General features: G+C 37.8%; 1 protein-coding gene, 1 long non-coding RNA gene and 1 pseudogene across 2 annotated transcripts; all 3 read left to right on the top strand.

Moving 5' to 3' along the window:
• The window catches only part of LOC118492121, a 2,437-nt pseudogene extending 926 nt beyond the window's left edge, over positions 1–1,511 (top strand).
• Positions 1,512–21,829: 20,318 nt separating this feature from the next.
• Positions 21,830–27,443, top strand: LOC110940402 (E3 ubiquitin ligase BIG BROTHER-related). The gene is made up of 7 exons (XM_022181951.2): positions 21,830–22,111; positions 22,477–22,789; positions 22,927–22,979; positions 24,071–24,112; positions 24,207–24,328; positions 24,421–24,529; positions 27,159–27,443. The coding sequence occupies exons 1-7, from the start codon at positions 21,932–21,934 to the stop codon at positions 27,207–27,209; spliced, it is 870 nt and encodes a 289-aa protein (XP_022037643.1). The 5' UTR covers positions 21,830–21,931; the 3' UTR covers positions 27,210–27,443.
• A 1,771-nt stretch (positions 27,444–29,214) lies between these two features.
• On the top strand, positions 29,215–30,647 carry LOC110938764. The gene is made up of 2 exons (XR_002591664.2): positions 29,215–30,028; positions 30,200–30,647. It is a non-coding gene; the product is annotated as an uncharacterized LOC110938764 (long non-coding RNA).
• The last annotated feature ends 23,406 nt before the right edge of the window (positions 30,648–54,053 follow it).

Genomic DNA, 54,053 nt, shown 5'->3' with positions numbered 1-54,053 from the left:
TAATGAGTTCTAATATGCAACGCCAAGTAGTCCCTCTTTCTCAGTCCGAGAAGTGCATTGTTGGAACTGGATTGGAAGGCCAAGCGGCTCTGGATTCAGGGGCTCTTGCTGTAGCCGAACACGAAGGAAAGATTTTTTATACCGATACTGACAAGATCCTTTTATCAGGTAATGGGGATACTCTAAGGATTCCATTAGTTATGTATCAACGTTCCAACAAAAATACTTGTATGCATCAAAAACCCTAGGTTCGACGGGGTAAATGCATTAAAAAGGGACAAATTTTAGCGTATGGTGCTGCTACAGTTGGTGGCGAACTCGCTTTGGGGAAAAACGTAATAGTAGCTTATATGCCATGGGAAGGTTACAATTTTGAAGATGCAGTACTCATTAGCGAGCGCTTAGTATATGAAGATATTTATACTTCTTTTCACATACGTAAATATGAAATTCAGATTAACCAAGGCCCCGAAAGGGTCACTAATGAAATACCGCATTTAGAAGTCCATTTACTCCGAAATTTAGACAAAAATGGAATTGTAATGCTGGGATCTTGGGTGGAAACAGGTGATATTTTAGTAGGTAAATTAACGCCCCAAATGGTGAAAGAATCATCGTATGCCCCGGAAGATAGACTGTTACGAACCATACTTGGCATGTGGGTATATACTTCAAAAGAAACTTGTCTAAAACTACCTATAGGCGGTAGGGGTCGGGTTATTGATGTGAGATGGGTCCAGAGTTCCCGTTTTCACATCATATACCTGTTATGTTCGTTAGTACATTATAGTACATGATTTCATTACATTTCATGCTATGTATGCCCATTGTGTGCGTACTTAGTACATTGCTTTACATTACATTTCATGCTATGTGTGCCCATTGTGTGCGTACTTAGTACATTGTTACATTGTTTTACATTACATTTCATACTATGTATGCCCATTGTGTGCGTACTTAGTACATTGTTTTACATTACATTTCATGCTATGTATGCCCATTGTGTGCGTACTTAGTACATTGCTTTACATTACATTTCATGCTATGTATGCCCATTGTGTGCATACTTAGTACATTGTTTCACATTGCATTTTATGCTATTTATGTCCATTGTGTGCATACTTAGTACAATTGTTTACATCACATGCCTTCATTTTGTTATGACATTTGGTTTGTTTAACATGGAACAATACATTCATTAACATTAGCTACGCCGTTCGTTAGTAGGTAGTGGTACCATAGGAATTGACAACTCCCGTTCCTGAAATCCTGGGTTTGTTTGGATTGGAAGGAATGACCGAATTCGATATACATAACTTAGATAAACCTTTAATTTGTTTAAGGGTTTATCGCCACAGTCTCAAGGCTTGGATGTATACATATTTCACAATACCGCATAAATGTTTATATCAATAGAGCATGCATTGTTCCACAAAACATAACGTTGATTTAAACCATGTTTTACTTCAACACCTTGTTTGTGTGCATTTTTTTACATATGGTTTAGTTGATACATTTCACTTACCATACAAGATATATTTTGGGTACACATTACATGATCTACATTAAACATAAACATTTTGACATTGATATACATACTTGATGGTTTACATTGAACATAGACATTTCGATATGGTTTACACAATAACACTTGACAATTGATTTATACATGAACAATTTACATGGTGGTTGGTTTGGGTAAATGGTTGGTGTAACGTGGCGTATGTAATATGATACAAACATGGTGGATACGCCGCTGGTACTTCCTATATATAAATGCTTGTATAATATTACATATCGTAGCATTATCCAAGTCACTTCAGTTTAGACACATTACATTTTACACAAATAACATACTCTTCACAAGACATTATTTTTGCAAACAACTTATCTTATTCAACTCATTTTACTTGGTTACTCGTTTAACCTTACACTTATCTATACATATCATCTGATATTATCGTTTTTCAAATGGTTTACAAAGCAAGACAAATTACAAGGTTCATGACTGACTGTTATTAAACATTTCTATAAACTCAAGTCATGAATCCCATTTTCACAAAACCTATGTATCTCACAGGCATTTTTATGCTGACGTACCTACTTTCACATGTGTTTTCAGGAGCTATTCCATAAGATGATGATCATGATACTAGGGCGGACCTGTGCCTTAGAGCCTAAAAATGAAGATATTATAGTTTAATTATGTTATGAACTTTGTATTTCCTGTTTTGACACAATGTATTACTTTTGTTTATAAATAAAATACAACTTTGTATGCCATGGTTATGAAACAATTAATTCTGTCCACAACACTCCCCGGCGTTTCCGCCGCGGTTGCACGTTACACGCGGCCGGGGTGTGACAGTGATGGCTGCCGCAGGAGAGTGGAGAGGTTCTAGGTTTTTCAATTCTGCTAAAGTGTCACGAGTGGAATCGTTCCGTGTAAGTTATACGCACATAAGTGTACTGGGCCCTTGCTGGGCCTCGGCGAATCTATGAGCCGGCGAAACGACTTGTTTCGTCGTGGAGAGGATGACGAAACACATCACCGTTTCGTCGAGATGTCTGTGACGAAACAACTCTCCGTTTCGTCGGAGTGTTGATGACGAAACACTTCTGTTTCGTCAAGGTCACACAAGGTATAAATGGTTTAAGTTTTTCAAACAGGTTTCATGTTAAACACCTTAATCACATTACATAGATAACACATCAAACAAACTTCTCAATATATAGTCCAACGTGTACAATTACAAGGCAAACAAGCAAACAACTAAACAGTTAACGTGCAATTAATGTGAAGATAGAATCTTGGAAACTCGAGTTGTCACATTATCCCCAACTTGAAAGAAATTTCGTCCCGAAATTTAGCATGCGATTACTGAGGAAGCTAGTTGTGTTGTTTAGTTTACTAGTTTTCCTGGGGTGTCACAACATATCCTGTAGTGCTTTTAAATGTCTCTTTACAGCCACCCAAGTCAGCATCTGTATATCCTTTGAGAACCACATCCTTTCCTTTAAAACACAGCCCCATCTTTGACGTACCTTTCAAATAACGAAGCACCCATTTAACTGCTTCCCAGTGTTCTCTTCCCGGATTTGACATAAAGCGACTGACAACTCCAACTGCGTGTGCTATGTCAGGTCTCGTGCATACCATAGCATACATTAGACTTCCTACAGCAGATGCATATGGAACTCTAGTCATATCAGCTTTTTCTTCTTCTGTTCTAGGACACTGTTCTTTAGTAAGCTTGAGGTGACTTCCTAAAGGCGTGTTTCTAGGCTTGGTCTTCTCACTGTTCATACCAAATCTCTCTAACACTTTCCCAATGTACTTCTCCTAGGATAGTGTCACTGAGCCATCTTTCTTGCTTCTGGTTATACTCATCCCGAGTATCTGTTTGGCTGGACCCAAATCCTTCTTCTCGAATTCTTTGGACATTGCTTCTTTAACCTGCTTATTTCTTTCATATCAGAACCTGCAATTAACATATCGTCAACGTAAAGTAATAATATAATATAAGAGTTGCTGAACTTCTTCAAATAGCAGCAATGGTCCATCTGGCATCTCTTGTACCCTGACCTCTCCATAAGTTATCAAACTTCATGTACCACTGTCTGGGTGCCTGTTTAAGACCATACAAACTCTTCTTCAATTTGCAGACCCAGTTCTCTTTCCCAACAACCTTAAATCCCTCAGGTTATGCCATATAAATGTCTTCATTTAGGTCACCATGTAGAAAAGTTGTTTTCACATCTAACTGCTCTAGATGCAACTTTTCTGCGGCTACAATACTAAGAACCAACCTGATGGTAGCCATCTTCACCACCGGAGAGAAAATCTCATCATAATCAACTCCCTTCTTCTGCTAAAACCCCTTGACTACTAAACGGGCTTTGTACCATTTAGAACCATCGTGTTCTTCTTTGACCCTGAAGACCCATTTATTTTGTAAAACTCTTTTATCTGGCGGAAGCTTTACTAAGACCCAAGTCTTGTTTTTCTCTAAAGAGCTCATCTCATCCTTCATTGCATGCTCCCACTGGAGAAAATCTTTCATCTTGACTGCCTCAGAGTAGCTTTCTGGTTCACTGTTTTCTGTCAAGAGAATATAATTAACTGAAGGACTATATTTATTAGGCGGTTTACTAACTCTGGTGGATCTCCTGACCCAATTTTCTGACGGGTCAGGCTGCTGTGGAGGCTGTTCTTCATGCTTTGAGCTCCCACTGTCAAAGACTTCTCCTGTCTCATTATATCCACCTTCAAACTCTGGTCATGTGTCATCTTCAGAGTCTGATTTGGGTTCTATAACTGGTTCATTCTTTTGACCATTAGTGTCAAACTCAACCACTTTTTTCTGAACCTCTGACTTCTCCAAATTCCTGTCTTTGTACAGCTCTGCTTCGTTGAATTCAGCATGTTTGCTTCTGACTAGCTTTCTGCTTTCATGATCCCAAAGCATGTAGCCCATTTTATCAGACCCATATCCAATGAGCGTGTACTTCTTTGCTTTGGCATCTAACTTGTCACCTTCAAGATCAATATCATAAGCACTACACCCGAAGATTCTCAGGTGATCATACTCAACTACTTTTCCCTTCCATTCTGCCTGAGGAATCTTGAATCCCAACGGTGCTGAAGGCCCACGATTGATAAGATAAGCCGCGGTGTTAACCGCATCAGCCCAGAACATTTTTGGGAGCCCTGCATTCAATCTCATACTCCTGGCTCTCTCACATAGTGTTCTGTTCATCCTCTCTGCAACCCCATTCTGTTGCGGAGTTCCTGAAACTGTATTTATCATCCTGATCCCTCTCTCAGCACAATAATCTGTAAATTCTTTGCTGATATATTCACCTCCGTTGTCAGACTTCAAGCATTTCACCTTCAAATCAGTTTCAAGTTCAACAGCAGATTTCCATTTCTTAAATTTATCAAAAACTTCATATTTATGTTTAAGAAAGTAAACCCATACCTTGCGTGTTGAATCGTCTATGAAGGTCACATAATAGCGAGATCCTCCAGGTGAAGCAACTGATGTCGGCCCGTACACGTCTGAGTGAATCAACTCCAATTTCTGAGCTTTTGGTGCTCTCCCTGTCTTCACAAAAGTCACCTTCTTTTTCTTGCCAAGGATGCACGGTTCACAAAACTCAGACTCGACCTGTTTCAGTTCTGGAAGCTTTCCCTTGGTAACGAGCATCTTCATCCCCTTTTCACTCATGTGGCCGAGTCGTTGATGCCATAACTTTGATAGACTCGGCCCATCAGATACTGCATTAACCGCGTCAGTTGGTACCTCAACAATGTATAGTGTACTCCTCTTCTTTCCTCTTGCAATAACCATACTGCCCTTGACAACTTTCCATTGTCCTCTACCAAAGTGGACATCATATCCCTGATCATCAAGCTGACCAATGGATATCAACATCCTCTTCAAACCAGGAATGACCCGAACATTTGATGTGTATAAAATACAACATATAAATTACATCAAATGAGGCATAAAACTAACACTTTTTAAGTACTAATGTTAGAAAAAGTGTGCTTTTGTCTTCCTTTTGTATTTTCAGGGTTAAAAGAGCTTAAATGAACACAAGAAGCAAAAATGCAGCCAAATCCAACATAAACACAAAGAAAAGGAAGAAACGTGGCATGCCCGACTCCTCGACAGCATCTCCCAAAGCAAAAACAAGAAGAAAGCTGAGCATGGGGCTGTGCCCAGCTGAGCATGGGGCTGTGCCCAGCAGAACACGGGGCAGTGCCCAGCTCAACACTGGGCGTGTCCAGCTCAACACGGGGCCGTGCTCAGCGAGCACGGGGCCGTGTCCAGGATGGTCAGCCCTGGCAGAAAAGACAAAAGTGATAGAAGCTTCTGTTGCCCACCACGGGGCCGTGCCCAGCGGACACGGGGGCGTGGTCAGAGTACTGCAGGCGCATTTATTGTAATTGCGAATTACAATTAATGAAGAGAGAGAGTGTCAGACGGACACGGGGCCGTGCCCAGCGGACACGGGGCTGTGCCCAGGCTTCTGTTCAGCCTATAAATAGGAGTGCTTGGTTTCATTGCAACTCATCCCTTGGCACACCACCTCTCTCACACTTCATCCACCACCCACCACCACCATAATACCATCATCCACCACCATCATCCATTGTCCATCATAGAGTGTGTGAGTCGTCTCGGGATCCAAGATTGATCGTAAGAGTTATTGACAATCAAGGCCATGTTTGCCTAAGTCTCTTACATCACTTGGTGAAGACAAGTGTTTAGTATAATACTTTTTAATTTTCAATCTTTTGCACTTTTTATTTGGTTTTGTATTAATGACTTTAATAACTAATTGCTTATGTTGAAGGTGATCTTTCCTTATCGTTTGTCCGTGGTGTCTTGTCATTATTTTACTGTCTATATAAAATAAAAGATTTTCACCATTCATATCTCCACGGTCTATATGGAGGTATGTTGGCTAGCTGGTCGGGGGTTAAGGGAACGGTTTGGTAAGGGTCTTGCCCTTGTTCAGCGTTTAGAGGTCCTGCAAGGGACCTGGGTCAATTTTAGTAGGATCTCCTTCAATGCCCATAGGTATTGGATGGCGGAGATCCAAACTCTTTGACCCCCTCATAAGTTAACTACTATTAATACTATAACCCGGCTATTTAGGACTGTATCCCTGCTGACTCAGACTACTTAGTCGAGGGTAACGTCACCGCCAAAAGCGGGGCCTACCATAATTTGCATTAATAACTTAATTCATTATCTTCTAATAATCCAACCCTTTAGGATTGTATCCTTGCTGACTCAAACTACTGGGTTGAGGGTAACGTCGCCTTCAAAAGAGGGGCCTACTACAATAACTAAGATAATCTCTTAAACAAGTGCAAAAGTGCGAAAATAATCAAAGGTTATACTAATACACGAGTCGGATCCAAGTGATTCATCTTGTCTATCTGTCTTTATTTTTATTTTATTTTTCAGCATTTAGTTAGTTTTTATTTCTCTTAGTTTAAAAATCTTTTCTAACATTTTGATTTGATTAGACGTTGAGGATAAACCGGTACTAAAAGCTCTTGTGTCCTTGGACGACCTCGGTATCTTACCAACACTATACTACGTCTACGATGGGTGCACTTGCCCATATGTGTGTTTAGTGTTAGTAAATATCGTGTTTTATAAATTTAAAACTTGGCTAAAAGTGTAAAAAGGGCTTAAAATATACATCAAAAATATATTACACTACACACGCATCAAGTTTTTGGCGTCGTTGCCGGGGACACAAGGATTTTAAGAAAGCTTAAAATCGATGGCCTAATCAGTTTTTCAAAACCTTTTTAAAATGCGCGCATATTTTTCTGCATTTTAGTTTAGTTTGCATTTACAGTAGCCTGAACACGGGGCCGTGCTCACTGAACACGCCCCCGTGCTGCACATTTTTAGTTAGATACCCAGATACAGAGTCTGAACACGGGGCCGTGTTCTCTGAACACGCCCCCGTGTCCAACGAGACCAGTAACTTTAATTAAAACGCCCAGATACAGATCTTGAACACGGGGCCGTGTTCACCCAACACGGGGTCGTGTCCAGCCTTCTGTTTCCACCTTTATTTTTGTTTTCTGGTCCCGAGACTCAGTTGTGGTCTGTTGAGTGATCCCTATGGATCAATACTCAGGAGGTTACAACTACACCTATGAGGAGGATGATTATATGAGAAACTATTGCACTAATTGTGGTAACCCGCACTCGGTACAATATGGTAACTTGTTTCAACCATCAACTTCATACAACCATTATGAGGAGCCCAGGTACGAGCCATCAACTTCATACACATCCTATGAAGACCAAAGGTATGAACCTCCTCCCTCATACTCATATTTTGATGAACCATGGTATGAGCCTTCATACTCATACTTCTAGGAGTCAAGATATGAGCCACCACCTTCATATACTTATTATGAGGAACCATGCTGTGAACAACCCACCTCATATGAGTACTATGAAGAACAAAATTACGACCCTTATCCATCATATGCTTACAATGAAGGACAATGGTGTGAACCATCTACTTCATATGGGTACTATGAGGAACCAAGGATCGAACAACCGGATTCAAGCTTCGAGGATCCCAATCCTTTCTCTATCACCGAAGTGACCGATAGGATATTAGAACACATTAAAACTATCGAACGTTGCCTAAAAGAATCTCGCGCAAGGGAAGAGGAGTCTCGCGCAAGAGAAGAATTAAATTGTAATAATAACGTGGAGATAGTTGAAAATGTAAAAATGGAAGAACAAATAAGTGAAAAACCGACACATGAGTTAAACAACGAAAGAGGTGAGGCTGATAACGTTAAATTTCAAGAAGAGTCTAATTTTGAAGAAATTAATCTCTTGTCACCTTCTTTTGAAAATCATTGTTTAATAACCACTCATGCTAAGTTTTTAAAAGAGTTAAACACTAACATTAAAATTGAAGAAATGGTAAGTGTTAAGTTAACTAATGATCAAACTTCGCTAATAAAAGAAGACCCTTTTGAAATTAACATTACATCGGTTCCATGTTTCTTTCAAAATTCCTTTATTAGTAATATCACCATTGATAAAGATCTTTGTGTTAACATAATGCCTAACTACATTTTTGAAAAATTAAGTATTAGTGATTTTGCTCCACTTCAAATACCCATTTTTCTATCCGATCGGAAAGTAATAAAATCAATCGATATAGTTGAGGATGTCTTGGTCCAAACAAATCAAACGGTAATCCCAACAGACTTTGTCATCCTTGATGACGCTCCTCTTGTGTTGGGACGACCTTTTGTAAAAACTCATGAAGCTTTGAAAAACCGGAAGTTTAATAATCTACCTCTTCAATTAGGGGCATTCAAAAGGAGCATAGATCTTGAGCGCTCAATGAAATATCCTTTTGGCAATAATGACCCCCTAATTGAAGATGAGCCAGAACCACCCGATAAGTAGGGTCTAGCCAAGGACCCTTATAAACGTGGCGCACCACGGAGGCATTCCGCGGAACTATCCTTAGTTTTAGATTAGTTTAACTTTTATGCTTTCTAGTTTAGCTTTAATTTGCAGGAATAAAACACACTCGGGATGGTGAAGGATACTAAGGGAAGCTTGAACCAACACCCCATGCACGAAAACAGAGCCTCTCGACAATTTTTCTTCATTACAGCAAGTTCAGCACGGGGTCGTGCTCAACCCAACACGCCCCCGTGCCCAAAAATTTGCAGAAATGCCCAGTTCAGGTACCTGGACACGGGGCCGTGCTCATTGAACACGCCCCCGTGCCCAGCCTTCTTTTTACTTTTGGTACTGGCAGTCTGGACACAGGGCCGTGCTCAGCCAACACCACCCCGTGTTCAGCTACCCAGTAACATAAAATCTTGTGTTTAACCCACTTTTACACATTTTAATCAACCGAAAAACTTATTTTTGGGACACATTGAAGACAATGTGTAATTTAAGTGTGGGGGGATGCTAAAACCTTGAATTTTGCAAGTCCTAATTACAAGCCTTACACAAAACTCTATTGGAACCGCTAAACACCCCAAATTTTTTCAAAAACTTTTCATTTTTTTTTACTTGTATTGGTTTAATTTGGGAATAACAAGTTCTAAAAAGGTTATATTTTTACAAATTTACAACCGATAGCGTCGTGATAAAAAGAACCAACATAATAAAATTATGAAACGGCATGACAAATCTAGTTAAAATTTGATTATATATACTTGATCACATAAAAACCCATTCCCACAAAAAGTGAGTTTTAAGCCTTTATTGAGCATACAAATACATATCTTTAAACTAAATGCTCATTTTTCGTTTCTTGTGTGAATAGCCGCTTGGTTTCTTACGACTCTAGAACTTGCCACGACGATACATTCCCCGTCCTTACCAACTTAAACCCAAGTAAGTAAATGATGGAGGCATTAGGACTAACCCCTTTTTATTTCTACACCATTATTTTTCTTTTTTTTTTACCACCCACCCAAAATCCCCCTAGTTAACCCCTTTGAGCCTAAACCTTTTCATTTATTAACCCAAAACAAACACCCTTTTTCCCACCAAAACCCATTTTTCATTTTAATCCCTTTATTTTAGTAACAAAGCGCGGTTTTTCTTATGACTTCCTTATCAAAAAAAAGAGAAAAATGATGATAATAATGAAGCCAAAAGAAATAAACAAACAAGGTTATCAAAAAGAACTTTGTTTGAAAAAATTGCTTCATTAAAATAAAAAGTCAAAAAAAAGGTCTTACGAAAACCGACGCTTTTCGCCCTTTTACTAACCACTAACCCAACCACCCACCTTTAGCCCAAGCCTAACCCTTCACCCAAAAAGTCCTCTTAATATTTACAAAGGTATAAAGTTAAAAAGGAGGAGGATTGATTGCTTGGCAAGCTTATGGTAGGAATAAGTTCCATGCCGCTCTCGAGTGATTCACTAAAAATACACCTTCGGCCGAGTGTTGAGTGATCCCCCGTGAGGTATGTGAACTTGTATATAAATGAAATTTTAAAAAGGCATGCTATGCCCTAATAAGTAATTTATCTTATGAAACGTTCTAAATAAATCATAACGAATAGGATTGTAAATAGTATAAAAATAAAACCCAATAAAGATCTTGGATTCCCGACACTCAAAACAAGCCCAAAACCTTCTCTTCTACCCATTCCATTTGGGAGTGTAAGCCACATATTAAAGAGTTTTGCTTGAGGACAAGCAAAGATTCAAGTGTGGGGTATTTGATGTGTGTAAAATACAACATATAAATTACATCAAATGAGGCATAAAACTAACACTTTTTAAGTACTAATGTTGGAAAAAGTGTGCTTTTGTCTTCCTTTTGTATTTTCAGGGTTAAAAGAGCATAAATGAACAAAAGAAGCAAAAATGCAGCCAAATCCAACATAAATACAAAGAAAAGGAAGAAACGTGGCATGCCCGACTCCTCGACAGCATCTCCCAAAGCAAAAACAAGAAGAAAGCTGAGCATGGGGCTGTGCCCAGCTGAGCATGGGGCTGTGCCCAGCTGAGCAAGGGGCTGTGCCCAGCTGAACACGGGGCAGTGCCCAGCTCAACACGGGGCGTGTCCAGCTCAACACGGGGTCGTGCTCAGCGAGCACGGGGCCGTGTCCAGGATGGTCAGCCCTGGCAGAAAAGACAAAAGTGATAGAAGCTTCTGTTGCCCACCACGGGGCCGTGCCCAGCGGACACGGGGGCGTGGTCAGAGTACTGCAGGCGCATTTATTGTAATTGTGAATTACAATTAATGAAGAGAGAGAGTGTCAGACGGACACGGGGTCGTGCCCAGCGGACACGGGGCCATGCACAGGCTTCTGTTCAGCCTATAAATAGGAGTGCTTGGTTTCATTGCAACTCATCCCTTGGCACACCACCTCTCTCACACTTCATCCACCACCCACCACCACCATAGCACCATCATCCACCACCATCATCCATTGTCCATCATAGAGTGTGTGAGTCGTCTCGGAATCCAAGATTGATCGTAAGAGTTCATGACAATCAAGGCCATGTTTGCCTAAGTCTCTTACATCACTTGGTGAAGACAAGTGTTTAGTATAATACTTTTTATTTTCAATCTTTTGCACTTTTTATTTGGTTTTGTATTAATGACTTTAATAACTAGTTGCTTATGTTGAAGGTGATCTTTCCTTATCGTTTGTCCGTGGTGTCTTGGCATTATTTTACTGTCTATATAAAATAAAAGATTTTCACCATTCATATCTCCACGATCTATATGGAGGTATGTTGGCTACCTGGTCGGGGGTTAAGGGAACGGTTTGGTAAGGGTCTTGCCCTTGTTCAGCGTTTAGAGGTCCTGCAAGGAACCTGGGTCAATTTTAGTAGGATCTCTTTCAATGCCCATAGGTATTGGATGGCGGGGATCCAAACTTTTTGACCCCCTCATAAGTTAACTACTATTAATACTATAACCCGGCTATTTAGGACTGTATCCCTGCTGACTCAGACTACTTAGTCGAGGGTAACGTCACCGCTAAAAGCGGGGCCTACCATAATTTGCATTAATAACTTAATTCATTATCTTCCAATAATCCAACCCTTTAGGATTGTATCCTTGCTAACTCAAACTACTGGGTTGAGGGTAACGTCGCCTTCAAAAGAGGGGCCTACTACAATAACTAAGATAATCTCTTAAACAAGTGCAAAAGTGCGAAAATAATCAAAGGTTATACTAATACACGAGTCGGATCCAAGTGATTCATCTTGTCTATCTGTTTTTATTTTTATTTTATTTTTCAGCATTTAGTTAGTTTTTATTTCTCTTAGTTTAAAAATCTTTTCTAACATTTTGATTTGATTAGACGTTGAGGATAAACCGGTACTAAAAGCTCTTGTGTCCTTGGACGACCTCGGTATCTTACCAACACTATACTACGTCTACGATGGGTGCACTTGCCCATATGTGTGTGTAGTATTAGTAAATATCGTGTTTTATAAATTTAAAACTTGGCTAAAAGTGTAAAAAGGGCTTAAAATATACATCAAAAATATATTACACTACACACGCATCAACATTCTTCAAGGTCTAAATGGTTCCCAATGGTGTTTTTAAGTCTATGTCTCCAACTCCTTTAATATCAAGACTGTGATTATTAGCCAAACGAACTTTACCAAAGTTACTTGTTCGTAGATTCTTCATCTTCTTTGTGCTAGAAGTAGCCTGAAACGATGCTCCTAAATCCATAATCCAGTTTTCAACAGTATTTTCGACACAGCAAATAAGGGCATCCTCTGAATCTGAGGCTGTGGTAGCATTCACCTCCTTTTTGTCTCTATGAGGTTTAGTACACTGACTTCTAAAGTGCCCATGTTCATCACAGTTCCAGCACTGTATGTCTTTTCTCAGTTTTGCTGGTCTTGACTTGCTTCGTCGTTTTGACTTTGACCTTACTCTATTTCCACCTCTATTATTACTTCTCCCTCTCCCCTCGGTACTGAGCAACGAACTTGTCTCTCCAGAATTCCTCCTTCTTGAGTCCTCATTCAATATCAAGTCACGTACTTTAGCAAAAGTGAGGGTCTCAACTGCCCCAGTGACTGCAGTAATAGTTCCTGACCAACTGTCAGGTAATGAGGACAAGAGCAGGCATGCTTGTAGTTCATCATCTATCTTGAATTTTACTGAATTCAAACGAGACAAGTGAGAATTAAACAAATTAATATGCTCAATAACAAAACTTCCCTCTTTCATGCGGGTGTTGACTAACTCCCGTATCAAAAACACCTTATTGGCAGGAGACGGCTTCTCGTACATATTTGACAAACCCTCTATGATTCCTCGTGCTGAGGTTTGTTCCGAAATATTATAGCCAACATTCATAGAAAGAGTGAGCCTGATAATTGACATAGCTTTCTTGTCAATGGCTGTCCACTTATCCGTTACAGGTGTAGGAGGAGGCTCTAAGGCTGCATCCAGATCCTTCTGTATCAGCAAATCCTTGATTTGCATCTTCCACCATCCGAAATTCTTCCCATCAAACTTCTCAATTCTGACTTTTCCATCATCAGACATCTTTGCTGAATAACAAAAACTAACCAGAGAATCGTGAGAGAATAAACTGAAAAAAACAACCCTGAAATTTGACCTCAAAAAACGTGCAGGAAATCCGAAAAACGCAGCAGCGAAAATCGGTAAAGAAACCCTTCTGTTTGAACGGCAGCGGCTGGAAACCCTAATCTGGTTAGGGGCAGCGGCGGTTCTGCGGTTCCGGCAAGATGGTAGGCGGTGGCTGGCAAAACCCTAATCTGGGTTAGGTGGCGGCGGCGGTACCTGGTTGCCCTGGAGCAAAGCTGCGAAACTGCAGCGGGTCGGTGGGTGTCGGCGTGGAAACCCTAGCGGCGGCTAGGTGGCGGCGGCGAAACCCTAATTAGGGTTTGCGGCGGCGGCTGGAGGCAGGAGGTGGAAGGCGGTTGGTGTGTGTTCTTGATCAAGAGCCCGAGCTCTGATACCAGTTCTTAGGAATTTAGATCACATACACACGATCAATAAACGAAAGCAATAAGAAAAGTAGACACGAGATTTACGTGGTTCGGTCACAGTGTGTAACCTACGTCCACGGGGGCAACTAGGGTTTGTATTTTATTGAGTGATAATGATTACAAGTACAAGAGATATATTTATAGGCTAGAATTAGGGTTAGTCCCTTGCTAAACAAGTAACTAAACAACTGGACCTAAAACACTTAAAGCCCATTAGCGTTAGGGTCGGCCGAACCCTTTCCCTTCTTCTCTCTAATTCTTGGCTAGCCTTAATGGCTGGGCTGAAGACAACATCTCCAACATTTGTTATGTCTATCGTCTGGTTTGTTGGTTAACCCAGACGTATAAGTTCTATGTAAAAAAAACTGGGACCTAATTTTCTGAGTTTATTAAGATATTAATCAAAACAGATTAGAGTGTTACAGATTGTGATGTCGGGAGTTGAGACTTGGCCAGGACAAATGATGCTTAGCTGCTTAAAGCGAGCAGTAAGACCAGAATTGTCGCCACCTTCTTGCCTGATGTTCCAAAACTCGTTTTCCAGCTTCTGGAATCATGCGGGGGACATAATTCTTTCATCATGATTTCCTTCAATTCCTCCCAAGAAAGCCCATAGGTTGCGTCGTTTCCTCGCCTATTTCGTTCAGCAATCCCCCAGTCTAGTGCCCTACCCTGGAAGACCCCAGTTACATTAACAGTGCGAAGGTGGTCTGGTCATCCGCTTTGACGAAGAGTGACTTCAATCGAGTCAAACCACTGAAACATGGCGTTGGGCCCGTTTTCACCAGTGAAGTCTTTGGGGCCACAGGCCTTGAACTGCTTGAAGCTAAAAGTAGCTTTCGGGGAATCGCTCTTAGATTCCTTAGAGGTCTTGCTACCGACTTCATTGATTTCGCTGACGATTTGCGGAATGACCTTGGCCTTTTCCCTGGCGACTAGCGATGCGATGCGTTTGTCAACGTGGTTGCGGCGGGTAGCGCGAGAAGTATGGGATCCAAATGACGACATTATCTACAACAGACATGGTCATAGGATTCAGACGCGATTTCGATTAAATCGAGTATAATCTATCATATTACCATGAGCTACTTTATGTAAAGCACGGGAACACGTCTAACACATAGGCACATAATCATGTAGGCACATAATCATGTAGGCACATAATCCACATAGGCACATAAACACATAAGCACAGAAACACGTAGAGCATAGAAGCACGTATTCAACTATACTTTGCACGTATTCATCTACATATATTGTACGTATTCACCTATCATTCCAAGTAGCAATTGCGAGTGAGAGTTGTGAGTGCGAGTTCGAGAGTAGCGAGGGCGAGTATCATAGCATGCGATTTGTTAGCGTGTTGAGATAGATGTGCAGTGCGAGTTGTGTGCGTTTATCAAAGCGAAGGGTGGAAAAGCCTATAGTCTCCAAAATCGAAACACATAAATAATTAAACATATAAAACCACATAAAACACATAAAATCGACAATTCACGGTGTCAGCGGGATCGTCCCGCAGGCGCTGAAAATAGATTGTCCTGGGTGTTAGACCTCGACTACCCAAAGTGATTCGACTATCCTCAACAACTTCGAGTACACGCTTTGGCCTAATAGACTGTGCTCTCTCACCGACAGATGGTGAACGACACGCATCCTTTCGGTTACTACGTAACTTGAGTCGTTGGGATCCATCGAGACTTTGGTGAGAGTTTTGTAAAACCAAAATAGAGAGCGGAACTAGTCATTAAGATGTGGGTGTCACTCCTAACTTAAACAACTTTATTCCTGATAGTATGGTAAAACCACGAGATATAGAGGGAGAATTTCATCGAGATGTGGATTTCACTCCTGGCTCAACGCAAATTCTAGTGTTTATAGTAAAAATGCGCGTCGAGCGACTGATCTAATCGAGAGTTTGCGGTTTCACACCTAATCTCGACCAATCACTCGATTGCGATATGTGAGTGTTTTCGAAAACGTGTGTGTTTCTAGCCTTAGGAAAGGCCATGTAGTGTTCCAGCCTTAGGAAAAGCTGGCTTCGCGTGAAGCTGTAGTACGCGGTGTTCGCGCAAGAGTGAGTTCGAGAGGGTAACAGAAATAGGCTCGTGTAAAACCCCTACTGGGCTTGCACAAGGCGGTCTGTTGGTACTTAGACTATAGACTAGGTCAATTCTAAGACATCGGACCCGGACTAGGTCGAGTCTTTCCTAATTACCTATAGTTATGGCTCTGATACCAATCTGTCACACCCCAACCGATGGCGGAAACATCAAGGTGAGGCACTGAGCGAAACAGATTGTCCAAGAGAATCCACAACAACTATTAATGACATTATATTTAAGTGTTAACGTCCCATACCATCAACATATAATGTAAAAGCAGTTATTAAAGATATTGTTCTCAAAGACAAAAAACAGTTCCGACAACTCATAATTTATTCGGGGGTTTCTAGACCACCTAACTTGATTCCACAAAAGTTCAGCAATCCTAGCATCCTAGACACCCGTCACATACGTTAAAATAAAGTCAATACACATAGTGTAAAGGTGAGTACACAAGTTTAATAACATATAGTATAGTGAAAGCGGTTTACGCATAACCAGCATGTGACACGTAGAAATGTGAAGCAAGTAAGCTATCGACAATGACATATGCACAGACATGACTATGAGTTGTAGAATGCGCAACACATATCACCACTGTGACACGTGAAGTAAAAACCCTTAACAACCCCTGTCCACGACAGGTGCTGAGTCCAAACTATACAGTAGAAACTCAATAAATTAATACTCGATTATTTAATAAACTCTCTAAGATAATATTTTTTGCCGGTCCCGACTCGGGGATAGGGTGCTAAATTAATAATTCGCTAAAATTATAAGATAATACATTTTTGATAATTTCTTTAGGCCCCATATAAAATATAAATTAATAATTCCTTATATATAGCATATTACATGAATGATATATGAAGGTTTCTTGAAAAATGACTCAATTGTCTTTTGTTTTTTGTTGAAATCAATTGGGCCGTTCATGGTAAGAACTTCAAATTGGGCCGTTCATTTGATATACATGCATTGTATACAATAATTAAGTGGAAGCTTGAAAGGTGTTTGTAAACTAAGTATTCTACTATAAATTAACAAAATATTAATTAATATATAAATTAATAATTATTAATTTATTGATTAATTAATAACTCTTTTAATTAATAAATTTTGGTGGTCCCAAGTGTATATTTTATAGAGTTTCTACTGTAGTACTATCGTTGCTAAGGTGTCAGGCAACAATCACTGTGTAAACATAACATACAAGCATTCATCGAATAACACGTATAACATGCGAAAGCGGTTAGCGTATAAAAGTGTTTGCGTTGTGTGTCGATGTGATTTTATATAGGTAACGTATGTAACACCCAAAAGTGCATTAAGCAAAAAGGGTTCGAGTATACTCACATATCGTGTTTAGTAAATAAACACAGTCTTGGATCGAAGGGATCGCTTGAGAGATTAGCCTGATCACAGAATGATAACGTAAGCGTTGAACAGCGTATAACGGTGCGTCGAGTGAGATGTTTGATCGGATGGTGGTTTGATCGGATGACCGTCCGGATAACTGTTCGGTCGGATGGTCATTCGACTGAGCATGTGTATTGTAAAACGTTGAACTTTTGAAGTTTTCGTTGTAGTATGAATAAAGTCATTCGATCGGATGGCCTTTCGATCGGATGGTTGTTCGATTGAAAGCTGATATTCTTTGAAGTTTTGCGAAATTGATTAAGTGTTGAGATTACAAGTCACCTAGTCGAATAGTCATTCAATCGGATGGTCGTCCTTGCTGTTGGTCCCGGCGGACGCAGAGTTAAGTCCAAATTGAGTTGGGCATTTGAGGAACCCTCTACTGGAGGATGAGCGCAAATCCTCGATTCGTCGTCCTCCCCGGAGTCACAAAAAGCCATAATCGGTATTCCTAGCTTCATGAAGGTCAACGAAAGAGAAATCAAAACGATCGGATGGCTATTCGATCGAGCAACTGTTTGTTTGAAAACTTTGTAAAATCAGTTAAGTTAAAAAGTTTGCGATTTGACGGAGACGGCATAACGGTGTGTTAAACAACGGAAATCACATCAAGTCCAGCTCGTTCGATCGGACGAGAATCACCCCTTTCGATTAGAATCAATTGTTCTTGTCGGAGTTTCATATTCAACCCGTGAATCGGTCGTCTCTTCGATAAAAATCCATTCTCAGACCGATTCTCCACTAGAGAATGAGTAGAGAGCCTGAACGAGTCCAGATTCTAACGGTTTTGAAATATGAAACATGCATGAATTCATATCTAAAGCAAGCAAACACATAATGTTGACGTTTAAGCACATAATTGCAGACAATAATTAATTAATAAAGTAGTACGGAAATTACCGGTTTTGTGCCAGTTGTCACATATGGCGACATTCTTTCTGATCATCGCTCAGGATCTGGAAGAAAACCAAACGTCGCTGGTCAGCCTTTACGCACTGGTCTCCTATTTTGCTGCTGCTAATAACACTGGTTCAATAAAAAAAATCCACAATCATGTTGTTTGCTGCTATGATAACACTGGTTCCGGCCTTTCCACCCCTGCCTTGCAATTTTGCTGCTGAAATCAAAAGGAAATCATTGACTTGGTAAGTGGTAACTTGTTATACAGTTTAATTTTATGCAAATTTTATACTTTTACTATTCTAGTTTATGCAGAATTTTTAGTTTATGCAATTTAAGAAAAAAACTTTAAGAACATAAGAAAAAATAGAGTTTATACTCAAATAAATAAACACACTAATGTCAATTGAATTAGTGTTTACAAAGAATCCAATAAACACTACAAAAAACACAGCTTTAGCGGTGACGTAAGTCGCCTTGAAAACCGTTGCTATAGGCATTAGCGGCGACATGTTTGCTGGTAATGAGGTCGTCGCTATTAAACAAAATGTCGTCGTTAATACGCATGTCGCCGCTATTGGTTATGCCGATGACTTTGCCTGAACGTTCACTGGAGATGGATTTCCAGATTATACTTTGTTTAATGCCACCGCTATCATTTTTTTAATGTTGTACATTGTACTTGTATTAAGCCTCTGCGTTGTAGCGGTCGTAATAAAACTGTGTTAAGTAGTAGCAATACTATACCATTGTCAGCGACCACCAACACCGGAAAAGTTCGTAAAAACAAAATAAATAAAAATGGGAAAAAAATAACGGCGAACGACAAGCAGACGTAAAATCTTTGAATCACGCACGCTCCTTGCTGAGAAATTAAACCGAAACGTAAATCATAGAAAAAAATAACTAAGTTTATCCAGGACCGCGTGTTGGACGAACTTGTCAAATGCAGAAAAATAGATGTGACGCGACGGGCCAGTCAAATGGGAAAAAAAATATATGAAAAAATTGTTGAACCTTACACGCACATTGCGATGCGTTAACTCACAAAATTTAGAACGAAACGAAAAAACTTGGGAAAGATGAAAAGTATGGTGGACACAAATTGAAAATAAAAAATAGTTGGGATTAAATTGTAAATGATGAAAAACTTTGGGTTAAAAGTAAAAAACCAAAGAGTCTAAATTGCAAAATTGAAGTTATTTATTAATTTTAGATAAAGATAAGGATAAAAATAAGTGATATCTATATATTGGTTATTAATTAATATTAATATTAAAAGATATTTATTAAATAAATATAAATAAAATTTATGAGGGAGACAATGCCATGTGGCATTATTTGGAGTCTTTTTTTTTAGCATCTGCCATCAGATGTATCTTCTGCGTTGGATCTGCATACTGATAATCCTAAGCCTATCAAGATTCAGAATCTCAAATGTGAAGTCAAGGAACTGTTTACAACATCTCAAAAAACCAATACTGGATTCAACTATGCTGTTGTTGGATGGTCTTCTTATCTGAGATATTGCAATATTGCTTTGGGTGATGAACTTTCGTTAGAGTTTCACAAGTCTACTCAATTGCTGAAGTTAAAAAAAGTTGTGCATACCTTGACAAAGATTAAGTCCTCTTAGTTTCATGGTATGATTGTTTGTGATTGTACATTTGGTTCGTCGGTTGTACTAATTTTGCTTCTTAGACATGTTCTATATGTAGTTATGTCTATAAACAGCTTTCATTGTCAATGGGTGGGTGCTACTTTTTTTTTGTGGATAGGACAATGGAAATACTCATATGTATTTTTTATATTAACTGATGATGCATATTTATAGTTGTCTTTTAGTTATAATAGATAACACGTTTTGGTACAATATCTATACACATATCTATATGTTCTATCAATCTGTGTTATGCATGGTTTTCTAACATCTGATACTTACTATCTATCCATCTGGTAAGTTCTGTTGGAGATAATGGATGACAGTTTTTAGGAAAGTCTGTTGGAAAGCAACAAAAGTTTTTAACAGTTAATAGACAACAGTGGTTTGCTATCAACATAATGGAATTGCTGTTGAATAAACCTATTGACCATTAGTGTATATCAAATTTATAAGTCTGCACTAATTATTTTTTTACTCTCTGTCAATATGTGCTATGCATGGTTTCTAAGAAACGACCCGTGTTTGCACACGGGTCTTACCGCTAGTACTATATAATAAAAGAAACCAATGGAGGGACACATGTCATTCATTGGAGCCATCTATTTTTTATTTTTCTCATCTCTATCTCCTACTTAATTATAATTAATATTAATTAAAAGATAATAATAAAATAAAATTTAATATAAATTTAAACAATTCCTATAAGAGATAATATAGTCTTTTGAAATATTTAATTAGATTTCAAAATTATTTATCTTGAAATTAACAAAAGACTACACTAAATATAATCTAATATAATGTAAAGAGTTAAATGTCATTTTAGTCCCTGTGGTTTGGGTTATTTTGTTAGTTTAGTCTAAAAGTTTAATAATACACATGATTTATAAAGATATAACAAAATATAACTTTTTATTGGTTGATATATAAAATTACATGTGTTCAACCCATGCAATACATAAGGTTCTTAAAAATGTAACTTTTTTCATTATTTAATATATAAAATTAAATTTACTTAACACATACAATACACGGGGTTCTTAAAGATATAACTTTTTATTATTTAATATATAAAATTACATTTATTCAACCTAAGTAATAAAAAAGATTTTTAAAGATATATTGTTTTATTATTTGTTATATAAAATTACATTTATTCAACCCGTGTAAATAAACAAAGTTTTTAAAGATATATTTTTTTATTATTTGGTATATAAAATTACATTTATTCAACCCATGTATTACACGGGGTTCTAACCTAGTATAATATATATTTTTTCAAGCAAAGGCCGGAGGGTGTGGAGGCCCCACCCATACCACCTCACATTCTATAGCGCCACCATCCCACACCCTCTGATTTACAGTGGGGTGCCATTGATGAGGCTCCAACATGGTAACGAACGTTTTTGGTTTGATTGAGGTAAGTTGGTTAAGATAAGGGGGCGCTATAGGCATTAAGGGAGCTTTATCTCATACCCTACAAGTTAAGGGAGGGTGTGATAAAGGCCCTGGCTAATGTGGATCATACGTGATGCTGACGTATCCGGATATCCCACACCCCATAGCCTAATTACATTTGTTTTTATTTTAATATTTTATATATTTTTAATTTAATAGATAGATTGTATATCTATCTAACGTTCAATTTTCAAAATACCCAGCATATCCCAAAAATAAGGGTAGGTAGCCCAGTTACAAAAGAAAGCGGCGGTGTGAGAATTGCGTTTGCGTACAGTATTCCTCTTTTCTCATTATCTCATTTTTCTCTCTCTCTCTCTCTCTCTTCACAAACCCTAATTCCATGGAGAACTCCAAAGATCAAACCACCACCAACCCTGAAACCCCTACCAATACCACTACTACTGATTCTTCCATTCCTCCCGACAATCCAAACCCCCCGTCTTCTCTTCCCAGAACTCCCTTCACTAATCTCAGTCAGGTCGATGCCGATCTCGCTCTCGCTCGCACACTGCAAGATCAGGTCTGCTTTCATGTTTGCTTTTTATTTTAATTCCGTTTTGGATTGTGAAACTTTGCTACTTGAGGCTTGCTAGCGGATGTTCGTTATCTAATTTTTAGTTTTTTTACTCATTATTTATCTTTAATTTGAGTATTAGGATATATAGATATTGACGATTTATCATTATGTTGCACCTAAAATAGGTGAATCGTGCTTGATAAATATGTGAAAAAACCTGTCCAGATATATATATATATTTTATTGAGGAAATGAGAAAGTTATGTTATTGACCGGTGACAGTTTGTGGTTTTTTCTTGTTAGGATGTTTTTGTTTCTTAAAGATAATAATAATAGTAATAAATTAATAATTGAGGCTGTGTTGTTAGGAAAGGGCATATATGATGCTGAGAATGAATGGAGGTGGGAGTGATCATGAAAGTTGGGAAACTGGAAGTTATGTGGATGATGATGAATTAGATCAAGAAAATAGCGAATATGATGCGGAAGAAGAAGAAGAGGATGCGTTTGATGTTCATGCTCATTTGGATAATGGATCTGGAGAGGAAGATCGGGGCAACCGAGGTGTTGAACTAGATCCGGCTTCTTTCCCTGATGATGAAGCTTATGCCAGAGCGCTACAAGATGCTGAAGATCAAGAAATGGCTGCTAGATTGCTGGCTCTCACCGGCATTAATGGGAGTGAGTTTTTGTCATGAGTTTTGTTTTTTTTTATTTTGTTATTTTATTTTTTGTATGGGTATCTGGGTTGTGTCGGATGCTGTTTCTGCTCCCAGTTCAAAACATATATGGCTAACAAAGTCTTTGTTGATTGCCAGTGGTTACTGAGGAGGAAGAGGACAGTATGGATGATCATGGTGGCAATTCTCAGGTGTTTTATTGATTTTCTCTTTGGTTCATTGGTATCGTTAGATGTGTTTCCACACACTTGCTATCCAAAAATATAGCCATGAGTATGTCAATTGTCAAGTATCGAACTTAAAATCATCTGCTTAGATTCTTTAATCTGAATGTACGTTAAATAGAAAGTCAAGGCTAATAATGGGAAACAAACACTAAGAGTCTGAGATGATCTTTTTATGCATTTTGTTAAGGAATGAAGTTATTACTTCATGCGTCTAGGTGCATTATCTAAGTGAGGCTCATTAACTGTGCTTCTAGTTTCTAGGCGCTCGCTTCGGCTCTCCAGGCGCACTAAGTACCAAAATTTATTTTGTTTTTTATTTAGTTCAAAATTATTGATCTTCTTCATGGTATAAGCTTCCACAATACCGATTGAAGCAGCTTTCATCCGGATTTCTGATCCAATTTAGAACTTCTATAACTTTTGAACTTTCAAGTTTTGGAATTACATTTTATCCTCACTACTTCAGAACTTTTGATACTAATTAGATTATTTTAAATGTTATATAGTAGCTTTCTTTATTTTATTTGAAGAATTTTATTATTCTAATACATTATATATTTTTTCTTTTAAGTACGCCTTTTTTCCTCGTGCCCTCGCTTTTTTGCGCCAGCGGCTAGCGCCTTTGATAAATATGCTGCAAATGAATCATTATGTTAAAAATTACTATTAAGTATTGAATTATTAATCTTGCATACAGATATTTTGAAGACCTGAACGATATTTAACATTTTACAATATCATCTTACTAATAATTTTTGCTATTGCAAAGTTTCAGCTTCACCTAATTACTATGTTCTGCTTTATTGGTTGTTGGCAACCTCGATCTCTTGTGTTCTCTCTCTTTTTTCTGAAGAAGAAAATGCGGGAAATAAAAGCGACTCTTTAAGTTGTTGTTAGAAGTATATGTTGTCAGTGGGTCCATTGGGCCTCCTATGATTGCAATTTTGGAGGAATTGTACCTCATTAGTCATTACATATTTGTTCATCACACATCTTGCTTCACCCTATATCATCGACTTGACAATTATATTTTTGTTAATGCTTGTGTCTTTCAGGATTCATGGGATGATGTTGACCCAGATGAACTATCATATGAGGTAATATCTCTAAAAAATCATTCAATTATCTCAACTTGTATTTGTATTGGTTTTTGGTGTTGTATGAGTTGCTGCTCACATTCAAGAATTATAGGAATTGATTGCACTGGGTGAAGTAGTTGGGACCGAAAGTAGAGGGCTTTCTGCCGATTCAATTGCTTCTTTACGCTCAGTCGTTTACAAGGCCCAGAATAGTCAAAATGGAAGCAGTGAAACGTAAGAACGAGTCTCATTTGTGTTTTTTGGTTTGACCCAGAATAGTCAATATACTACTTCATTCTAATAATTATTCTCTTTGCGTATCTCAGTTGTGTTATATGTCGCTTAGACTATGAGGATGGTGATAACTTGATCTTGCTTTCGTGCAAACACTCTTACCATTCTGAGTGCATAACTAACTGGCTGCAAATAAACAAGGTACATATGTTTTTACTATCATTAATGTGATTGCTTCTTGGAGGTAGCAAAATGAGTTGGCAAGCACAAGGTCACATTTGGGTCAAAATGGATAGATTTGTATCAGGGTTGGCACGGACGGGTCTGTGTGGTTGGATTGACCTGCCAACACTTGTTTTTGTCATTTTGAAATATTTAAATAGGTAATGTTATTAAACATAGAGTAACTTACACAAATTGTCCTTTGTTCATGTACTAAATTGCACTCTTTGGTCTTTGTCTTTACAAAGCACGCAGCATATCCTTTATTTCTACGTTTTGCGTGCTCTTTGTTCTTTAAGCTAAACAATGTTAACTTTTCAGTTAACTTTAAGATGACCATTTTACCCAAAGGACATAATAAGTTTATTTATATAAAGTACATAACATGTAAATATGTAATTTATTCTTTTCTTTATTTTCTTTTCTTTTTTTCCTTTCTTTTCTTTTTTTATTTTATTAAATTTATCACTATTATTGTATCGATTACTTTAAAATTTTCTTAATTTATTAATTAACACTTTTTTTTTAAAAAATATATGTTTTTGTAATTTATTTATTTTAGTTTTTTGATTAAATTATTTACTTTTTTTTATTTTTCAAATAATGTTGTTTTTATACTATGTTTTTATATAAACCGTTGTGATCGAGTTATTTTTATCACTTTTACAATTATTGTATGTTATTCAAACAAGATTTACACCAAAATGTGGAGGAAAAAGTAAGCAAGCCAGTTGCGCGTTACGACGGGTCGGTTTAAACATAGATAAACAACATGCCGCAATGTTGTATTTTGAGATGAGTGTCCGTCAAACATTTTATAACAGTCTAAAATGTCGTTACAAAATTTCAAAATTTTATAGAACATCATAGTTTAAACCGACCCATCAGCATGCTTATTTTTTTCCATATTTTTGGTAAATTTCGTTCGAATAACATGTAATAATGAGAAAAGGTTATAGAATAGTAACCAAATTTCAAAAGTGTTATAATTAGGTTACTCGTATCGTTTTTGTCTCAATTAGATAATTTAACATTCAACTCGAGCCATGTTCTTTTTTCATGTGTCAAGATGTTGGGGTCGGATTATTTTAATATATGAATATATAATTTTTAAAAATAAACACACTTTATTTACATTAAAAGTTAAAAAAACAAGTTAAAATCCACGTCATCACTTGACGTTAGCATCAAATAAGAAGGAAAAAAGAAACAAAAATTCATATCACCACGATTATCTATGAAATGGATGAAAACCCCTTTATTTTAATGAAAAAATGAATGTTGAGTGACTTGATTGGAACACTTTTGAAACGTAAGTGACCTAATTGGAACACTGTAAAACTTGGTTACTATTCTAGAAAGTTACCCCAATAATGGGAAAAGTGATAAAAAATAACTCGATCACACTAACGGTTTATGTAGAAACATAGTATAAAAATACATTATTAGTAAAATAAAAAAGTAAATAATTTAATTAAACAAACGATATTAAATAAATTATAAAAACTTATATTTTTATTAAAAAAATTGTTAATTAATGAATAAATTATAAGTAATCAATAAAACAATAGTGATAAATTTAATAAAATAGAAAGAAAATAGTGATAAATTTAATAAGATAAAATAACTTGAGTAAATTACAGGTTATGTCCTTTATAAATAAACTCCAGATTATGTCATTTGGGCAAAATGGTCATTTTACCATAAAGTTAACTGAAAAGTGAACATCAATTAGTTTAAAGGACAAAGAGCGTGCAAAACATAGAAATAAACACATGTTGCATGCTTTTTAAAGACAAAAGGACAGAGTGAAATTTAGTACATAAATAAAGGACAATTTGTGTAATTTACTCCATAGTTGTCAATAGCGGCTATTGTGTGCTATGTAGCGAATCGATGAAGTGTCACTAGTTGGGTTATAGCGTAAATAGCGACAAATTTTTTTTTGGTTTTTGATGTAAATAGCAATTAGATATAGCTATAAAATAGCTGGATTATAGGTTTTTGTTATATACATTTAAAATAGCATATATACCAAGGTATTTTGATATAATATACATATAAAAATTTTCAAAATTATTTTTCTAGCGTATCGCTATTTATAAAATAGCGGTTACTATTTGTCGCTATTCGCTACGTGGCATATAGGTCCCTCGTCGCTATTCGCTATTAACAACTAGGATTTACTCTTAAACATTTGCCAACTTACACTTAAATTTATAAGTTTCTTGAATATTACAGTTTGTGTTGTTATTGCTTATTAGAGGTAGCAACATGGGGTTGATGGGTCGTGTTGAGCCGATACTTAAAATAAGTAATTGTTCGTATTACTAGAAACTATAATATTAATTAGTTATCTTTCTTTTTTTGGGTAAAGGGTTGCCCCGGTGAATTTTACATCAACCAAATAAAACAAGTGAGGAATTTTAGTTATCTTTCTTTTTTTTTTGGGTAAAGGGTTATTCAACATTAAGCAACGAGATTTCTTTCTTTTCATTTATGAATTCTACATATTCAATCTTTTTGAATCATTTGTCTGAACCGTTTGTTTTTTGCGTGTCTTTGTGATGGCGAAACCTTAATATTTATTTGTGAATGGTCTGTGCAGGTGTGCCCTGTATGCAGCACAGAGGTGGCGACATCTAGCAACGCTTGTTGACATTGATGATGGTTTGTTTTATGTTGCTGCACATGCGCGCGTAGGTCTCATCTACTGTGTGAATGACACTATTGGCAACATTTGTTAGTTATGTTATTGGAAGCTTTCTTTGTTCTTGTTTGTCTGTTGGTCAATTATATCAAGTAAAATTTGTACAAAATGTCATAATTTAGGTTATGTTTATCATATTTGAACGTTGGAACACATTTATATGGTTAATTTTTTTTTAGAACACTATGAAGTTTGATTACAATTAGGGACAATTATCAAGAAAAAAAATCAAATACAAATACTGTTATTATAAAAAACGTACGAATAGGGTGAAAAAGGTAAAAAAAACGTGGTGACATTTTCGTAGTTATTTACTCGTTGAGTAATTATCAAAATTACTCTACAAATGATCTTGTAGAGTAATTTTGTTCTTGTAGGGTAATTTTGTAAAATGTTCTTCTAGTGTAATTTTGATCTTATAGAGTAATTTTGTAGAGTATCATAATTACTTTACAAATGATCTTGTATGGTAATTTTGACCGTGTAAAATAATTTTGATCTTGTAGAGTAATTTTGTAGAGTATCAAAATTATTTTGCAAGTTTCAAGTTTACCTACATGAACATTTTACAAAATTACCTTACAAGAACAAAATTACTGTACAAAACATTTTACAAAATTACCCAAAAGATCATTTGTAGGGTGATTTTGATAATTACCATACGAGCAAGTAATTACGAAAATGCTACCGTGTTTTTTTGTTTTTTCATGCCTTTTGTACGTTTTGTACGATAACACTGTTTGTACGTCAATTATCAAATATCAAGAATATTATTTACCATTGCATATTTTCAAACAACAATGGACTTACTTTTTTTTTGGTATAATATAAAGAATTTTATCATATAATTTAATGTTGAATCAAATTTATAGTTTGATAAACAAGGTAGTCTATGGGGATGTTTAGGTTAGCTTATTTTGGAGTAACTTATTGACTTATAAAAGTTAATAAGTTGTTTGTGTGTTGAGAATTTTTAAAAAAGTTGAAAAGTCCTTATTGAGAAGGAATTCCAAACACCCCCTGTCTATAACTTGCTTTAAATTTGTGTAGTGGGCTGTGGGTTGGTGTCCCACCATACGTCACGTGCACATCACCCTCAAACCGTTCCACCTTGTTTTGTTTTTTTAGTTTTCTTTTAATCCACTATATCACAGATAATGGTATGTGGTATTGACGTGACAATATTTTTTGGATACTACTCTATAATTATCTAAGAAACAGGTGTTTCTACCAAGCGGACTAGCATCATTGGCTTTTCTAGTAAACATGTTCTAACCAAGCCTTAACAAATAATTGTTGTCCAAACGTGATTTACAAATCAATTATCTAGGGGGTTTAACTTGTAAGTTGTTTCAAAACTCATTGAATACGTAAGGCAACTGGAAATGAAGTTCAAACGCAAGCATATCACCTTAAGGCTTCACTTTTCAAGCTTGATATCGGAAACAAAATCATAGATATTTGAAAAATATTATAAGTTACAAAAAAATAGAGTAAAATGTCAAAATTGTTCTTGAGATATAGGCATATCGCCTGTTTCATCCATCTTTTTCAATTGGATCCTTGAGGTTTGCAATTTGTTGTCATTTTCATCCAATTAACTAACCATGCTTAAATGTAACATTAACCTCAGTTACAATTTGGACATTTTACCTAGTTTTTGTTTCTTTTACTATTTATTATTATCTTTTTATTTTAAAATAAGAGTAAATTACAAGTTTTGTCCTTTATGTTTACACCAAATTGCAGGTGTTGTCCTTTTTTCTAAAAGCTTACAGGCGCTGTCCTTAACCTTCCAAAATCTTGCACATTATGTCCTTTAGGCCAAACTCAGTTAGATTTTTTGGTTAAATCTAGTCATGTGCATTGCACATGAGGGCATATTTGTCCATTCACATTTCAGGGGCTATTTCAGGGGCTATTTTGTAAAGAGGAACAAAACTTGTGAATTATAGAGTAAATTACACAACCAGACTTTCACATTCTCTCTCATTATCTCTCTAACTTTAACTCCACCACCACCACATCTGAATCACCACCCACCCTCAATATCCCCAAAGAATGATTACTCTTTTATATCAAATTACCACATAGAAAATCTAAACCCATCTTGAATGATAATGATAAAATTGAGGTCAAACCACCATCCAATTGGGTCAAAGTTCCAGAAGGATTTCGTGAAATGAGACCTTTAGAAGATATGGAATGTGAGAAAGCTGGTAGTTCTCTTCCAAAGAAGATAAATAGTGACGATTCCACCTTGAACGCACCGGATCTTGGCTTTGCCGGCCGCAATCTCCATCTTCATCGCACCTCTCTTTCCCTCTCTAAGAATCTTTTTTTTTCTTTCTCCCTCCCTGCTTAGATCTAAAATCAATTTGGGGGTTAGTGTCCAGATGCATGGTACACTTGGCGCCACCAGATGCTCCACCTCTCCGCCGCCCAACATCAACAGTTCAGCACCACAACCTACCCATGTTACCATCAGCCAGCACCACCGTCAATACCTACCAAAGGGTTTCGATTCATATTCCGGAAAAAAAAATCATTTTTACACCCCCTTTTCATGTGTCATTTGATGCTTGTTTCATTCAATGTGCAGGGTTTCGATTCATATGTTTGTAACTAAGCTGTTTTTATGTATGCCCACCAAGTGTTTGATGAAATTTTTTTGAAGCCAAATTAGAGCTAGGGTATGGTTTTGTTGCAGATAAGAAGCAACGGCATCCCGCTTGCAACTTCCGGGGGCTGATGCGGTTCTGTTACGTGTAACTCATTCTAATCTCAAGACATTCTCTTCTGATGTTATATACAATTAAGTTGTAGTTTTATCCACTTGCGCGTTTAATTCAGCTCTGTTTATCGATTTGATTTATTAGGTATCATTTTATGAATTTTATGTTCTGATGGTTGAATTTGATGATTGTTGTTGTGTTTAGGTGGAACTGGAGTGGTGTTTAGGGAGGTGTGTAGTGTGAAGAATGGCGGGGAGTTCGAGTGAGGAATCCGGGCAGCAGCGTTCCGGGGAGGCAAGTGATGACTCAGACTGTGTATTGGTCGTTCCAATTTTCTGGCAAGGTTCCGACATCTCAGGCGAGCGGTGATGGTGGCGGGTGGAGTTCTTGAGTTCCAGATATATACAGAGAGAGACATTTTATATATATTTTATTTTTAAGTTTTGTACAAAACAGTCCCTGTCCCTCTTTACAAAATAGCCCCTGGGAACGTGAATAGACAAATATGCCCTCATATGCAATATACATGACCAGATTTAACCAAAAAATCTAACTGGGTTTGGCCTAAAGGACATAACATGCAAGATTTTAGAAGGTTAAGGACAGCGCCTGTAAACTTTTGGAAAAAAAGGTGTGACAACCCTCACAATTACAGGTATCCGTACAATTAATTAATATTAAATTTGTGCTTAATGACTGTGCATGGTTACAACTGTTGATTAAACTGCTTACTGATTTCTGTTACATACATACATACATACATACATACATACATACATACATACATACATACATACATACATACATACATACATACATATGCATCACATTCATGAGGTCACTCCATTTATTACATAGAAACCTTAGTGACAAACTTGATGCACAAAGCACAGTTAGCACAGTGAGCGGATAGCCTAGAAAACCTGTTGACAATGCCAGCACATAGACAGACAATGTTTTTAAGGCCAGTATGAGCCAGAGACAGGATACTACCCTAGTAGGGAGTGTAGGGAAGTGAGGACCATAAAACTGCGTCACTAGGTGATAGTTAGAGTGCCGGGAAGTGCCTAAAACACACTTTAACTGCAAAATTATGCACTTATTATCAAAATTCAGCATTTAGACATGCTAGTCACTTGCAAAAAATATGGCAAAATGGTCCTGTATGCTTTCCTAAGTGTCGGGAATTAAAAGTGTTACTAAAAGTTATATAAAAGACACTTTACGGATTAACTAAGCACTTTAACGAAACGATACCCAACCGAACAACCGGACATTACCCGGAACACAAAAATATTGGTAGAACATTGTTTCACTTTTACTAAGCTAGTTAGGATCCCCGAACACCATAACACATCATACAAAATATCTTGTAACTTATAACACTAACTAGATGCTTAAAACCTAACTAATTAACATAAATACCCATTACATCCCAACCAAACCACCCCTTCTTACGGTTTCAAGGGTGGTGCCCCACCCTTGATTTTCTTCATTTGTTTAATGAATTTGTAGTGTACTTAAGGAACACTAAACCTAAAGGATAAAAGGGTGTTGGGAGATTATCTATTTAACCACTAGATCACCATTCATTTCATCATTCACACATCAACAACACACAAAACTCTCTCCCTCTTCCTCTTGCTCGGCCGTGAGCCACCACCACCCTCACCATCACCTTCAAGTCTTCATCATTCAATCTCTAGTGATCCTAAGGTTCTACAAGGCGCACAACGAAGCTTGGTGTCCTCGGAAGTGGAAGGACCTCTCTTATCTTCTTTTATCCACTCAATTTCTTCACTTGAACTTCCCTAGCCTTGAGCTAGTGGTAAGAACTTAGATCCTTTCATTTTTCATCTTGTTTAAGTGGTTAATGATGTATCATGAACAAAAACATTAAGAACATTTATGAATCATATGAAGAAGACATGAATATAAACTAATTTGATGATGAAATAAGAAGGAAACTTGATAAAATGAAGTTGTTGTAGTTATGTTGTTGATATTTCGATGATTACTAGCAATATGATGTTTGATCATCACATGAAGCTTGTTAAGTTATGACTAAAAACATGACTTAATAAGTTAGAGATGATTATGTGTACATAAAATGATCATCTTCTTGTTAAAGCATGAACTTAGGAATAAAAGTGATTTTCTTAGAAAATAATAAACCTAGTGGACTAGTAAACTTGTAAACTCAAGACTTGTGTATGAGTTATTTTAGAAAACCAAGTTTAAAAGGCGGTTTTTGAGAGAGTATGATTCTTATATATACTTACACCATCTTTGAAATAAACTAAGTATATGGATGCTAGTGAAGCATGAAAATATTGAAAATGGATATTTTTGTAAAATAAGTTCACTAGTTGTGAACATCTAAAAATCCCGAGAACGAGAGTCTTACAAAAATAAACACATTTTGGAGGCTAACTAAACCCACTAAACACCCCACTAAGTTACTACGCATTTTTATGAAAAACCAAGTTCATGTTGTCATGTAAATTGCATAGTTTATGCACTTGACTAGTGTAATGTTGTTTAGTAACTTGTTATTGATTGATTGGATGAATTTTTAAAACAAAATGATATGCTATAAGCATGGACACCTCCATTTACAAAGGAAACTCTGGCGAAATTTTTCTAAAAATCCAACACTTAGAAATATTTTTCTAACAAATGTTTACAAATATATATTTTTAACTTTGTTTTCAAAATAAACTTCGCCATAATTTTTATTACAAAAATACCAAGTATCGGAGGTTGATTTTCGTAAATAAAATTTGATAAATATATATTTTATACTAAAACTCTTGTGTGATTATTTGTTTATTTTGTGAACTAGTTATATTACTTTTAGGGTAAAATAATATAACTTATGAATACCATGGAAATTACAACTCCAGAATAATACCAAAAATATCAGGGAATAAAATATTTAAGTTACACACTCGGTATTGAAAAATCGAACGCTCAAACATAACTTATGAAATAATCCGGAAAATGCTTCTACACATACATTTTTTGGTAAGATATTATTCTGGAAATTAATGGAGTAAAATATATTATTTTTGGGAAAAACACATATATTTTGGGAATATGTTATTTTGGACAAATAATTTAAATATATTTTTCTAAGTGCGACTTAAAATATATTTTTCGGAATCACAATAATACATGTATAAATACCCCCATCCTTGGGAAGGAAATACGAAGTTAAAATACTTGTGAAGTATAAATACGAAATATTATTTAACGATTATTCCATAATAAAATATAATTTAAAGTTAAGATAATTATTTTAACTAATAATTGTAACTTGGAATAATATTCGGAAACTTAAGAGTCGCAACTCAAAAACATTAAACCCTAAGCCAAGGCACGACCCGTTCGTCTAATAGACATTAGTACGTGTAGGTCGTCGCATAGCGGACATAGTTTGGGTTGACGATTCGATTCCGAGGACGCAGTACTGTGAGTTCATGTCCCCCCTTTTCTTTTAACTGTTTTCAGTTTTATACTTCGGGGGTGAAATACATGTTACAATTATTACAAACGTTTATTACATGGTATGGTTAGCTTAAGGAGGGTTTACTACTAGATCATGTGAAGGGTGGGTACAACACTTAAGGCCATCGATCCTCGTTGTTAGTACCAAGGGACATAAGTGATAGATCTATTTGGGTGTAGCGAGCCCACACCCATGAGGCCGGGGCGGCCCATAAAGGTGACTGTGTCTTACAGCCGAAGCCCGGTAACAAATTTGCTAGGTTTGAGTCTTCCTACACCTTTTCACACATACCAGTGGCTTTGCAACCCATTGGTGATCTCTTTTTCCTTATTGCTACATACCAGGGACTTTTATTCATACTTTGAAGGTTTATACATACTCACTTTTACATGAACTCGCTCAACTTTTGTTGATTTTTCAAACTACGTGTATTTCAGGAAATTAATGGATCTGGTGAAGTGTGCAATTGTGTCAAGCTGCGTAGTGAATAATGATGTCATCCAGGTTTAGGAGGTGTAACCCTTACCTGGACGGGTTACATGTCTTTAAACCACGTTTTATTTGAGTCTTATGATGAGTCTTTGTGAACTCTGTTAATCTTGTCATGTTTGTAACTTACTTTATGTGTCGACATTTTCAAACAATGATGTTGTGGTATCTTTAAACTTAATGAATGGATGATCATCTTGTGTTTTATTTTCATATAGCATTGTTATGATTGTTGCTATGGTATTAAGAAGTCACACCAAATAAACCCACGCTTCCGCAAAAGCCAGGGTGTGACAGCTTGGTATCAGAGCCTCGATCATAGCGAACTAGGATTCCTTCTCGAGTCTAGACTATGATCACTAGGGCTCTCACGAAAACATTTTTACATTGCATACACTAAACGTCCAGATCCAGGGCACAAACATTTTACAAACAAAAAGGCACAAATACACTTTTCAAAATTCATGGTTCAATCTTAGAGACTGAGGGAGTTCAACCTTAGAGGCTGGGGGGAGCTCAGTCTTAGAGACTGAGGGAGGTTCAGTCTTAGAGACTGAGGGGTTCAATCTTAGAGATTGAGGAAGAGTTTAGTGTTAGAGACTGGGAGGTTGGTCTTAGAGACCAGGGATTTAGTCTTAGAGACTGGGAGAGTTGGTCTTAGAGACCAGGGAGTTAGTCTAAGAGACTGGGTGGGATAGTCTGGGGAAGACTAGGATGATTACTTGCATTATTGTGACTTACATGCTTATTTGATTATATGTTGATATATGTGCAATTGTCGTGATTGTTTGTTACAGACACTATATCTTCGTCGAGTGGAGTTTCTGACCCCCTGGCAGTAGATTCAGAGGACCCGATGCACACCGATCCGGAGGTCTTTACATCTGATACGGACAGTACTGACGACGACGATTTCCAGCCCTTCGCGTTGCCGGATTTCGGTGATGATGCCTAGCACGCTGATGGTATTCCTGATGGGAATCTACCCCTTGCCTTGATCCCTGCTCCCATTCCACTTGCTGCATTTCCCGTAGAGGATTTGCCACTCGATGTTGTGTCCGATGACGGCATCCATCTTACCGAGGGTCCCCCTGAGGACGACCATGAGGGTGGGGCCCTGATTGCTGATGATGTCGTCATTCCTATTGCTGAGGCTCCTGTGGAGGAGGCTCCTACTGATTCACCTGGTCCAAACTCGTTTGAGTCTGTGGCATCTGCTTCTTTGCACGACCAGGGCATACAACACTACTCTCCTAACGCTGACTCAGACGTAGCGATATCAGCTGTACCTGGTTCACCTCACGAGTTTGAGTTTGATCATGAGTTCGAGGACGAGTTTGATCCAGTTTTTCCTCCTGATTTTGATCCCGATCACGAGATCGGGTTTATTCCTGTTGACCAGCCCTTGGAGGCACCAGTGGCTCCTATGGATCAGTTATTTGATATACCTGCCGACTTTGATATAGATTTTGCTGACCCTGAGCCTGTCATGGCACCAGAGCCTATTGTTGCTCCTGACCCTGTACCAGCGCACGACCCTGTTCCTGATGATGCTCCAGTTGTTGCACCACTTGTTCTTATGGATGCACCAGCAATTGCACCACCTATTGTTGATGTTCCCATTGTTGCACCACTAGTGGTGGATGTCCCTATTGCTGATGCACCCCTGCCTGATCCCGTGCCGGCATTTGTTGACCGTGAACCGTTCGCTGCTCACATCGATCCTCGATACGCTGACACCCACAATGGGTGGATCGAGGATGATGATGACTACCCTCCATTCGTACTACCAGTCACTCCTCCTGTAGCACCTGTTTCCGCACCTATTGATGTTCCATTTTACCACCCACACACCCCTGACGTCCATCGCACTGATCTTCATATCACATTCCTCCAGGATATTCCTCCACCTTGTCCTGGGGAGGGTTCATCGAGGCAGCCGCCTGCTTTTGTTCCACCTGTATCATCATCTGTTCCGTTCATGTCCCAGTTCCCTCACACTACACCATCTTTTGTACCTTCGGGCGAGCCGTTTCTGTGGTCTTCGCCCAATGTTATGCCGTTATCAGACCCGTATCACCCTTTTCATGTGGGGTACAAGACGGACGATATACTCATCTCCCTACAGCTACAGCAGGACGCACTGAGTCGTCGCGTTCAGGAGTTAGAGAGGACTCCATGTCCTCCATGTCACTGTCAGACTCCTTTCGCCGTACCACACGCTCCCCTCCCGCCACCCCCTGATTCGGATATTCGTTTCCTCACCCCCGAGCAGCAGTTGCGCGACATTCATGCACTAGAGGAGGGCTGGGTGCGCTTGCGCCATTTGATTTTCTTCCCTCCTCCTCCTCCTCCTCCTCCTCCTCCGCCATCAGTGTAGCTATGTTTTTGGTTTGGTGCAGGTAGATTGTTTTGGTGAGAAAGTCGCAATTGGGCCAGCATACAAAGACTTTTGGAAGACCACACTTTTGTATATGATTAGTGTAGACTGACTTGTATTTTGGGGGTGATGTCACCCTATGATCTTATTTTGATGTATGATGTACTGTAAAACATGTAAAACTATATTGTGGTCATGATTAATGAAAGCCCAATGGCAACGTTCTCACTACATGCTTCGTTGAATTATTTGTTTTATATTATAACATGGGATGTTATGTATTATGAGGTTGATGGATGTTATTATATATGCATATTTACTATACTTACTATGACCTGACCAATATGATCATCATTTAGAAGATGCCTCCACGACGCAACACCTACCTGCCTACTACTACTGAGGCGGAACTCTAGGGGCTAATTGCCGTAGCTATAGCACAATATGCGGCCTCCCAAGCAGAAACAAGCAGGAATACTTCAAATAACAACAACAACCCACCCAATTGTAATGTTAAGTCGCTTGAGACACATTACGTTACATTTGGATACTTCTTACACATCCAATGATACTGATTGCTAATAATATTGCATGTACAGGCTGCACCTACAAACAGTTTCTTGACTGTAAGCCCATAAATTTCGACGGCACTAGAGGTGCTGTTGCATTTGTCAGATGGGCAGAAAAGACGGATTCGATTCTAAGGATGAGCAAGTGTGCCCCTGAGCAACAAGTTACATACATCTCAGGGCTTTTTCTGGATGGTGCCCTATCATGGTGGAATCTGCAAGTGCAAACATTGGGAGAGGCGGCGGCATATGCGCTTACATGGAATGAGCTAAAGGAGCTCATGAGGAAGAAGTATTGTTCGCGGGCTGAGATACAAAATCTAGAAACGAAATTCTGGAACCTAAAGATGGAAGGCCCAAAAATCGCCGAATATGTTCAGAGGTTCCACGATCTGTCCCATGTGGTGCCGTACATGGTCACGCCCGAATTCAAACGCGTGGAGCGATTCATCTGGGGATTAGCACCTCAGATTATGAGCATGGTTACAACGTCAAAACCAACAACGATTACTGAAGCCATTGACCTTAGCGTGGCACTTACAGAAGAAGCTATTCGACTAAACAAATTCTCAATTTCCGATCAGAAGAAGAAGGAGACCCATGTGGAGTCTTCGAGGGAGAACAAACGGAAGTTCTCCAACTTCAAACACGGCACCAGCAGCTCAAACAAAAAGGGTGAGACAAGCGCACCAGCGAGGGCTAAAACCGGTGCTGAGAACAAAGGAAAGGGGTACATGGGCACTCTGCCCAAGTGTGAGGTATACCAGCGCCATCATTCCGGCCAGTGCAGATTAAGGAAATGTGAGTCATGTGGGAAGAACAGCCACTCGAAGGATACATGTTGGGCCAGAACTGGTGCTGGGCGTGGTGGTAATCGAGGCTATGGGAATGGTAATGGAAACCGCCAACAGGGAGGAAATGGCGGAAATGGAAACCGTGGAAATTTTGCGAACCAAGCTGGGGGTGGAAATCACAACCAAAACAAGGCTTAAGGTATGAGTGGAAATGGGAATGGTCGAGGACCGGGGTGTTTTAATTGTGGAGACGTTGGGCACTTTAAGAGGGAATGCCCAAAACTGAACCAAGCACAAGGAAGAGTCTTCAACATTGGCGCAAGGGAAGCGCGCCAGGATCCAAACGTTGTCACTGGTATGTTCCCTATAAATCAACGCTTTGCATCTGTACTATTTGACACTGGTGCCGATTATAGTTTCGTATCGTTAGAATTTAAGAATATGCTTGGGTTAACTGCTAGTAAGTTAGACATTCCATATTCAATCGAACTGGCTAATGGGAAGCTAGTAGAGACAATTGAAGTCATCAGAGGATGCGTGATAGAACTGGGAGGACACGAATTTACGCTAGATCTACTGCCAGTCGAGTTGGGAAGCTTCGACGTAGTAGTAGGGATAGATTGGTTGTCAAGCAACAAGGCCGAAATTGTATGTCACGAGAAGACCATTCGCATCCCAATGGCGGATGGAGAAACGATTGTGGTTCACGGAGAGAAGCGCGATACGCCTCTAAGGATCATCAGTTGCTTGAAATCTTGAAAATGTTTAAAGAAAGGATGTGTTGCCTTCCTGGCACACATCGTGGATAAAGACGCCGCTGAGCCAAAATTAGAAGATATACCAATCGTGAAGGAATATCCTGAAGTCTTTCCAGAGGACTTGCCAAGATTGCCACCTAAAGACAAGTCGAGTTTCATATCGACTTAGTTCCAGGCGCCGCGCCTGTAGCTAAGGCACCTTACCGACTTGCACCTTCAGAGATGCAAGAGCTGTCAACACAACTCCAAGAACTGCTAGATAAAGGATTTATCAGACCAAGCTTCTCGCCTTGGGGAGCTCCAGTTTTGTTCGTAAAGAAGAAGGATGGTAGCTTTCGCATGTGTATCGACTACCGCGAGCTTAATAAGTTGACTATCAAAAACAAGCATCCTTTGCCAAGGATTGATGACCTGTACGATCAGTTGCAAGGTTCAAGTTTCTACTCAAAGATCGATCTACGATCAGGCTACCATCAACTGAGGATACAAGAGGAAAGTATTCCCAAGACTGCTTTTAGAACTCGATATGGACACTACGAGGTTCTGGTGATGCCGTTTGGGTTGACAAACGCGCCAACCGTTTTTATGGATTTGATGAATAGAGTTTGTAAGCCGTACCTCGACAAGTTCGTTATTGTATTCATTGATGACATTTTGATCTACTCAAAGACAAAGGATGAGCACGAACAACATTTAAGAGCCATTCTAGAGCTGCTTAAAAAGGAAAAGTTGTACACGAAGTTCTCGAAGTGCGAGTTCTGGTTACGCGAAGTCCAGTTTCTTAGACATGTGGTTAACGGGAATGGAATTCATGTGGATCCCACCAAGATCGAGGCAATCAAGAACTGGGAGACTCCAAAGACGCCAACCGAGATTCGACAATTCTTAGGTTTGGCTGGTTATTATCGAAGGTTCATTGAGGATTTCTCGAAAATCGCTCAACCTCTGACCACTCTCACACAGAAAGACAAGAAGTTTGATTGGGGAGACAAACAGGAAGAAGCATTTCAATTGTTGAAAAACAAGCTTTGTGACGCGCCAATTTTATCTTTACCCGAACGCACGGACGACTTCGTGGTATATTGCGACGCCTTGCGCCAGGGTTTAGGCTGCGTGCTCATGCAGCGACAGAAAGTTATAGCATATGCTTCTCGCCAGTTGAAGGTCCACGAGAAAAATTATACCACGCATGACCTGGAATTAGGCGCGGTGGTATTTGCGTTGAAGATCTGGCGACATTACTTGTATGGCACGCGATGCACAATCTATACGGATCACAAGAGCCTACAACACATTTTTTATCAAAAGGAGATTTACATGAGGCAAAGACGCTGGGTAGAGCTGTTGAATGATTATGATTGTGAGATCAAGTATCACCCAGGGAAGGCTAATGTGGTTGTCGATGCCCTGAGTCGGAAGGAAAGGATCAAGCCCATAAGGGTTAGGGCTTTGGAAATGATCATACAAACGGACCTCTCATTGCGCATTCGTGCCGCACAGAAAGAAGCTCTGAAAGAAAGGAATGTTGAGGATGAGTATCTCCGTGGGATGGAGAAGCAATTGGTACCAAACGGGGAAGGAACTTTATGCTTCATGAAACGAATTTGGGTTCCTTTGTTTGGTGGTTTGAGGAAGGTTATTTTTGATGAAGCTCATAAATATCGATACTCGATTCACCCAAGAGCGGATAAAATGTACCAAGATCTTAAGGATTTCTATTGGTGGCCAAGAATGAAGGGCGATGTTGCGATATACGTTGGTAAATGCTTAACTTGCGCCAAAGTAAAAGTTGAGTACCAAAAACCTTCAGGTCTTCTGCAGCAACCTGAAATACCCCAGTGGAAGTGGGAACCGATTTCTATGGACTACATAAAGAAATTACCAAGGACGCCCAAGAGCCATGATACAATTTGGGTAATTGTAGACCGTTTAACGAAATCTGCACACTTTCTGCCAATCAAGGAAAAAGACAACACGAGTAAACTAGCTGAGATATACATGAGAGAGATTGTTGCACGACATGGAGTGCCTCTCTCAATCATCTCGGATAGAGATGGACGCTTCGTGTCAAGGATTTGGCAATCTTTTCAAGAAGCGTTCGATTCTTAGTTAAACCTGAGTACTGCATTTCATCCACAAACCGATGGACAGAGCAAACGAACAATTCAAACGTTGGAAGACATGCTGCGAGCTTGCGTAATGGATTTAGGTGGAAGTTGGGACACTCACCTACCATTGGTTGAATTCTCATACAATAACAGCTATCATGCAAGTATACAAGCCGCACCGATCGAAGCTCTCTATGGACGCAACTGTCGATCACCAGTTTGTTGGGCTGACGCGGGTGATAGACAGTTCGTTGGTCCGGACTTGGTTCAAGAGACAACAGACAAAATCTTTCAGATCCGAGAGCGCATTAAAGCGGCTCGTGATCGACAAAAGAGTTATGCGGACCTAAGAAGGAAACCTCTGGAATTTGAGGTGGGAGATATGGTTTTATTGAAGGTTTCACCCTGGAAGGGTGTGGCACGCTTTGGGAAGCGCGGGAAGTTAAATCCCAGATACATCGGTCCATTCAGAATCCTGCAAAGGATTGGGCTTATAGCTTACAAATTGGACTTACCTGCTGAACTTAATGGCGTTCATGATACATTCCATGTATCAAACCTGAAAAAGAGTCCAACTCAGGAGACAGTGGTCATTCCTGCCGACGAGGTTCATATTGACGACACACTCCACTTTACTGAAGAACCCGTTGAGGTTAGTGATTGGAAAGTTAATAAGACACGCCGGAGTAGTGTCAAACTCGTCAAGGTTCGATGCAATGCACGACATGGCCTAGAATTCACGTGGGAACGTGAGGATCGCATGAAAGCAAAGTACCCACATTTATTCCCCAAGACCCCTGCATCTGGTAGCAGAACTAAAATTTCGGGACGAAATTTCTCTAACAGGGGGAGAATGTGATAACCCTCACAATTACAGGTATCCGCACAATTAATTAATATTAAATTTGTGCTTAATGACTTTGCATGGTTACAACTGTTGATTAAACTGCTTACTGATTTCTGTTACATACATACATATGCATCACATTCATGCTGTCACTCCATTTATTACATACAAACCTTAGTGACAAACTTGATGCACAAAGCACAGTTAGCACAGTGAGCGGATAGCCCAGAAAACCTGCTGACAATGCCAGTACATAGACAGACCATGTTTTAAGGCCAGTATGAGCCAGAGACAGGATACTACCCTAGTAGGGAGTGTAGGGAAGTGAGGACCATAAAACTTCGTCACTAGGTGATAGTTAGAGTGCCGGAAAGTGCCTAAAACACACTTTAACTGCAAAATTATGCACTTATTATCAAAATTCAGCATTTAGATATGCTAGTCACTTGCAAAAAAATATGGCAAAGTGGTCCTGTATGCTTTCCTAAGTGTCGGAAATTAAAAGTGTCACTAAAAGTTATATAAAAGACACTTTACGGACTAACTAAGCACTTTAACGAAATGATACCAAACTGAACAACCGGACATTACCCGGAACACAAAAATATTGGTAGATACATTGTTTCACTTTTACTAAGCTAGTTGAGGTCCCCGAACACCATAACACATCATACAAAATATCTAGTAAATTATAACACTAACTAGATGCTTCAAACCTAACTAATTAACATAACTAGCCATTACATCCCAACCAAATCACCCCCCCTTCTTACGGTTTCAAGGGTGGTGCCACACCCTTGATTTTCTTCATTTGTTTAATGAATTTGTAGTGTACTTAAGGAACACTAAACCTAAAGGATAAAAGGGTGTTGGGAGATTATCTATTTAACCACTAGATCACCATTCACTTCATCATTCACACATCAACAACACACAAAACTCTCTCCCTCTTCCTCTTGCTCGGCCGTGAGCCACCATCACCCTCACCATCACCTTCAAGTCTTCATCATTCAATCTCTAGAGATCCTAAGGTGCTACAAGGCGTATAACGAAGCTTGGTGTCTTCGGAAGTGGAAGGACCTCTATTATCTTCTTTTATCCACTCAATTTCTTCACTTGAACTTCCCTAGCCGTGAGCTAGTGGTAAGAACTTAGATCCTTTCATTTTTCATCTTGTTTAAGTGGTTAATGATGTATCATGAACAAAAACATTAAGAACATTTATGAATCATATGAAGAAGACATGAACATAAACAAATTTGATGATGAAATAAGAAGGAAACTTGACAAAATGTAGTTGTTGTAGTTATGTTGTTGATATTTTGATGATTACTAGCAATATGATGTTTGATCATCACATGAAGCTTGTTAAGTCATGATTAAAAACATGACTTAACAAGTTAGAAATGATTATGTGTACATAAAATGATCATCTTCTTGTTAAAGCATGAACTTGGGAATAAAAGTGATTTTCTTAGAAAATAATAAACCTAGTGGACTAGTAAACTTGTAAACTCAAGACTTGTGTATGAGTTATTTTACAAAACCAAGTTTAAAAGGCGGTTTTTGAGAGAGTATGATTCTTACATATACTTACACCATCTTTGAAATAAACTAAGTATATGGATGCTAGTGAAGCATGAAAATATTGAAAATGGATATTTTTGTAAAATAAGTTCACTAGTTATGAACATCTAAAAATCCCGAGAACGAGAGTCTTACAAAAATAAACACATTTTGGAGGGTAACTAAACCCACTAAACACCCCACTAAGTTACTACGCGTTTTTATGAGTAACCAAGTTCATGTTGTCATGTAAATTGCATAGTTTATGCACTTGACTAGTGTAATATTGTTTAGTAACTTGTTATTGATTGATTGGATGAATTTTTAAAAGAAAATGATATGCTATAAGCATGGACACCTCCATTTACAAAGGAAACTCTGGCGAAATTTTTCTAAAAATCCAACACTTAGAAATATTTTTCTAACAAATGTTTACAAATATATATTTTTAACTTTGTTTTCAAAATAAACTTCGCCATAATTTTTATTACAAAAATACCAAGTATCGGAGGTTGATTTTCGTAAATAAAATTGATAAATATATATTTAGAATATATATTTTATACTAAAACTCTTGTGTGATTATTTGTTTTTTTTTTTTTTTTTGTGAACTAGTTATATTATTTTTAGGGGTAAAATAATATAACTTTTGAATACCATGGAAAATTACAACTCCAGAATAATACCAAAAATATCAGGGAATAAAATATTTAAGTTACACACTCGGTATTGAAAAATCGAACGTTCAAACATAACTTATGAAATAATCCGGAAAATGCTTCTACACATACATTTTTGGTAAGATATTATTCTGGAAATTAATGGAGTAAAATATATTATTTTTTGGAAAAATACATATATTTTGGAAATATGTTATTTTGGACAAATAAGTTAAATATATTTTTCTAAGTGGGACTTAAAATATATTTTTGAGAATCACAATAATACATGTATAAATACCCCCATCCTTGGGAAGGAAATACGAAGTTAAAATACTTGTGAAGCATAAATACGAAATATTATTTAACGATTATTCCATGATAAAATATAATTTAAAGTTAAGATAATTATTTTGACTAATAATTGTAACTTGGAATAATATTTGGAAACTTAAGAGTCGCAACTCAAAAACATTAAACCCTAAGCCAAGGCACGGCCCGTTCGTCTAATAGACATTAGTACGTGTAGGTCGTCGCATAGCGGACAGAGTTTTGGTTGACGATTCGATTCCGAGGACGCAGTACTGTGAGTTCATGTCCCCCCCCCCTTTTCTTTTAATTGTTTTCATTTTTATACTTCGGGGGTGAAATACATGTTACAATTATTACAAACGTTTATTACATGGTATGGTTAGCTTAAGGAGGGTTTACTACTAGATCATGTGAAGGGTGGGTACAACACTTAAGGCCATCAATCCTCGTTGTTAGGACCGAGGGACATAAGTGATAGATCTATTTGGGTGTAGCGAGCCCACACCCATGAGGCCGGGGCGGCCCATAGAGGTGACTGTGTCTTACAGCCGAAGCCCGGTAACAAATTTGCTAGGTTTGAGTCTTCCTGCACCTTTTCACACATACCAGTGGCTTTGCAACCCATTGGTGATCTCTTTTTCCTTATTGCTACATACCATGGACTTTTATTCATACTTTGAAGGTTTATACATACTCACTTTTACATGAACTCGCTCAACTTTTGTTGATTTTTCAAACTACATGTATTTCAGGAAATTAATGGATCTGGCGAAGTGTGCAATTGTGTCAAGCTGCGTAGTGAATAACGATGTCATCCAGGTTTAGGAGGTGTAACCCTTACCTGGACGGGTTACATGTCTTTAAACCACGTTTTATTTAAGTCTTTTGATGAGTCTTTGTGAACTCTATTAATCTTGTCATGTTTGTAACTTACTTTATGTGTCGACATTTTCAAACAATGATGTTGTGGTATCTTTAAACTTAATGAATGGATGATCATCTTGTGTTTTATTTTCATATAGCATTGTTATGATTGTTGCTATGGTATTAAGTAGTCAAAACAAATAAACCCACGCTTCCGCAAAAGCCAGGGTGTGACAAAAGGACAGCGCCTGCAATTTGGTGTAAACATAAAGGACAAAACTTGTAATTTACTCTTAAAATAAAAAATATAAAACCGCCTTACTCATCTGGCCCACACCTCTCTCTCTCACAGAAAGTCAAACTGTTTGACTTTTTGCTCAAAATAGCTAAATTAAATGAAATAGACTAGGAGTGAGTACTTACTTGTGTTAAGAAACATTTAAGAAATCAGTTAGGTGTCACACCCTGACTTTTGAGGAAGCGTGATTATGTATGACTTGCTTAATATCATTGCATTCAATCATAACAACTATATGATAAAACTAAAGATGATCATCCATTAAATAAGTTTAAAATACCACAAACTTCATTGTTTTGAAAATACAGACTTCAAATCCGAATACAAACCATGCAAATTGTTTCAGGGTTCCATAAGAACTCAACAAAAGACATTAATAAAAACCAGGTTTTGAACTGTGCGTCTTATCTATGATAAGATGCACAACCCAAACCCTAAGACTATGGATGACATCTTTTATTCTCAACATTACTTGAAACTTCCAAACGCTCGCCAGATCCACATTTAATTCCCTGAAATACATGTAGTTTAAAAAAAAACATCAAAAAAAGTTGAGCGAGTTCATGTGTTTTGTATGTGCGCACGAATAAACCTTGAAGATATTTGGAAGTATGTATGTATTTGTAGACTGGTATGGAGCAACAAGGAACAATCAATTAATGTGTAGCTAATACATTAACATGTGTGAAACGGCGTAGGAAGGCTCAAACCTAGCAGATTTTGCACCGGGCCTCCGGTTGTAAGACATAGTCACCTCATGGGTCATACCTTGGTCCACATGGGTGTGGGCTCGTGATGTGTGCAAAATGCAACATATAAATTACATCAAATGTGGCATAAAACTAACCCTTTTTTTAGTACTAATGTTGGAAAAAGTGTGTTTTTGTCTTCCTTTGGTATTTTCAGGATTAAATGAGCTCAAATGAACAAAAGAAGCAAAAAGGCAGCAAAATCTAACATAAATACAAGAAAAGGAATAAACGTGGCATGCCAGACCCCTCGACAGCATCCTCCCAAGCAAAAACAAGAGAACAGAAGGCTGAACACGCCCCGTGCTCAATGAGCACGAGGGCGTGCCCAAGTGTCTGCAGAAAAGACAAAGTTGTAGAAGCTTCTATCACCCACCACGGGGACGTGCCCAGTGGACACGGGGCCGTGGTCAACTCTAAGATTCACAGAATCTAGGAAAATCTTGATAGTACAGATATTGTTGGTGCATTTATGTCTATAGCCTTCGTCAATCCGAGCAGCAGCGAGAAATAGAAGAAAACGAGTCGTTATGATGTAATATCTAGACAAAAGACAAGGTGGCATAATTGTAATAATGAGAAATCTCATTAAATGCCTTGGACTATAAATAGGGAGGTTATGTTTAGATTATAGACTTTTGCTCATTTGTGTTTTAAAGAACTCTAGATCTAGAGAGAGAATCTAGAGAGAGAAAGTGTTGTCATTGTGATTCAAGGTGCTTGACGTTATCAAATCTTATATAGAATCACGATTATATTACATCACGTGTGTTAGGTCGCGTTCGTGTACGGATTCCGCACATTATACGTTCGTTTCGCAATCGTTTCGGATTCAAAACCGGTCCTACAAGTGGTATCAGAGCAGGAGCTCGATTGCACTGATCCAACACACATTTCCGCTCGTGATTTCATCGATTTCAGATCCGGATTTCATCTATTTCTTCATCTTTTTCATATTTTTCACGTTTTTAACTGATTTTCATCAAATTGAATGGGTTTTTACGGTCCAAATCGTCTGATTTTTTGATATGTTGTGCGTAAACACCTGATCTATAACCCTACCAAGTTTCAGATCCAAATTCCTAACCGTTTAGGAGAAATCTAAGATTTTCAGTTCGAATTCGCCGTCAAAATTGCAGGTTCGCTCCAGAGGTCCGCTTATTGTGACATTATTTTGAGGTTCGCTCCAGAGGTCTGCTTATTGTGACATTATTTTGAGGTTCGCTCATAGTGACATTATCATGTGGCCCGCTCATAGTGACTTTAAAGGTTCCGCTCATTAGGTCCGCTTATCAGTCATCGACTGAATACAAACATATCGGCCCATTTATAAATTGATAATTAAACTGAGTAATAAAAGTTTGTCGGCCATGAGATTTAAACAAATGTGCATGTGATTGTGTTGGCTCAAGATAAACGAAATGTTGGTTCATCATTCAGCTCGATTATCATAGTTGTCAGTTCTTTAGTCCAATCAATGTTTTTGAATCATTAATAAATTGATAAGGTTGTTGTCGGCCACAATCAAATAACGGTCCAATTGAATTGACACATTTAAAGGCCCAATCACTAATCAATTGCTAAAAGTTGTCGGCCATAATTGAATTTGTATGTGTTGTTGTTTGTCCACATTATAAAATCGGTCCAATCACAAAGTATAAACTAAAGTGACTGTGAGTTGGTTACATGATGTTGTCGGCCCAATGATAGTTGTTGTGTTTTAAAGAGGCCCAATCACAAAGTTCAACATCAGTTGTCGATTTTGTGGATGTCTGATTGTTTGCATCATTTTTGTTGAACATTTAAGAGATATTATTTGAATGGCCCAATCATTAAAAAGATGAATATTTGAGGTCCAATCAGTATTGGTTTAGTGAAAATTGGCGGCCCAGTCAGAATTACATGTGATCATTTTTTTGTGGATATTTGCGGCCCAATCAAGTTTTTGGTTTAGTAGATATTTTCGGCCCATGTGCGGTTAGTGGAAATTCATTGTCAATATTTTCGGCCCTATAGGATAAAAGGTTCTTTATGTTTGCACAATTAAAAAGAACCGGTTTACATTGATTTGGTACGGGTCGTGTGGTGTTATCAAGGTCATTTGAAAGAATCAAGTTTATTTGAAAGATCCAGTTCCTTTGAACCTTGTCAGTTCGTTTGGAGTAAGGTCAGTTTGTTTGAATATTGATCCGGGTCATAGCACTTTGTACGGTTTGCCAATTTTAATCCCAGTTCGCATCAAGTTCAGCCTGCACAGTGTGTCAACTTTCAGTCCGCACAGTCTGTCAACTTTCAGTCTGCACGGAAAATTCACCAGTTCGAGCATTATTTTGATTCAGTTGTTTGATAAGTGTTTAAACTGAGAAGTGTTTGTTTGTTTGTTGATTCAAGGTAATTCGAGATATTCAAGGTAATTCAAGAAGTTCGCATTATGGCTGAAGAATTCTACAACACATTTTTCAACGCGTTCACATCCGAATTGTCCGAGATTGCAAATGTTACACCAAAAACTATCACGAAGGCGATCAACGAAAACATCAAGCATGATAACTTTTACGGAACTTATTCAAAGCCACCAACTCTGGAAAGCATTGAAGATTATACCTGGTGGAAAGAACGTTTCATCAACTGGGCGAAAGCGTATGCCCATGAAAGCTGGTTTTGTCTGGAGTTTGGGTATGAAAAGCCAAAAGATGATAAAGGCGAAGAATTACCGTTCAAGAGATTTACCAGAGAAGATAAATCTGAGTTTCTTGCCGAACAAAGAATGATTGCATTGATCCAGTCAGCAATTAGGAATGATATATTTGCCTTGCTCACTCATGATGGATCGTCAAAGTCAGTTTGGGAAGCTTTACGAGTTAAAGCTGAGGGGGGAAAACAGACTAGAAAAAATAAAATTGCGTTACTTAAAAAAGAATTTGATGTGTTTGACAATATAAAAGGAGAGACAGTGAGACAAATGATAGAGAGATTCTGTCACCTCAAAATCCAACTTGAACGTTTTAAAATTGACAAAACAAGAGAGGAACTTATTGATAAAGTCATTGAAGCGTTACCACGAGCAGATTAGTGGCAAACGTTTGTTTTTATCTTAAAAAATGATGCTTCATATGATGAAATTTCTCTTGATTCTTTGTTTGAAAAGATTGAAAGTCATGATCTGGGGTTACAAAAGCAAAGCAAGATGACTGGTTCTTCACATCAACGGAATGTGGGCTTGTATTACAAAGGAAGTGTACCTTCTGATAAAGGCATTGGTTCACCAAAAACAGCATTTAGTGGTGAGAAGATGAAAGAGCCACAAATAACGTCAACAAGTCATCATTCTGGATATCATTCATCTTCACAGTCAAATTCTGATTAATCTGAAGAAATTCTGTGCAACATTGCTCTTAAACTGAAGAATTCTCCTACAATGAGCATCAATGCAGCAAAGCAGCAAATGAGTTTCCTTGCATCTGTTCTGGAGTCATATGAAGGTCTTGTAGCTGGCAAAATTGGAAATTCCGAATTGACCAAAGAAGACTACGACCAGATTGATCCAGAAGAGATGGAGCTCATTGACATCCGTTGGTGTTTAGCTAGTTGTATTCGAAGAGCTCAGAGGTATATGGAGATTACCGGGAAACAATCGCTTGGAGGTTCTTCAGCAAAGCTTGGATTCGACAAATCCAAAGTGACCTGCGTCAGATGCAAGCAAAAGGGTCATTTCAAAAGAGAATGTAGAAACTCTGAAGTTGCTGAAGGAAATGAACGTCCTTTCAACGATGACTATTATCGAAAGCCGATCTACCATCGAAGCAGGAAGAGCCAAAGTTGATTGAAGATAAACCAAAAGAAAAATCAAGAGCTTGTGCTGTAATTTACGAGGATGAAGGTTTTGACTGGAGCACAGTTCTTCCAGATGAAGATCGTCCTAAAGATCCTCCTGTAACAGCTCAGGGCAGAAAAGCATAAAAGGCTCCGCATTATGTTTTTGTTGCTAAAATTCAAGATGAAAACAAAGACAAAGACACTGCTGAAATCCATGAAGAAAAAGTTGAGATCAAAGAGAGAACTCGAGAAGAGATCTTGAGTGAGAAGACTTACAGAGAAAGAAATGTGGTCTACAACAGATTGGATGACATGCAGGAAGAGTATGAAAGTGCTGTCAACAACAGAAGATGAGATAAGAAGAGAGAGTGTTACTACAACAGAGAAGGTGAACCGGTTATTCCAAAGAAAGACATAATCTTTGATGATGTTCTTCTCGTTGTCCCGTTGAGAGCCGAATACTATAGACATGTGATGAAAGATGAAACATATGCTAAGAGGCTTGAAAAAGAGATCAGATATGCTATGTTATCATGTTTAAGAAAAAGGGATGAAGAGAGAATGAAGAAGAGTGTGGAAGAGATGGTGAACGATTTGAAGAAAGCTGCTGAAGAGGTTAAAACAGAAGTTGTTGAAGTTGAAGCTGTGAAGGAAATCAAAAGTGAAGAAGTTGAGGTGAATGAAGAGGTTAAGAAAGTTGTTACTGAAGAACAGCAAACTGAAGAAGAGGTGAAGAAAGAAGAAGACGAAAAGAAGAATGAGAATTTGGATATTGGTAATGTTGGTGAGGAAGTCAGAATTGAAAAGAAGCAAGATGATGCTGATCAGATGCAGACAAAAGCTGCTGAAAACACCGAGGTGCCTATCACTGAGGTAAATTCTGATTCTGAAAACTTAAAACTGATTGATCAGTGCAAGAAATGCATGGAACCGTGCAGAGCTTGTACTGAAAAAGATGAGTAATTCAAAACAAGAGATCTTGAATTCACAAAAATCGAAAACATTTTCAAAGAAAAATGCAAAGAAATGTTAGAAAAAGAAAAAGTTTTTAAAGAAAATGATGAAAAACTTTCCGAAAAATGTAAAAAGATAGAAAAAGAAAATGAAGTTTTGAAAGAAAATGTTTCTAAAATGACAGAAGAGTGTTCTCAAAAAGAAATTGCTTGTCAAGAAATGAAAAAGGAATATGACTCAATGAAATTATCATATCATGTTACAAAAGAGTCATATGATAAAGTAAAAGACGAAATGAAATATGCTCAATCTAGAATGAATTATCTTTCTGAAACAACCAAAGAGCTTAAACGAATGTATGCTATAAAACAAGATGTTGTTAATTCCTATATTGAGGATGTTGCTAAGTTAAAGCGACAGATTGCTGATTTAGAACAGGAAAACAACAAGTTAAAAAGTTACCACGTGTCGTCATATGTGCTTGAACGAATTTTCAATATAAAACTGGGTGATGGTGAGTCTGAGCAGAACAAGAAGGGCATTGGCTCAGAGTTTCATCAAGTTCCACCACCGGAAAAGTTTGCATTTTATGATGAGGAAAAGGTCGAAAAAGCTTTCAACATGGTAGACCAATTGCCAGACAACATTGACATAACCTATTCCAAATCTGATGATTCTCATGATTCAGAGGTGGTAGGTAAAGTCGTTGAAAGTGTGTTGAAAGAAGAGTCGATTGTTACAGGTAAATCTGAATCACAGGATGAAGATGAAGAAAATCTTCATGATGCATATCTGAAAAACATAAAATCCGAGAAAAATTTGAATGATGATTCAAAGGGATTGGTTTATACCATGATTGGATCGAACAAAGTATTCTTAGATGTTGTATTCCCGATTCAGAATGTGATTTCAGAAAAGGTTGACAAAGTTTTCAAAATGGTTGAGATTGAGAAGTCTGAGATTTCAAAATTTGTTGGTAAGAGTCATAAAGGTTCGTATAACAAACCTGGTTTCAAAAAGAAAAACATGAAGGCTGGGTTGGGTTATAAGAAGAAACAACATCGGAACAAAAATGAGACGCCAAATTATCAGGCAAAAATGAATTTTGTTCAAGGAAACAGTTTAGCTGAAGAGAAAGAACTTAAAATTGGACGACAGTCTAATGCTGAGTTTGAGGCACAAAAGAGAAAGCAACAACCACAGGTTAAAGATGTGTCCATGAGAACATGTTTCAAATGTGATCAAAAAGGAAATCTTGCACGAAAGTGTCCAAATCTAAAACCTGTGGATGTTGACAACAAGAAGATTGATTCTGAGAAACAAAAATCTGAGAATGTGAGACAAAGGTCAACCAGATTTGATTCAAAACAAACTTGGAGGTACAACACAAACAAGTTTGCTTCGAATCAAAATTGGAAATCAAACCCGAACATGTTTGATTCAAGACAGACCTGGAATACTCACACACCCAGATTTAGAACAACACAAAGTTAGAAAACATCAGTTGATATGACAAAACCCCGAGAGTTTTGGAAACCAAAAAATGTTGTTCAAAATCAAAGTGTTCAAAAAGATTCACATTTTTACAAACGTGGTACTCTAAAAGGTCATACATGGAGTGTTAAGAAACATGTTGAGTTGAAGTTAAAATTGAGAAAGTTCTTGTGAAAAATGACAAAGAATTTCCAGCATTAAATGAAAATTATTGTGTTGAAATGCCTAAGGTTCAACAGAACTGGGCTAAATTGTTCAAGTAATTCAATTAGTTGAATGTGCAGGTGCTCAAGAATATTGAAGATTGTGAGATTGTAAGTTGGAGCAGCCTGGCACATGAAGAGGAAGCAGAGGCTGCTGGACCCTGTGTTGGTTGAAACAGGGAGTTTGTTTGTTTTTTCTGTACATAAATAAACAATATTTTCAAAACCCTAAAAATTTGAAAAATAAAAAAAAAACCAAAAATATGTTTGTTTTTAATTTTTGTCAAAAATAGAAAATTTCAAAAATATGTGTTGATTGAATACGCCGAAACCCTCACGGCTGAACAAACATGATTACATTCACCAGATTGAAAAACGGTTTTCAAACTGTAAAAATCAATGTGTTGTAAATCATGGGGGTACTTTATGTTAGTTTTTCTGTAATTCGGTACACGAGAAGCAGAACATGGATGGCAAGACAAAGCTATCAGTATCGGTTCGTCAAATTTCCTTTAATGGTTTTGCATTTTAGGGGGAGAAAAATTGTCAGAAAATACAAAAACATTAGAAAATTTGAAAAAGCCAAAAACATGATAAAATTCAAAAAATTGAGTTTTTGCGTAAAAAGAGGAAATGACAGTACATCAGTAGACAGTTACAGTATGCTAAAGAAATGTAATGATTAAATAGCGTTAAACAGTCTCACTGATGATATGTCGATAGGTTTTTATACATTTAGTAAATTTTTTCGGGATATAAACCTAAATTCAAACACTTGCTTATTTCGTGGGGAACACTACTTGGATATATAGGTAACCCCTGAAATCTCGTTTGAAAGGTCCCATATTCTGAGATACTAGGTCTTTATACTCAGTGATATCTGGGGTATTATTCCGGGACTTCTGCTGTATGGAAGTACTGACCTAGTCCCCGAATAATACTTTCCGCATTGCTTGAAACATAGCATCGCCCTTAGCAAATTAATGAAACAATAAAATTGATAATCTTTGCTGTTGTAAAAAAGATCCTCTAAAGGGGACACACCGAAAAGTTGAAGCCGTCATCTCTCTGCGTATACGGAAGTATCGACCTGAGCTCTCACGGCCCTCGCATCTAACCCCTTACAGATATCATCTGTGGTATACTCACCTGTAAGACTGAATATTGGGATCTGGATACGGGAGTATATTCAAGAGGTGGGACACATGAATGAGTTTAAGTTCTTAAAACATCTAATTCGTATCCTGAATCAGTTGAAATTTGTATGAAAATTTAAGTGGATCAGTATATCGACAATCTAAGTGAATTGTTTAATTCTTAATGTGTAACTAAGCTCAACGGTACTTGTGACTTGTCAAAAACTGATATGATCCTCTGACGCATACTCAAACAAAAATATTGTCTGTAAATATGTTTGTACATATTTCTTTACTGCTTTATATTTTCAGAAAATACAAAAAGATTTTGATTTCTGCTTTATTTTCGATAAACCGATGTCTGAGTTGCTGAGTTTCAAAATCTAAGTAAGCTGATTGTGTTTCTGAAAATAAAACAAGTTCATTAATTTGATACTTGAATTAAAATTAAAAATTTCAAAAACAGTTTGTGATATCTCCAAGGTCATTAGTTTGGACTTGGACGATTAACTGTGAGGAAGTTGGATTCTTTAACACTGCCAAATCTGTAA

Source organism: Helianthus annuus, chromosome 5 (assembly GCF_002127325.2).
Source record: "Helianthus annuus cultivar XRQ/B chromosome 5, HanXRQr2.0-SUNRISE, whole genome shotgun sequence".
Taxonomy (NCBI): Eukaryota; Viridiplantae; Streptophyta; class Magnoliopsida; order Asterales; family Asteraceae; genus Helianthus; species Helianthus annuus.
The sequence above is the reverse complement of the archived record's forward strand: the minus strand, read 5'-3'. Positions and strand labels throughout refer to the sequence as shown.

Excerpts from the sequence above, each read along its gene's own strand:
- LOC110940402 (XM_022181951.2), top strand. The coding sequence starts at position 21,932 with ATGGAGAACTCCAAAGATCAAACCACCACCAACCCTGAAACCCCTACC. Across the intron at positions 24,113-24,206 it reads CAGATGAACTATCATATGAG|GAATTGATTGCACTGGGTGA; the intron begins GTAATATCTCTA and ends CAAGAATTATAG. Across the intron at positions 24,530-27,158 it reads ACTGGCTGCAAATAAACAAG|GTGTGCCCTGTATGCAGCAC; the intron begins GTACATATGTTT and ends TGGTCTGTGCAG.